Source organism: Podarcis gaigeae (assembly GCF_964106915.1).
Source record: "Podarcis gaigeae genome assembly, chromosome: 8".
Lineage (NCBI taxonomy): Eukaryota > Metazoa > Chordata > Lepidosauria > Squamata > Lacertidae > Podarcis > Podarcis gaigeae.
Window position 1 is genome coordinate 41,912,064 of NC_139684.1, and position 69,372 is coordinate 41,981,435.

General features: G+C 48.6%; 1 protein-coding gene across 1 annotated transcript; it reads left to right on the top strand.

Moving 5' to 3' along the window:
- Positions 1-2,091: 2,091 nt before the first annotated feature.
- SLC7A5 (solute carrier family 7 member 5) lies at positions 2,092-53,872 on the top strand. The gene is made up of 11 exons (XM_083754562.1): positions 2,092-3,308; positions 18,901-19,026; positions 33,727-33,832; positions 34,711-34,755; positions 37,808-37,931; positions 38,884-38,987; positions 39,622-39,718; positions 42,818-42,967; positions 43,967-44,144; positions 46,622-50,555; positions 50,919-53,872. The coding sequence occupies exons 1-10, from the start codon at positions 2,708-2,710 to the stop codon at positions 46,675-46,677; spliced, it is 1,587 nt and encodes a 528-aa protein (XP_083610688.1). The 5' UTR covers positions 2,092-2,707; the 3' UTR covers positions 46,678-50,555; positions 50,919-53,872.
- Positions 53,873-69,372: the final 15,500 nt, after the last annotated feature.

Genomic DNA, 69,372 nt, shown 5'->3' on the forward strand with positions numbered 1-69,372 from the left:
ACCTCGGGTTACATACGCTTCAGGTTACAGACTCCGCTAACCCAGAAATAGTGCTTCAGGTTAAGAACTTTGCTTCAGGATGAGAACAGAAATTGTGGCACGGCAGCAGCAGGAGGCCCCATTTGCTAAAGTGGTGCTTCAGGTTAAGAACAGTTTCAGGTTAAGTACGGACCTCCGGAACGAATTAAGTACTTAACCCAAGGTATCACTGTACTTTAAATGTGTGGTGTGGAGGTCAATATGATGATTCTTAGAGCACTGAGTCCACTAGGGGGCAGGAGCTGATAATGGAAAAGCCCCAAAATGAGTGCAATAGGATGAACTCCAGTAGCCTGGATGTTGTGTGTTAAGAACTGAAGCCCAGTCTGATTATTTTACAAAGACTGAGATGGTAACTTACCTTTGAGCCTAGATAGGGAGACTATGCAGACAACTCTGAATGTTTGTCAAAGTTGTTGTTCTTTAACATGTATAACATTGTCTGCAGTGAGCCAGGCCACCATACTGGTGATCTAAGGAGGATGACATTACTCTCTGATGAATTTTTTTAAAATTTAAAACGGGGGCGTTTGTGAGCTTTCTTCACATGATGCAAGTCGACATTTTAAATCAGGGGAAGGTAACCTTTTCCAGCATTCAGACATGGGCATCCTTCTAGGGACTGCTTGTCTATGGTGGCAGGGCCAGAGGCAGAAGCGTATGAAGCAGTGGAGGTGGAGGTATTGCGGGGATGCTCATCAAATCTGGAGATGGCACCAAACTGGGAGGGATAGCCAATGGTGCAGAAGACAGCATCGGGATTCAAGACAATCTTAATGGATTGGACCCAACTGGATCCAAACTAACAAAATGAATTTCAGTAGGGACAAATGTAAGGTTCTACACTTGGGCAGGAAGAACCAGATGCACAAATATAAGATGGGGGATACCTGGCTTGAAAAGGATCTAGGGAATCTTAATAGATCACAAGCTTAACATGGGTCAACAATGTGATGCAACAGCAAAAGAAGCTAATGCTATTCTAGGCTGCATAAACAGAAGTCTAGTGTCCCCATCAAGGGAGGTCATAGTCCCACTGTGTTGGCCAGTACTGGAGTACTGTGTCCAGTTCTGGACACCACAATTTAAGATGCATATTGATAAGTTGGAATGTGTGTAGGGGAAGGTGACCAAGATGATAAAGGGTCTGAAAACCAAGCCTTATGAGGAACGGTTGAAGGAGTTGGGCATGTTTAGCCTGGAAAAGAGAGAGAGGATATAGGATAGATATTTCCAGATATCTACAGAGCTGTCATATGGAAGATGCAGAAAACTTGTTTTCTCCTGTTCTGGAAACTAGGACCCAAACCAATGGTTTCAATTTACAAGAAATGAGATTTAGTCTGAACATGAGGAAGAACTTTCTGCCAGAAAGAACTATTTCACAGTGGAATAGACTTAAAATAGGTTTAAAACTAGAATTGGCTCTGTCCCTCATTGGCTCTGGCTCCGCCTCCCACAGGGCCTGGCTTTGCCAACTGATGGCATCTGTGCCTTCTATCCTGCCAGTCCCAATGGGCACTGGCCACTGCTGCTATTCTTCACTCACTCAGTTCTGTATAAATTTTAAAAGGTGAGGTCAGCCCTTCTCTCACAAGCAAAGATTCAAAATCCAAAGGCTGCTGAGACCTGCCCATAGATGACCTCTGAAAAAAGGAAACTGGCCAGGACTTAACTCTGCCAAAAAAGAAAAAGGTGATGGCATCGGAACCATGATGCTTTTCAAGCAGCACTGTCTCCGGGATGCTCTTTACCTTTTGGGTCAGTCAGAATGGCTTTGCACATCTACATTAGCTACACTTTTCCTGTCTGCATAGTTTCCACGGGCGGCGGGGAGTCGCATACACAACGTGTTAGCCATGTCTCCGCAAGAAACGTCTGTATGTAAGACCACGTGTCAGTAAGAAGCGGCAGCCAGCTGGGAAGCTGCTTCCTGCTGGCGCGCTGCACTGGCGCTTTCAGTTGCTTCGAGGCTTTAAGGCGCTTGGAAGCAACCTTGCAAAGGCAAGGAGAGCACCAGGCAGCGTAAACAGTCCCCGCCCAGTGCATGCGTAAAGCCACCCTTGGGACTCTAAAAGGGCAGGAGAAGGCGCTGGCTTGGCCCGTGTGGGGATCTCGCTTTCCCCGAGCGGTGCGCTCCTTTGCATCCGATCAAAGGAGCCCCGCCGCCAGCTGCCACCTCTCCTCTTCCTTCCTTGCAATGGCTCTGCGGGGCGATCCAGAACCGGCTTGAAGCGGCCGGTGCCATGATGCACCGAGTCCCTTCTTCCCGCGCGGCCCCGCGGCTGCTTCTCTGGGGCTCCTGTCAGGCGCGGCGGCGGGCGCCCTTCCTCCTCCCGGCCAAACGGGGGTGATCTCGAGTCTCCCCTCTTTCTGGCGCGGCCAGCACGTGTTGGGGAGGGGCCGGGCCGGCCTCCCATTCATTCTCCCCACCCTCCAGCAGGAGGTGCCGGCACCATAAAAAGGGCCCGCGAAGAGGGCGCCGCCGTTCAGGGTGCCAAAGGCGTCGGAGGGAGCCGGCGTGTCACGCGCCTTGCTCGTGCCGGGGCTGACAAGCAAGGGAGCAAGCGAGGAGCTTCGGGTGGCGCAAAGGGGCTCGGGGGAGCGGCCATCTCGGCTCTCCGCGGGCGGCAGTGCCCACAACAGCAGCAGCAGCAGCAGCCTCGCCATGTCCGGCGGCGTGGTGAAGAAGCGCGGCTCGGCCGCCTCGTCGGGGCCGCCGCCGGAGGAGGAGGAGAAGAAGCAGATGCTGTCCGGGGCGGCGGGCGGCGGCGGCGACGCGGGGCCGGAGGCTCACGAGAACGGCTGCGCGCCGCTGCCGTCTCCGGGCGCCGAAGGCGAGGACCCGTCTTCGCCCGGCGTGGCCCTGAAGCGCAACATCACGCTGCTGAACGGCGTGGCCATCATCGTGGGCACCATCATCGGCTCGGGCATCTTCGTGACGCCCACGGGGGTGGTGAAGGAGGCCGGCTCGCCGGGGCTGTCGCTGGTGGTGTGGGCGGCCTGCGGCGTCTTCTCCATCGTGGGCGCCCTCTGCTACGCCGAGCTGGGCACCACCATCTCCAAGTCGGGCGGCGATTACGCCTACATGCTGGAGGTCTACGGCTCGCTGCCGGCCTTCCTCAAGCTCTGGATCGAGCTGCTCATCATCCGGCCCTCCTCGCAGTACATCGTCGCCTTCGTCTTCGCCACCTACCTCCTCAAGCCCATCTTCCCCGCCTGCCCCGTCCCCATCGGCGCCGCCAAGCTCGTCGCCTGCCTCTGCGTTCGTGAGTATCCGGGCCCGGCGCGCGCCGTCTTCCGAGGCACTCTGTACGCGCTCAGGGGCACGCCGGGCGAAGTGCGGAAGGAGCCTCGCTTTCGGAAGGGGGCGGGGGCAGGGAGCTGGAGCAGGGGGCTGCGTTGAGCACGTGGCCGGTGCCATTTCTGACACCGCCCAGGTACCTAACTCGGGGGGGGAGGGGCTTCTCGGGGCGCAGTTGCTGCCGGTGCAGGGGGGTCCCTCGCGGTTGAGGAGCTGAGGAGGACTGGCCTCCTAAAACGAGGTTATTAAAAAAAAAAATGGCCTCCTGGGACTAAGGGAGACGAGTGGGTCTCTTCGGTTGGGTGCTGTGGTGGCGAAGCGAGAGAGCTGGTAAATCTTAAGGCATTCGTTTAATTTGTTAAACAGAGAACATGGTGCGAAACGCCAAAGTTTTATAAGCAAAGTGGCTTGCCCTGATGTCCTACTTGGAGTAGACCCACTGAGGTTAATGGATATGCCTAATTTTGGTTCATTAATTTAATCTGAATAGAACTTGGATAGATGCAACCCTGTATACTAAATAGCAATAATTCCTTAAACGAGACCAGTAATCGGAAGACGTCGGTAGTAATGGAGGGTGCTTGGAAATCGGGTGTGTGTGTGTGTGTGTGTGTGTGTGTGTGTGTAATCGGAAGATGTCGGTAGTAATGGAGGGTGCTTGGAAATCGTGTGTGTGTGTGTGTGTGTGTGTCGGAGCCTCAGCACATGTTGCCGCTTTCAGGTGAGGTTTGACTTGTAGAGCCGGCCCTGTGACTCAGGGAGAGCCGGAATAACAAGGGGGGGGGGCGGCGGGGGGCGGAGACTCAGTAGAATGAATTAGCCACTGTGAAAGCTGCATTTTGTGCAGTTCAGGGTTTTATGGAAAACAAGATGAAGTGGTCTGCTTTTTAGAGAGGGTATGGAGGGGCATTTTTCTTTGGGAGGAGGGGGCAGGAGATCCTGCTGTGGCCTGCCAGGTGTTGTTGGACTCCAAGTCCCATTTGCCATAGCAGCAGCCAGCATGTCCAGTGGTCAGAGATGATGGGGACTGGAATGCAGAGATAGCATGGGGGGGCACAGCAAGATCCCCACCCTCTGCTTTAGAGGACTGTTCTCAGGGAAATAATGTTTCTTTGACTCTTAGTGCCCCTCCCCTCTAGTTTCTGTCAAAAAGACTGGAAAATATACCGTACCTTTTTTTTTACCTGGCAGGTAGTGTTTCTGAAGAGCCACAATTATCAAAAGCTGGTTCCACTTACATCTTGTATGTATGTGGTCCCAGTTCCACTTGGCCCCAGAGAAGAGATCTCCTTGCCATGAAAAAAAAAAACCAATATTTTAACAATTGTGTTGTGTGTGTGTATTTCTGATCCAGAAATTTAGCTCTTATCTTATCAGTCTTCGGGTAACTTGTGTGTTTATGAAGTTTTCTGTTTACTCTTTTTGCTATTTCTCCACTTGCCCAGTATCTGGTTCTGATAAGAATCACCATGCTGAATCAGGACCAAGGGTCTGTCTAGTCCGGTGTCCTGTTATCACTGCGGCTCGTGGTGGCTAGGAGCTGCCGATACCCTTGTCCTTCATGGACAAGGTGTAGGTGCCTCCTCCACAAGCAAAGTAGGTATTGCTATTTATCTAAAGGGTCATTTAAACACTGTACATTCAAAGCACATTTTCCCTCTAGAGAATCCTGGGAGCTGTAGTAGCAGCTCTGTGAGAGACTGTGGTGTAAATGTGCTTCAGATGCATTTTGTTGCAACTGTTTTGAGTTAAAACTCTTACCTGATGTGATTTGGGGATTAGGTTAGCTGTTTTCTGAATGGATTCTTTACCTGAAGTATGAAGAATCTGTGGCCCTCCCAGTTATTAGGAGACTCCAACTCCCATCATCCCTGACTGTCTGTGTGTGGTTGGGGCTGATGGGAGTTGGTGTCCAACAATATCTAGGATCCAGGTTCCCCATGCCTAGTGTATTTCCATTTCCTAGCAAATGTGCCTTTTCCCTATTGGTGAAGAACTATTCTTAGTTCTGCTGCTGTTTTGTTAATTTATTGTTTTTAGAAGTATTGCATAATAAGCTTATTCAGCACCTAAATTTTTTAAACTGCTGGATCAGAAGCAGAGTTCATGCTTTGCATCCAAAGGGTTCAATCCCTGACACTTCCAGGGAGAGCTAATGCCAGTCAATATATATAAGGACAGTTCTGAGCTAGACGGGCCAATCGTGTGACTTGATATAAGGCCCCTTCTTATGTTGCTATGCGCATATATTAAAAGATTGTGCAGGCACACATGCCTAGCAGACATGTTACAAAAGGAAAAATTAATGGGTAAGGCAGAGGAAAGCAAGCACTGGACCAGCTGCTCCTTCACTGGGCAAGGGATGGGGCCCAATTGGTCTCCCTCTTGCCCTGATGTTCTTCCTGGGAAGCAGAAAGCGCAGCCTCCCAGTGGCTCTCTAGATTACCTGGCTGATTGCAGAGCCCAGAGTGTGCCTCACTGTGTTTACTTTTGTTTCTCCCTTTCTGCCCATGGAGGATTTTCAGTAGGATCCAAGGGATGCAGGCTGTTACTGTTTACACTCCTCCCGGCTTAACCTCGTGCATAGATAGCTCAGGGCAAATTGTGTTCTGTGCAGGAGTCAGCAGTGCTTTAACGTCTCCCCTTGCATGTACATTGCCACTCCCTCTTTAATTCCCTTGGCTCCCGCCATCTGTCATTTTGCAACCTCTCCTCCTTTCCCCAGTTCATTTGGCCTCGCATACTTCATGGCCTGTGCTGGCTGCGGAGGCTATACCTGTCACTTATTTTAATTCCAAAGCATTTATAAAATATCTAAGCACTGTACAAAGCAATAACCATATCACTGAAAAGAAAAATACTACATAGAACCAGCAAAACAGTAGTATAAAAGCATATTAAAAAGAATCAAATTAAAGCAGAGTCTAATTTTATGGACTAGAGAAAGTCTGGGCAACAAGATCTGTCTTTACAAGACGTCAACTGTCGGTTGCGGCTTCACATTCCAAAGTACAGGGGCAGCAGTGAAAAATACGACCGTTTTGGGGTCACAGCCCTGTGATATTCTGTAAGGTGTGATGTCACAAGTAGAATTTCATCAGATGACGATAGGCCCTGTATGGCACCCGCTTTGCCTTGGCTGGCGCTAAATAAGCATTAAACATTCATGGGGCTTCTAGTTTCAAATTGCACTTTCTCCATTGGGGTAGATTCTCTCTCCCCTCCTCTCACCCCAGGACACTTGGTCTGGAGCAACCAAGGGTAAGAGTGCTTTGGAATTTGAAAATTGCACAATTGGTTTCGCCAAGAGCAAACCTCCCCTTGGCTTGATGCTCATTTTGATTGTGGCCCTCTTCCCGATAGGTGGGGTAGCTTGGCCTTGCTTGGTGCAGCTCAGCCAAAATTCTTAACTATAAATATATCTTCTTACTTTTCACACCCGTAAGGCAGGGCAGATCCCACCTGCCTCATCGTACTTACCTTGCATTCCCTTCCTTGTTTACAGGAATGTTTTCAAAATAAAATGCAAGAGCATCATCAGCTTTCCATCTTTGCTTAATGATGTTGTCTACAACCCTGGAGTGTGTGTGTATGGGAGAGAGGTACATTGGAAGCTGCCTTATTCTAGTCCAAGCTATTTGTCCATCTAGCCCAATATTGATTGATCTGACAAGTAAGCTCTCCAGGGTTGTGCCTTACCTGTCACCTTATACCTGATTCATTTAATTGGAGATGCCAGGGATTGGCCCAAGGCCTTCTGCATGCACAGCAGGTGCTCTGCCATCTAGGTCTAGTCTCTGCCTTCTAGATGTTCCTGGCTCCCCTTGTCACCTTGAGGCCCAGTAGTAACTTGGGGGAGAAAAGAAAATGGTAACTTGGGGTCACTTTCACGGGGGTTCAATAGTGCGTGCAGATGAGCCTCTTCTCGGGTTGAGCACAGCTGAAAATACCTGCATTGTCTGGAAGCAGTAAACTCAGCATCAGGTTGTGCAGTATTTGGGTGCAAGGTTTTTTGTTTGACACCTGCCTGGATTATCTCACGTAGCAACAACAAATAGGTTCACAATTTAGAATCTAGTTGCTATCCTGACTTAACCTCTTCCTGGTACAGAAGCTTTTAATGCATGTCAAGTAAAAATTGTTTTCTTACTTCGCAGGGTCTGAGTTTAGGGTACTTGGAGCGAGCTGCTGCCTGGCTTCTTCTCTTCTGAAGCTTTTGGTTAAATCCTTCTATATGTTTCCTTTTGCTTTGGGAGATTACTAGATCCCTGCTAATTGGTGCCTTTTGATGTGCTCCTCCTTCCCTCCCTGTTCCCCATCCATATACATGCTTGAATTAACTGTGGAATCTCTGATGTGGCTCAGAGGGATTATTTCAACCCTACCATTACCTGTTCCTAGACTGAAAATTTGAAAGGCAGAGATCCCAGCCACACTCTCTGGCCTCCCAAGAGCTTTAGAAGGAGGGGAGGTGCTGGCCTGGAGCCAGTGCTAACACCTTGATCTGATAGTGTTACTTGGGAGGGTAACTCTCCCCCATGTAAGTGTGCTTTGGATCACCACCTTCTGTCATGATCATCCGAACAGGCAAACAATGACCTTTTCCATTGCAGGAGAAATTGCAACTGCAGCGACTGGTGTTCAGGGACTACTGACTCTGACAAGTGGCGGCCAAACACGCCCTTCTTTATTTATTTATTTATTTATTGCATTCAATCCTCATTTAATTCTCACAACAACCCTGCAAGGTAGGTTAGGCTGAGAGGCAGTGACTGGCCCTAAGACACCCAGCAAACTTCATGGCCGAGCGGGGATTTGAACCCTAGTCTCCCAGGTCCTAATACAGCTAGTAGCTATGCATAGCTTCTTTTGTCTGCCATGAGTTCTGCTCTCTCTCCATTTAAAGCCACCCACACCCGTCAGCGCTGTCCAAAGTGCAGCAAGCAATATTTGAATCCCTCTAGAAAATTACATACTTCATTTTATTTGGATGCCGCCTTTCCGCTGTTCAAAATATTCTCAAGGCAGCTTACAGCGTGGCAAAAATGCATAACCGCAACCTAACAAAAGGAGTCATAAAAGGTAAATTAAACATTTAAAATACACAACCGAACCATCTCCACATCAATCACAATATCTAAAACAACGATGTAAAAAACCAACAGCAACAACCCCCAGCCCAAGAGTCTGTTCAGCAGGCTCAGCTTTTGTAGCTGGAGTCAGTCCTGGCCCCACCCTCCCAGGCCATGTGGGAAAAGGCCTACAGGAGAGGGAGCAGGTCTTCCAGGACTCACAGCCAAGATGGTCTCTGGCCTCTTCAGCAGCCCCAGCTTTTGTAGCTGGGGTCAAGCAGATTCCCTATCTCTCGCCTGGTATTTCTAAACTCTGTTCCTGCACAGAGCTTTGTGGGAGTGATCAGCTTATGCCTCATTCCCAAGTCTGCCTCCATTGGGGGTTCTGCATGTGCTGCCTGCCATGTTGGAAGCGGGGGCCAGCCTCGCACTGGACCATGTGACATGGTGGCGGAGGCTGTCTTTTGACTTCTGCCATTTTAGCGCCAGGTACTTTGGCGGCAGGCATGGCTGAGCTTAAAGCGAAAATGGAGACGGGGTGGGGGGAGAGAGACGTAGGGGAGGAGGGGTGTCACGTGCTGTTGCCAGGCAACCCCTCGTGGTCCCACGTTGCTGCTGGATTCTAACGGGAATCAATGGGAGACAATTGTGTGGTTGCCCAGCAACTAGGCACGTGAGGTCTCCGGTTTCCCCCCTCCTCTCTTTCCAGTTCAAGGCTTACTTCACCTCCCCCCACCCCACCCCATCTGGCCACTTGGTGGCTTGGCTGAACAATTATAAAGATGGCAGACAGCTGCCTGGGTGGGAGAATTGGTTCGCCGCTGGCTACACAAGAATGAGAGTGTTTTATGTTTTTAGGGAGGCTAGCTGGTGGCTTTTACTTGGGCAGGATTGTGCCCAGGGGCTGCCAGTTGCTGACCCAGCTCTGACATGTCATCGGGAAGGAGAGGAGAATTTTGCAAAACTGGGCTTCAGAAATGTTTTGATCTGTGCTCCGGATGGTTTCGTGTGAACGCACCTTCGAAATCTGCTTCCTTGCCTACAACAAAGCCAGCTTTTTGCCCAGGGTGGGAGCAAATCTAGGGCAAAGGGTTCAAAGCGCTTGACCAAAGCAGTTTTGATCCAGAGGGTTTGGCTCACTTGAGAAATGTTTGCTCCACCTGCTTAGAATTGGCTGCTCTATAATTGCAGTATATCTTTTCCTCGCTCCAATTCGATGAGCAGACGGTGATAAACGGCAAACGCTAAAGATTGCACTGTTTATACTTTCGAAATCCAGGATGTTCTTCCAGAGCTCTCGGCGCTGCTGTTAAATACATCCGTCACAAGCCTGCTTGCCTGGACCTTCCCTTTGCAAGGAGCAAAACAGAAATGACTTCAGGGTTCTAAATCAAAGTTAAGAGGAGCTTCTTGACCCAGTGCCATAGTTAAGTCATGCAACTCGCTCCCCCGAGATGTAGCTGTGGCCACCAGCTTGGATGGCTTTAAAAAGGGTTTCTAGACCCTGGGGGGGGGGCAATGGGATTACCTGGGGGGGAGCACTAAGGCAGGGGGCACTGGAAGTGCAAATGACTATCAGACATCGAAAGCTTGTATCAGTGCCTCACGTTCATCAATTTCATTGAATTAATTAAACTAAATAGTTTTAATTGCATTTTTTGGGGGAAACCATACAATTAAATGTCTTATCATATCTGTGCAAAAGTGAGAATGGACTGAAGTAACTTGTAACTTGAACACCAGAGCACATCTGACCAAGTGGCAGTCCTGTGTAGTGGATGGAGTTTGGATTTGAGTTATTTATTTATTAAAAGTTCTTCAGTGCTCTCAAAACTGTTGAATCTGCAGGGGAGAGTTGAGTTCAAATCTCCATTCACCCATGAAGCTCTCTGGATGGCCTTGAGTATGTCTCCCTCGGCTCCTAGCCTACTTTGCAGGGTTGCTGTGAGGATAAAATGGGATACCCCTGAGCTCTTTGAAGGAAAGGCGGGATGAGACCATTTAGTTTTATTGCAAAATAACTTATGTGCTTCTGTGTTCGTTGGTTTCTTGAAAGCCCTGGGCTCCCCAATAAATGTTGTGTAAACTGAGCTCTTTCTGTTTTTCACTCCTTTCCCCCTCCCCAGCACTGCCTACCTGCTTTCAAAGTTTGTACTTGGGAGCAACTTCTCAAACAGTCCCCTTTCTTGTACTTTTTCAACCTGACTTTTTTAATGTGCTTTTCATGCCGCTCTGCAGAGGCAGGATCCAAGCTGCACCCATAATTTCCCGGTTTGCACAATTCAGGGCTTGTGTGGTGGCTCAGTGCTTGCTCCGCTACACTGAGGATCATAAATATTTGTGCGTTTCCAGGGAGCAATGATGCTGCTTTGACCATATTAGGGGCTCGGTTGACTCTGAGCATTGATCCTTTAGCTGCTTGGCCGGACTAGCCTTCCCCTGATTGAGAGCTGCCCTCCAGATCCTGAAAGGTTTTGCATCAACATAACCACCTGCAGCAGTGCCCATTTGCTACTGATGCTTGGAGATGTGAACTTTCCCACTGCAAGCCAGTAACCTCCCAGCGTCCTGGTTTTTAACTAGGTTATTTATGTGTGTTTGGTCAGGACTCCCCAAAGTGGCCTTCTAGGAAGTCTAGCCATAGTTCCAACCACCTTTTTGTCTCCCTGCCACCCTTTTGCCACAAATGGGGAGGAAGAGAGCAATATGTAAGAAGTAGATTCTTCCTACCCTTTCAAGAAATCTGGTTAAGCAGGTGAGAAAAAAGTGGTTAGAGGTTTGGGGGCCAAATGGTTCCAGTCCAAGAACAGTTTTGCTTTGAGGGCTGCCAGTTGCCGACCTTCACCCTAAGATTGCTTTTTGATGCTGTAGGTGCCTGACTCCTGTTTGTCTTGCGTTTATCTTTCTTTGTGTGATGCTGCCTTGGCCTCTTGCCTCCTCTCCTATAAGAGCTTACCTGGCCACAATCTTTTTGGCTTGTTACTATGTTACCTGAGGGACCATATCTCCCTGCATCAACCAAGCTGCAGTCATCTGGGGAACCCCTGTTGTGCCGCCCTCTGCAGCCCAGTAATGCGTGGAGTGTAGGGATGCAGGATAGACCTTTCTCATCGAGCTGCAAGTCAGACAGTCTCGCTCCATGCCCCAAGAGGGGTCTAGTTCACTGTTTCGCTGAGCGCCTCTTGGTAGCAGCACATTTTTCTTCCCGCCTGCACCTTGTGGAAATGCATAACTTCCTTTCAACTCTCCTTGCCTTTTCAACTTCAGGCGTCTGGCTCAAGGTTCTTAATCCCTTTGGCCACCAAACTTAACCAGATTTGTCTGTTGCAATTACTCCAAGCTATGAAGTGTGGTCATATCAGACCTGCCTTTGGTTTTCTGGCTTGCAGAAATTGTTCAGTACCCTCGCTCAATTACAGCTGCACTGTGTTTGCAAAAGCACCACTTGCTTTTGCTGACATCAGGCTCCCTGGCCTCTGTGGAAGGGCAAGTTCCATAACTACTGATCCTGGTAGGGGTTTTTTTTTTGTCCTTTCGGAAGTGGAGCTTCAGATCATAGGGATACAGGCTCCTCTCATTCACTGTGTGGCTGTGAGAAGATTTGCTGTTTCCAAGATCACCTGACGCTAACACTGGTGCCTGTGGGGAATGCCTTTGCTCCAGTTGTTTCCTGGGTATGTTTACAGTGTAGGAAGCATCCCTTGCTATCTATTCTAAATGACAGATAATGAATAACGCTGGGTCTGGGATGGAGAAGCCTCTTCTTTTGGCAAAGTTACCATGCATACAGTGGTACCTCAGGTTAAGTACTTAATTCGTTCCGGAGGTCCGTTCTTAACCTGAAACTGTTCTTAACCTGAAGCACCACTTTAGCTAATGGGGCCACCTACTGCCGCCACGCCGCGGGAGCCCGTTTTCTGTTCTCATCCTGAAGCAAAGTTCTTAACCTGAAGCACTATTTCTGGGTTAGCAGAGTGTGTAACCTGAAGCGTGTGTAACCTGAGGTACCACTGTATTAACAAAAGGTGAGGCTAGCAAAGTGGAATGCAGTTGTTTTTGCTTTGCAAGGCAAGCTGGCTAATGAGATTCAGGCACCTTCATTGATAGCTCAGATGGTTAGAGCATGGTGCCAATAATGCCAAGGTTGCAGGTTCAATCCCTGTATGGGACAGCTGCATATTCCTTCATTTATAAACTGGGTCACAAGGGATGAAAACAAAGTTAATATATTGAGACAGTTGTACAGTGGTACCTCTGGTTATGAACTTAATTCGTTCTGGTGGTCTGTTATTAATCTGAAACCATTCTTAACCTGAGGTACCACTTTAGCTAATGGGGCCTCCTGCTGCTGCCATGCCACTACTGCACGATTTCTGTTCTCATCCTGGGGCAATGTTCTTAACCCGAGGCACTACTTCCGGGTTAGCGAAGTCTGTAACCCGAAATGTTTGTAATATGAGGTACCACTGTACAGCAAAGCAGAGTGTGGGGTCTTGCAGCTTCTTGGAACACATTACAGTTACTATACAGTGGTACCTTGGTTTACGAACTTAATCTATTCCGGAAGTCCGTTCTGAAACCAAAGCATTCTTAAACCAAGGTGTGCTTTCTCATAGCAGCGGGCGACTCAATTTACAAATGGAACACACTCAGCATGTCCTGCTTCCAAGGCAAAGTTCACAAACCAAAACACCTACTTCTGGGTTTGCAGCATTCTTAATTCAAGTTGTTCATAAACTAAGCTGTTCTTAAACCAAGGTACCACTGTAACAGGCAGACAAATTATTAACTGGTCCACCAAGACCCTCAGCAATTTTCTGCTGGTCTTGGGGGTGGGGGAGTTGAGAAGCCTCTGACGTCGACCCTGCAAAAGTGATCAAGCCTTTTATATGAATCATTGCAACATAGGAAGATGCACCATGCAGAGTCAAGTAATTTAATCTACCTAGCTCAGGATCAGTGGCACTACCTGGAAACTGTTCTGCAGGGTCTGTGTCACTCTTGGGCCCCGTTTTGAGATGCTAGGGCTTCATCCTGGGACCTTCTGGGTACAAAGCAGATGCCTTACCACTGAGCCATGGCATACTTTTCCCCTGGAGAACTTGGGCTTTCTCATTTCCATTTTTCCATGCATATTTCCTCCGTTGACCAATTCCTGTAAGTGAGTGGGCTTCCAGAACCCACTGCCTGCAAAACCTGTTCTTGCATTTCTTGGAAAGCCAGTCAACCTGTCTTCATAAAAAACAACAACCCCAAAACAGCAGCTGCACCCACTGCACAAGTTCAGTTTCCTGTTGTCTGTTGTGGTGGATGCAAACTCTCTTAGTAGGCTACTCTTTTGCTGAGGCCGCCTGCTTTTTCGCCATTCTGCAGCATCACCTTAATTTATGGTGTACTGTCACTGCAACCGGCCTCCTTACTGGCCATTCCATTTGTTTTTGATTTTTTTTACACCTATCTAATATGTTGTATTTTCTGCTCCTTCGTTTCCTGGCTGTTGGGATTCCTCTCTGGCTTCCGTTCCTGGTTTCAGAACCCTGCATTGCGCCGCTTCTTTCATCCGGCTCTGGTACTGTTTTGGTTCCTCATTCGAGGCGCCTTGGAATGGATGTGGGTCCCTATGTGGGGGAAGCTCCTGAAAGAGGATCACCTGTAAGAAGCAGTTGTTTGACAGCTAGCAGATTTGACCAATTTCTGTTGAATCAAAGTTAAGGAAGGAGAGGCCACCAAAGGTAGATTCTTCCACTGTTCCATCTACAAACGGCCGTATTGCAGAAGACTCTGTAACCAGTAGGAAACACATATTCTATTGCTTTTTTAAAAAATCCTTTGGGAGGCAAATGGGGGGCTGCTTTGGCTTAATAACACCCCCCCCCCGTTCCTCTTTTGGTTTTAGGAAACATGTTGCTTGCATTGTTTGACCTTGCTGGGCTGGCTACCTTGCCCAACAATCGTTAAATGCTCAGTGCTGAATATGGCAAAACAATTACAGCAGTACCTCGGGTTAAGAACTTAATTCGTTCCAGAGGTCTGTTCTTAACCTGAAACTGTTCTTAACCTGAAGCACCACTTTAGCTAATGGGACCTGCTGCCGCGCCGCCGGAGCATGATTTCTGTTCTCATCCTGAAGCAAAGTTCTTAACCCGAGGTACTATTTCTGGGTTAGCAGAGTCTGTAACCTGAAGCGTATGTAACCTGAGGTACTACTGTATCACAATTTTTCCTACTAGACACATATTTAAAGCAGTTTCCCCAAACACTGCACATTTATGTATGTTATTTCCACTAATACATACATTTATATGCACACTTTACCCTAACCTGAGGTACTACTTTAGCTAATGGGGCCTCCAGCTGCTGCTGCTGCTCCGCTGGAGCACGATTTCTGTTCTCATCCTGAAGCAAAGGTACTATTTCTGGGTTAGCGGAGTCTGTAACCTGAAGCGTCTGTAACACGAGGTACCACAGTATTTATTTTTTAACGGGACGTTGCTGCAACTAAGAACTGTGTGAGCTTCTGGCTTACACAGCTTTCATGCGTGAAAGCAAGCAAGAAATGAGCGCCTTCCTTCCTCCTGGAGGGGCTGTAACAGAGGCTTGTGCAGAGTTCCTGCTTTGCAAGCACATGTGATCTTGTTTTCTTATAACACTGTGCTCTGTCCCTTGCATGTTATGTGAGGGTGGTGTGGCAGAGGAATACCTCCCTCTGCCTGAAACCTTGGGAAGCTGCTGCCAGTCAGAGTAGACAATACCAAGCTGCTTGGACCAATGTTATTTGCCTCAGTGCAAGGCAACATCATGCATTTGCGTATTTAGGGGGGAAACTCTGTTTCTGAGTGGACTTCTGACTGTAGGAAGATTTCTGTCTTGCTAATTTGAGGGAGGGAGGTGGAGTCAAGTCACTGACACATTACACACAAACACACTCCTTTCCTTTAGGCGTTTTCTGCTACTGGTTTGTTCTGTGCTGATAACACCTATTTTCACTCAGAATCCTGCCAGTGTGTTCTGATAGTGCCACTGTCTTCTCTTCTTCCCAAGCAGTCTGATGATTTTTTAAAAAACTACTTACGTGTCTTGAAAGTGGCAAATTTGTGTCCTGTGCAGGCCTAGAAAGAGAGATACACAAATAAGTTACTATGTGGAAGATAATGAGTCTCTCATCTTAAATGGCTTGTGTGTACAGTGACTTGGTCTCGCTTTATCTGTTCATGGTGGGAACTTCTAAAATTTAGGGAATGAAGGAGCTGCTTATTACCAGCAAAGTTTTGTAACTAAAACCTCCCCCGCTGCCCCAGTAAGGTTCTATAAACTTTTTAAAAGTTGCTGCGTTAGGTGACATAATGGAAGTTTGTTTTCAAAATGCACAGCATAGAGAACCGGGATTATTTATAAAATATAGTTTTATTATCTATCAAAGTGCAGAGACACTTCCTTACACAAAGAGCACCTTTTAAGGCCGCATTCCTTTGCACATTTACCTGGGGATAAGTCCAACCGAACTTTGACTTTCTGACAGAGCTGTTCGACAGTGGAACAGACTTCCACGAGAGGTAGTGGACTCTCCTCCCTTGGAGGTTTTAAAGCATCTGCCATGTATGATCTAGTTGAGATTCCTGCATTGCAGGGGTTTGATCTAGATGACCCTTGGGCACCCTACAGTTCTGTGATTCTATTAATGGCACCTTGCAAAACAAATGGAGTAGTGCAGCCATCCCAACCTGGTACCCTCCATATGTGTTGGGAACGTGCTTCCCACCAGCTCCCGCCAGCATGAGTGTATGATCCCGTGGCTGCTGGGAGTCCAATGCATCTGGAGGGCACGAGGTTGGAGAAGGCTGGAGAAACAAAGCAAAAACCTTTGGGCTGCTTGCCGCTCCCATGGGGGGGGGGAGGCTTAAGCAGCTGCTGAGGATGCCTCCCCTTGGCATCCTTCCTCTCTGCTGTTTTTACGCATGCCACAGTTAGCCAGTTAAAAGTGTGCCAAAGGGGCAAGGGTGCCAGTGGTAAAGGTGCGTTGCCAGCTTAGCCCGCCTGAGTTCAAAGTGTCGGGTGCCCTGCTGGATCTTGCAGTGCCGTCTTCAAATGTTGAGTCAGCAGATCTGGCTTCTTGCATCTGTGGTCTTGTAGGGAGTTTGAGATCAGCTCCTGCTGAACATATGTATCTGTTTACTTGTTGCTGTGTATATGAGCCTCGGAAGCTTCTGTCTGGCTGCGCTTCATTTCTATACTTAGATGTGCAGGTGTTCTGACCAGCCTGGGAGGGATGCTACGTTAAAAGTGAGAGCACATGGTTCAAATCTTTGTTTACTCGGGTGAGAGAAACATGCACTCTGCACGTGCTCCAGGGTCCTCTTGGCACTGATGCATCACTCAGTAAGTGTTTCAAAGTAACGTGTGTTGCCGTGCTTGCAGTCCTCACCAACAGCCCTGTAAAGTAGGGACAGTATTGGCATCGCCCAATTTGCAGATAGGAGCACTGAGGCTAAGCCGAGAGAGACTGACTTGCTTAAAGCACCCGTCCCCCGTTAGTTCTTGGGAAAGGTTCCAGGGCTATACCTTGGTGCGCCTTAAGCCCTGGAGGTTTTTAAATAAACAGGGCAGTATTCTGCAGGGAGGAGGTTGCGCAGATGTTGCCCAAAACTGTCAGGCAGGAGTGCCACTGGACGGGATTGCAGTGTACGTTTTAAAACCGCACTGCTCAAGCCTCAAGGGGGGATGTTCTTTCTCACACTCCTGTGCACTCGCATTCTCATAGTGTGCAAACATTTTAATAAAAGTGTGATGCAAAGATAGCCAGCGTCCTCTAGACAAGGCAGTGACTGACTCTCTGCAAGGGGATGCTGGGTGCCCCCACCCTGCCGAAGGAGGCAACAGCAGCTTTGCAGGCAAATACAATATGGGGGTGGAGAGGGGATTATGCAAAGGAGCTTCCGGCTTCTCGGGTTGCTGCCTCTTCCTTGCTGCAGGGCCAATCAGTGGCGCTGGAGGTGGCACCTACTGAAATGGGCGAAGGAGCTGTTAGGTGTGAATGATGCAACTGTCCTCCTCTCTTGCTTGTCCTAGCTTTGAATCATCTGCAAGGAAGTTGAATCATTCATTCATTCACTAGGGGAAAAAATACAACTAGGACTTCCTGGATAGCAAGCATTTTGAGTGTGGCTCGAGTTTCCCCTACTCACCATGTGTTACTGCATCAAAAAGATGCTGTTTTCCTCCTGACCTTACTTGACGGGAAAACTCCCCAGCTAGGAAGGAGGTAGCATCCTCCCCTGTGTTTCAGAATCTGCAGCTGTGAGCTTTGAGTGATACTGTTGTTTCTGCCTTAGGATGTGAACATCTGCTTGTGGGGAAGTGTTAGGTTTTTTTGTACCCGGAACTGTCCTAGGCACTGCTGCTCATAGACCATCCACGTGGCCCTGTCTTTGCAGAGAGTGTTTTCAAGTCTGCATTAGAGGCCAGGGTGCGATAGGAGGGAGACGGGGGGGGGGGGGAGAGATGGGCCAGGGAAGAGCTGGGTGGCAGCAGAGAGATGCAGGTATAGTTTCGAGAAAAGTCCTCAATCTTCTTTTTCACGTTTATATGCTGCAGGATGAGCCCTGAAGGGGCCCCAAAGTGGCTCTCAGTTGCCTTGTGTGTCGTTGTTGTTTTTAAAACAGTTACCAGCTTAACTTCAGTGCAAAACAATGAAACCAAAAATAAGGTGGGGAGAGTGCTCTGATCCTGCTTGTGGGCGTCTTGGAGGCACCTGGTGAGAACAGGATGCTGGACTAGATGGGATGCTGATCTAGCAGCCAGGCTCTTCTTGCATCCTCAGTCAGAATATTCTGAAACTGAACCAGTGCAATGTCTGCTGCTTCCCTAGAGTCTTCCTCCAGAGCTCCCCAGCTAGAGAAGAGGCTGAGCTCTTTAGGCTTTCCCTTTGAGAGGGAAAAAGAGCAAACCTTCAGGTGGAAAAGCTCACCCTCTCTCACCAGGCTGCACTCTAGAGGAATGTAGAATTGGAAGGAGTGTGCCTGTGTGTTTGTGTGCGGGTGCCGGTGGCATGGATGCATTTATAGTGGAGACAGTTTCAGAGGAAGCAGTCTGCCAAGTGGAGTCCTAGCAACCACAAGCTTCCAAAAAGTTTGGCCGCAGAAGTTCATCCGTGCATTGGCCAGAGTAGTGCAGGTCTCATTTATTTTGTGTGTGTGTGTGTGTTTTCCCCTTGGTGTGGGCAAGGGGATATTCATTGGCCTGGATCCATTTGCACAGATCCTATACTGTGCTTTGCAGGTGCAACTCCAGCAGATGATGGGGGTGGGTGGAGTTGTGCTGAATGTGGCATTCCTTAAAGGGCCAAACTCTGCAAGGAAACAACTGTGCCTTGCCCTCAATCTTTAGTGTGGTGTATTTCTTTTCCTGTTTGTAAAAAATAAAGGAGGGTGGCTTGCAAAGCTCCTACTCCAACAGTGAACTAACCCACCTTGATCTGTTCCATTCCAGTGCTGCTCACAGCCGTCAACTGCTACAGTGTGAAGGCCGCCACCCGCGTCCAAGATGGCTTTGCGGCTGCCAAGCTCTTGGCTCTCGCCTTGATCATCATCCTGGGCTTCGTTCAGCTGGGAAAAAGTGAGTGTGTATGTGTGCTTTGCTTCTTCAAAAAACAGGATGGAAGTGGAGGAGAAGGTGGTACATGGGAAGGGGTGGCAGGTGGTTAGGGAGGACTTACCCCAAATTCTGGCTCTAGCAGCAGAGGCAGGACAGCTTTAAATACTGTACCTGATTTCTCTGTCTGCAGCTCCAAAAGCTCCAGGAACGGAAGGCAGATTTAGGGGAGTGCAGCCACTTTAGTTTCACTTGGCATGGAGCAACTATGGTGTAGAATGGAAGAGAAGAGGTGGGGGCACCAGATTTTGGCGTCACGTATGGCACTGCTGAAATTTGGGACCCCAGGGCTGCCACTGCAGGCAGCCCCCCTGTTTCTTCTATTTAGGACTAGACTTGATCGCTCTCATTATGGTCCAGGGAAAACAAAACTGCTTTTTCTCAAATGCAAAAGTAGGAGAAACGTTCCAGAAAATGCCTTGTAAGGGCGCATCTTTCACTTGGGCAATGTGGTAGTTCTGAGATCTGACCAGATGCTCAGCTTTCAGAAAGACGAAATTCAGCAGCTACAGCTATTCCTAGCCTTCATCGATATGAAATACTAGTGAAAGCTTCATTTGCACAGAGGTGTCCATGGCACATTTGGTCTCTCAGTTTCTCATTATTCTAATCTTAAAATTCAGTTCCCTGTATTGTCACCTTCATTTGCGGATTTCATCCCACCCCCACCCCCCCGCCCCCGGTTAAACCACTCAGGAAAGTTAACATTTTTAGTGCGAATTTCTCTGAATAGAAACAATTTTTGTATACAGTTTTGACTACTATACAGACTTTGGAAGCAATTTCCTCTAACGTCAGGCATTCTTGTCTGTTACACTCACAAAGTGCATGCATTTTTACTCATATTTCCCTACGGCACACACATTTTTGTACACATTTTATGGTTGCCAGACTGCACTGCAAAAAAATTCAGAGTACAAATGTCGAAGTGTGGTGCGTTCTGGTTTGTGTATTGGTTCAAGGTGTGTAAATTAGGACATTAAAATGCAAACGGCATCAAATGTCTCCTGCATCCCTAACAATGAGCAACCCTTGACAGCCTTTATCTTCCTTCCTCCCGCATTTGCTGTGCACTCTGCCCCACATCAGCCGTTTATGAAACGAGAGTTGCTTGGGAAGTGCCAAGTTTTCCCCTTGACCCTGGCTGACCTTCCCTGGCTCACATCTTGTCCTCTTGACTGCATGTACCCTCTGCCCTTCCTGCCTGTATCACTGTTGTTTTTAGCATGGCAGGACATGGTGGGCACCTGAGCCAACCCCTCATTCAACAGGGGTCCAGGCAGGCTGGTCACATGGCTTGTGGCAGCCTGTTTCTGCTTTCGCTGCTTGTCTAGGAGAGGAGATCAAATGCCAGGATGGTGTTTCCCTTCTGTGTGTTTTCACCAGCCAGCGGGGCTTGCTTGGTGCAAAATAGCACACACATGCACACCCCTTCCACTCCCACTTGCTGGATATTTGACTCCCAGAAGAGAGATGCAGGCAGACGAATGACGTCTGTGAGCTGTCAGTACAGGGTAGTCTTCATAAGGAAACTGCGCCCCCTCCTGTCCTTTTGGGGAAATCTAGAAAGCAAGCAGGGGGCTGTTGCCTCCACCCCCATCCAAAGAGAGACATATAGAGGATCGATTGCCACAGGATGCTAGAAGTCAGGAAATAGGTGCTTGTAATTTTAACCACACTTGCTTTGCATGCACATGTTCGGTGCTGGTGTCTGTCTTCAGGTAGGGCTGGGAAATTCCTCCTGCCCAAATCCTGGAAAGCTCCTGTCAATCAATGTAGAGTTTATGCTGGGCTAGCTGAACTGGTGGTCTGACTCAATATAAGGCAGCTTTATGTGTTGGTAACATAGGAGTAATGTAGGTTTCCAGGAATTCAGGCATACAGTTTGTGCCTGGGGTTATCTCAAGGGCTTGCCTTCTTCTGTACAAACCCAGCAGCTTGTCAGTAGCCATCAGCAGAGGCCTTGCTTCACATCTTGCCACCTTTCGGCTTTTCCCTACCAACGCCTAGATGAGTCCCGGGCCCTTGTATGACCTCCGTGGTGCATGTGTTTATGTTTCCTGTCAAAAACGAACATTGGAAGAGCCCTGCTGGATCAGTTGAGAGGCCCATGCAGTCCAGCATCCTGATCTCACAGTGACCAACCAGATTACCCATGGGGAATCCACTAGTGGGACCCAGAGTGCAGCTTAAGATTGCCAGTAACTAGTGTTCAGAGGCTCTCTTTCTCTGACAGCGGAGGTGGGGCAGCAGCCATCAGGGTTAGCGGATAGCCTCACCTCCCATGAATTTGTCTTCTTAAAGCCACCCAAGTTGGTAGCCATTGCTACATCTTGTGGGAGCAAATGTCGTAGGTGATCTATGTCTGAAGAAGTCCTGAATTTTGTGTCTCCTGGATCTTCCTGCTTCCGGCTTAATTGGATGACACACTCTCTCTCTCTCTCTCTCTCTGTCTGTCTGTCTGTCTGTCTGTCTGTCTGTCTCTCCCATCCTCAGTAGGCATTGGTAGCCATAACCATGACTGCTCTGTTTTTATTTTGTTAAGGACTGGAAGGTCTAAATGGATTTTTGTTTTAGTTACAGCCCTGGTCTTCAAGTGTTATGCGGTGTGTGTGTGTTTACAGATGGAGATTTGTTTGCTGCTCTCTCTGTCTTGCACACTCTTGTTTATTTTTGTGTGTGCTTAACTTCACAACCTGCTTTCAAGCATCTTGCAGCTTACAAGCGGTCTAGAAATGCAAACAAATAAATGGAGCTTAATGAAACAGTTCTGTGCAATGAAGTTACAATGGGATTAAAAAAAGAGCCTGTCTCTTAAGTTGAAAGATTTTGTTCCTTGCTTTCTTAACATCTCAGCATTTTAAAAGAAGAAAGCTAACTTTGTTAATTGTGTTTGTTTCCTTCTAAATGGCAGAGCCTCGTGACACAAACTCTCGAAATGTCTTGCCAACCCGGACCTGGTTGGTGTCAGCACAGATCTCTCTGCTCAGCATTTTTCAGTATTTTTTGATAAACGGATAAGAAGCGGATGGGAACTTTTGAGGGAGGAATTCCTCCTTCTGTAAAACAAAACAGGAGGTTGTTTGGGGAGGGGAGGGAGCCCCTCTATTCTGGAGCAATATAAGGGACACTTGTTTAACAACAAAGGATTCAGAAGGAATTCTCCACTTCTCTTTGCCCTCTTCGGAACTTGCAAGATATTATTTTTCCTTTCCCTCTTCTCCTGTTACTGCCTCCCCCTATAATTGCCTTGTGACCTTTGGGCAGTTTTTCAGCGGTGATACTTGCAAAACACACTTCTTTCTTCTTCCCACCCCTTCCATATTGCGTAGGGTGCTTTGCTCAACTTATTTCCTCCTTTAAGGTGGGCTGTCGTTAATGGCCATGGAATGCCGGCATCACCTTTTGGGCTCTATGCTAATAATAGCCTTCCTTTAATATCTCCAGAGATTCCTTTCTCACTCACAGGAATCTGCCTCAAAGGTCTTCTTTGCATCTCAGGTCCTGGTTGTGCAAGCAAGAAATCTGCAGACTCACAGCTGTAAACTGACTGTAGATTTTGAAATAGTTGACATTTGTGTTTCTATCACACTCCCCCTCCCTCATTACCTGTGTGCATCAATAAGAACTAGGGAGTTGGTTCCTTTTTCCTAACAAGATCAACACCCCGAGGCACTCAGCTTCTGGAATCTGCACATGATGACAGGTTCTGTGTTCTTGTGCTCTGCCGTCACAGAACTCTCGCTTTGTGCACAGGATGCAACCCAAAAAAGGTACCCTGCAATACTGTGCATAGATAATGATGGGGAAACTGTGTTGTCTGGTTAAGAGCCATTTGGTCTGGTTCTTGGGTTTACAATCTCACCCCTTAATGTGCTGCACTTCACAGTTCCCAGAAGTGATTCACAGTTTGGATTTTTTTGTTTTTAATGGGCATTTAATGCATTTTATATCAAAAACTTTTGTTGAGGTGGTTCACAGGTCTTATATGCACAAAATAGCCATTAAAACAACCTTGAAACCATCAAATACAATAATATAACATCAAAGCGGAGCTATACATTAATAACCAAGTAGCAAGAACAGAAAAACCAAGTATGCAGGCAGATCCTAATCCGACTTTTGCCAGCCTTCTTCCCTCCAGATGTTTGTCCTGCCCCAGCCCAGCTTTCTCAGCCACCACATCAAACCCCCAAAATGAGATTCTTCCTCACCTCATGGCTTTTCTCTCACTGTGCCTCAACAGAAGCCCTATATCAGGGCACTCCCATCTTCTCTGGATCTGCATTGCACCATTTTTCCTGCTTGCAAAACGGCCTTTGCCAACCCTGGTGCTCTCCAAATGCTTTGGAGTACAATTCCCATCAGCCCCAACCAGAAGAGCTACATGATCCTGGGCTACAACTTCCATCCTCCCTTCTGCATGCTGATGGGAGCTGGAGTCCAAAAACAATGGGAGGGCTGCAGGTTCCCTAGCCCCGACCCCAGTAAATGGAATAGTTTTGATCCGCTGACAAAATGATGCTGAAGTCAGCACTTAGCTCTGTGGGGAGCATTCCATAGCAGGACTCTTTTCTCTGGTCACCACTTACGAAGGGAGGGGTACCCAAAGGCCTTGTGCTGTTCTAGATAATTGGGCTGGGGGGCTGGGAACAATAACCTATTCCCACCTGCCTTTGAGAACAGAGATCTTTCCAGTAAAATGTGCACCTTTTGTGTTTTCAGTGGCCCAGTGAGTAACCGCTAAAGGAAGCATTAGCATCAAAATATGTAATGGCAAAGATGCATAAAAACCCACCTCTTCTTCTACTAAGTTGGCTTGGGCAGGGATGGTCTGGCCACAGCAATTCATGCACTGGTAACTTCAATGTGCTATATGCAGGGCTAACCTTGGGCCTGATCCAGAGGTTCCAGCTGGTGGGAAATGCTTTGGCAAGACAGTTGATGGGAATGCACTGTTGTCAGCACATAACTCTGGTGCTCAAAAGCTTGCACTGGCTGCCTGCATGCTGCTGGGCCAGCTTCATTGTTCTTGCATTCAGCTACAGGCCCCTTAACAGCTTGAGTCCAGGATGTTTCAAGGGCAGCCCAAGCCCTTACATCCCTGCGTGATTGTTGAGGTCTGTTAGTGGTCCTCCGTGGCTCAGACGTACGGCTCATATCCACCAGAAGCTGTGTGCTCAGTATCATGGGCCTGATTTTGTGGATCTCTCTTCCAGTTGAGTTCAGACAGGACAGCTCCCTGTTGAACTGAACTGAAAGCACTGGCATTTTAACTGATGTTACAGTTTCAATGAATTTTTATCTTTTCTATATTGTATTTTTTGTGTACTGCTTAGAGACAACTGTAGGTATTTAAATTATTTAAATAAAAAAAAATTAAGTTCTGGCTGCTTTTGCATGTCTTTGAACTTAATTATTTTTTCAGGTCAGCCGTCAGGCCCAGCTTTGCAGTAAAGCCATTTTTCTCCCGTCTTCTGGGGCTCTTCTCCTGAGCTTCTGCTGAACAGATGCAGGGGCATTTAAGGACGCTGCAGGGCGCTTAGCTTTGGTCGCTCTTCATGGGAAGCTTAGGTGTGTGACTTTGGCTGAATGTCTTATTTTTTAAAAGGGTGTTTTACACATCTGTCACACAGATGGGGAAGTTGCAGCCTTCCACATGTCGCCCTCCCAACTCCCTTCACCCTTGATCACTGGCTGGAGGTGCTGTGAGTTGGGAGCCCCCGGTAACAATTTCATTACATGCCCTTGTTTTTTAAAGTTTGATTTTATCAGTATTTTGGATAGCTGTGTTACACTATTTTATGCTGACCTCTTTGATAGTTTTATTTTCAAGCCCAGATAAACACTTTTGTAATTGTTATATGGTTCAGACATCTTAGCATGATCTCAGCATTGCTTTTTTTGAAAGGGGTACCTAAATAATGAAAAGTTGAAAGTAAACGAGGAGAAAAACAACACATTTCATTAGGTGTGATTACATACTTAATTACTTTACTCCATCTGTTAGAAATTATATTAGTATAATCAAATACAAAAGACACACACAGGAAATCAGTAAAGAGAGGTGGAGAGATAAAAGCCGATGATAATAACTACAATTTGAGGATTTAAGTGGTTTATAAATTTTGGGGAGCGGGAAATTGGACTAGGAATAAAATGTGCCCTTTACACTCCATAAGAAGGATCTCTTGCAGTGTTGCAAGGGATTCTGAGGCAGATCATATATATAATTTCTAGCTGAAGCTTGTGCAGTTGGGCCGCTTTTGACCGTCTAAGGAACCTCATTACCTTGTTCACTCTTGTGAGAGAAATATTTACCTCCAGAAGAAAGAGCGCTTTGTCTAATTCGTTTGGCTGGTGATGCTTCTCCCAGGGGAGGCTGGCGTCTTTATTGTACTCAGATTCCCTTTATGGGTGGACAGCGCCCCTTCCCCACCTTTTCCAGCGAGGCTTATCCGACTAATTCCTTGGCTTGGCACCAACGCTGGGAAATTGGGGATTGTCTCGGATTTTCTTATTAGAACCAGACCTGAAAGAGATGAGAACAGCCTTCTTTTCTCCTCCTGGATGGATGGCACTTGAGCACAGGCACCAGAGTGCAGAACATCTACACCTGTCACTTTTCCTAAATTGTGTACCTCCATTTATGACAGTACATGATGCTGCAGCAAAACACATGGCAAGGGCAAACTAGAAAGCACTGGAGCCCTACTTCTGGGTCTTTCCCAAGGAAAAGCAGTGGTGATCTTCAAAAGCAGAAATTTCAGGAATGACATGGGGCTTGTAGACTGGGTTGCCAGAAGAATTGAAGCCTTTGAGCCTGTTGCGCATCCATATTTTGCCCTGTGATCTTATTAGTATTATCAGGTGACCAGTCAGGAACCTTACAGTCCACTTCTGTGTGTTCCATGGCAAGTGGACTTGTAGTCAGTGCTGTTTAAATCCATCACCAGATGCAAGCTGCACTGGGTTCTGTTCCACTTGGGATATCCTAGTTAATTAAAGTTCTAGCACAAGTCTTTGGGGAGGAGCCTGGAACTTAGGAAGCTGCCATATACAAAGTCAGTCCATTGGTCCATCTAGACCAGCATTGTGTACAATGACAGGCAGCAGCTCCCCAGATTTCGGACAGGGAACAATCACAGTCTTATCTGGAGATGCCGAGGATTAAACCTGGGAGGGTAGATTCTCTAGCACTGAGCTGCAGCCCTTCCCATAGAATGGAGGGACTTCTTTTCATCCCTCCGTATTGTGAGGAGTGTCCCATTTGTTCCTTCTCTGCTTCCAGTTTCTGATCCAGAAGAGGTCCTTTCCTCTTATTCCATGACTGCTAATCAAACTCGGGAGGCTTTGGGGAGGAACTTCCATTGAAAGCTTTTTGGAAGCTCAAGCTGACTTCTTTAGGTGATGCTAAAATCCCAGATTCAGCTTGTGTTGAAAAGCCCCAGAGCAAAAGGCAAAGTGGAGTTGGCAATGCCCAAACCCTAAATCACTCCTGATTTGCAAAGTTGAGCTGGCAACATGTTGCGTCGCGCTCTCTGCCGTGCCCGCCTGGCTTCAGGCACCGTGGGCACCCGCCTTTGCCAGCTGGGCACGCCTGGCCCCGCAGGGCCCTCTTTCACCTTGGATAGGATGCTTGAAACCTGTGATTAAAAAGTAGGCAGGCCATATGACACATGCACACTTACCTGTGCAGTTATGCTCCTGACCCTACAGTGCAAGGCTTGGTTAAGTTTCCCTGTTAAGCTTCTCTGGCAGTGTTGAGGGCTGTGTAGGCATCTTGTGGCCTTAGACCAGGGGTGAGGAACTGGGGGCCAAATGCAGTCCCTCCTGGCCTCTTTGCTTAACCCTTGGGGCACCCACCAGGACACCTTCTCCTCTAGCACTTTTGCCTTGCTGCCATGTAAAGTCTTTTGCAGTGAAAACACACCTGTCTTAATGGAAGCACAAAGCCAGACTTGAAACTTTGGCATTTCTTCCGGAAGCTCAGTATGGCAGCTGAAATTATATTTGGGAGAGAATTAAGCAGAGTTGGCATCACATCACATCTAGCATGATTTCCTTTTCTACATAAATGTGCACATACTTGTCCCCCCCCCCCTTTCAAACTGGCACTGCCCTGTGCTGGATTACTCAGTAGGCAGACTAGGAATATCCTTAAGGCACCAGTAAAGCAGGAGCACAAAACAAAAATGAGAATTTTTGTTGGAAACAATTGGACATTTCAAAAAAACAACATTGAGGTAGTTATCATGGGAAAAATAATAACATGGTTAGACTTTCTTACTTCTTCTTCTTCTTCTTCTTATTTATTATTATTATTATACCAGGATCACAGGGCAGTTTACAGTTTTAAAACACAAAAATACATAACACAACAACAATCAAAACAATATCCCCCTCCCCTGTTTAAAAGGTAGTTGATTGTTTAACAGCCAAAGTCCTGAGTGAAGAGGAATGTTTTCACTTGGCACCTAAAGATATGTAATGAAGGCACCAGGTGAGCCTCCTCAGGGAGAACATTCCACAAAGGGGGGGGGCCACCACAGAAAAGGCCCATTCTTGTGTTGCCATCCTCTGAATCTCTCTTTTTATTATTTATCCCCACCTAAACCAAGGGGGGCGTCCTACAAGCATAGACTGAAATAATGTGAGGAAATCAGATCCGGCCATGAATTGCACAGGACATATATGCATGTAAACATTTTGGCATGCATGTAAGTTTTGTGCCATTTCAGAAATAACACTTTGCGGTTCAGTATTGTTTTGATTTTAACTGTCTATGTGGCGGCAGCATAATCTTCTCAGTGCTTAGGACCTCTAAAGGTCTTAATCCCTCCCTGGCGCTGCCCCTCTCCATGTCTGCAGCAAAGTTGCTATTCTCTGCGCTCTTGAGTTGCTCCATCTCTCGTGGCCTCTTGCTGAAACCAAGAACAGCCAGCAAGCTTTCCTTGGGCAAATCTGTACCGCAGATGAAGGTGTTTTGTTCCTGGCTGTGTTGTGAGCCAAGCAAAGACACTTAATTAGCTTGTGTTCTGTTGGCCTGGAAGCCCAGTTGGCCGGCTTCTTACTTCTTCATCCTTTTGTGGCCTCTGATCCAAATCTTCTGAGCGGCTCAAAAGCCAGAGGAAATAGGCTTAGGGAGAAGCAAGTCAGACTACTGCAGGGCGTTCTGTCTTGAGAGCCAGGAAGAGGACGTGCCATGAGAAAGGCTGCAGCGTTTGGGACTTTTGGTTTAGAGAAAAAGGCAAGAAAGAAGTAATACGATGGACGTTTATAAAATGATGCATGGCATGGAGAAAGTGGGCGGAGAACAGATTTTTCTCCCTCCCTCATAATACTAGAACTCGTGGATATGAATGTTGGAAGATTCAGGACAGATAGAAGAAAGTATTTCTTCATGCAGTCATAGTGAAACTATGGAACTTGCTGCTACAGAAGACAGTGATGGACAACTTTAAAGAGGACAACTTCATGGAGGAGCTATCAATGGCAACTACCCTGATGGCTATGCTCTGCCTCCAGAGGTAGAAGCAGTAATGCTTCTGAAGACCAGTTGCTGGAAAACACAACTGGGGAGAGTGCTGTTGTGAGTTTCCTGCAGGCATCTGGTTGGCCACTGTGAGAACAGGGTGCTGGCTACACGGGCCATTGGCCTGATCCAGCAGGCTCTTCTTATTTTCCCAGGAGTTGCTTTCCACAGCATTGTCTATTGGCCTCAGCCAGCATGGCCAGGCTCCCATCAGCCCCTGCATTACACAGCCATGCCGGCTGGGGCACATTGTGAAGTTGGCATCCCCAGAAACTGGAGGGCAGCAGACGGGCAAAGGCTGTTGAGTTTTGCAAGCAGGCAGAATGATGCAATGGGGTCTGCTCGAGATGGGAATGCCCTGATTGGGGCCTCTTGTTGGGGCAAAAGCTATCAGATGAGGAAGAATCTTGCTTTGGGGGTTTGATGTGGTGGCGGCTAATGAGGTTGGGCTGAGGCAGGATGAGCCCCACCTTGTTTGTGAGAAGCCTTCCAGACAAAGTGAGGAGCAGGATGGTACAGGATGCCTGGCGTTCGTTCCCAGGCGCTGGCCTTGTGCGAACACCAGGGGCTCTTCAACTTGAGTTAATAATGTGCTTTTAGCCCAGCAGGGGAGGAGGAAATCTGGCAGCCAAGGCCCCATTTGTGTGTGTGCTCGTCTCAGTACATTTTAATAATAGCACTTCATGAGTGTTTGCTAACAAACTTTGCACTCCTAAACTGCAGCGGAGAAGAATTAAGTCTTCCTTTTGTAACAAGGAGAGAGAAGGAAAGTTCATTTTTGTTTTGCCCTGAATTCACATTAGCGGTTTGGGCACTCTTGGATTGGGGTCCTGAATCTCCCCCTACTTTTTTAGGGCAAAGTAGATGTTGGGTACCCTCTTTGAAGCTCTGCAGCTCATAGCACATGCTTCACACTCAGACGGTCTTGGAATTCCAGCCCCCAGTCAGGATCTCAAAATCTGGGGAGCCGCTACCACTCCATGCAGAGCAGGGGCTGGGCAGAAAGTAGAGCTCAGTCTATCGGTAGACTTGAACTAGATGTGACTAAGAGTTTTTGACCAGTGCTAGAAACTCAGATATATAAGCTAGATGCCAAATGGCTCCTTAAACCAAAGTTACAGTACCAAAACGGAATGTCTAGTTGCCATTTGGGGGCAAGACATCTTAAAGTCTTATTTTTTAAATGATGGACTGACTGGGACATCTGGCTACTTCAGCTGACAACCTAGGTTAAGAGCTTTGAGAACTTAAAGAATAAAAGTCATTTGATCCTGGGACAGTCCACACATATCTTGGCCTATTCCAACCTCTCTTTCTTGATGGTGACTGCTCCTGCTCAGGCTGCACAGAAAAAGCATTTTGGTTCCGGAAATTCATTCTGATTGTGCAGATAAAATATAACCAGTGGAATTCTACAAGATGTGGTGGTATTAGTGTGTGAAAACAGTCCAGATCCAATGATCCCAGGCATGCACCTCCAGATGGTGGAAATGTCAGGCACCATCCTGGTACCCAGGCATCTTCACTTGGTCACAAGTAGTTGATCCCTTGCTTTTGACTCCTTGTTTAACAAGAGCGGCAACCAAAGGATGCTTTTCATCCAAAGTGGGCTGCTGAAATTAAAACAAGGAGTGGGCTCTGGGACTGTGAGCTCATTTCAGTTCTCCAACTGGACATTTCATGTCGCAAGAGGAAGGGGTGTAGCTCAGTGACAGAACATGCAGAAGATCCCGGGTTCACTCACGGGCAGGATCAGGACTGTCCAATGTCAGAAACTTTGGAGAAGCCACTGCCAGTCAGTGTAGACAACACTAAGTTCTAAAGTTGGGGTAGCTTTGGGCATTTTGTCTACATATATAATTAACATTCTGCCAGGACCCAAGACCAGCACCCCTGGGACTCTTGGCTCCATCTCAAACCCACTTAGTGTTGGGAGATCAGAAGACTTACGGTGCCTTCGGACCATTGTGGGGGCCTTTGAGGTATTGCCTTCATTGCCTTTTATCTTGTCAATTATATCAACTGTTCCTTTCCCCATTTTAGGCCTACCTATACTCATCTTAAATAATTGCAGTTAATAGCCCCTTTATGCCAGCTATCCAGCCCTGTTAGGACTATGCATCCATGGCATGAAAATTAGGCATTCCAGGCATGAAACAACTCAAATTTTCTTTCTTTCTCCCCTCTTCCTCCCACAAAAGAGCCCTTGGGTGGTAATTAAAAAGGACAGGCCACCATTTCCAGCAGTTCTGCCCTCTTAAGAACTGCGGACGGAAGGCTGTTGTTGGAGCTCGTTAATTTTAATTTGGTTAATTTTAGAGCCGAGTGTGGTTGGAGAGGCATCTGAGCTTGGCGCCGTGGTGGGGGAACCTTGGCTTGTCCCAGCAGCTGTTGCTGTGTTGCGAGGGCATTTATGGTTAACCGGTTGAATTAAGAAGAGGGGGCTGGAGGGTGTGCTGGGGAAGAAGGGAAGACTAGCAAGGATGCCTGTAAATGGAGAAGGCCATTTTGAACTGCAGCAGGTTCTTAGGAGGGGGTGGCACCAACCTGGTGGCATCATATTCTATAGCAATGTAAGCACCACCTGTCTCTTGCCATCCTCCTCCAGTGATTTAATAGTTTGCTTGCAGTTAGAAGACCTGTGTCGTGCCCATGGGCCAAAACAGCTACATAGCTTATAACCTTGAGAGCATCAGGTTGATCTTCAGGTTGAACCTAGCCCTACTACTTGGGGAAATTGGAAGCTGTTCCTGGGATCTTTTCAGGACAGATAAAGAAAGTACTTCTGCACACAGCACGTAGACAACCTGTGTAACTCACTGCCACAAGAGGCAGTGCTGGGCACCAACTAGGATGGCTTTAAAAGAACATCAGACCTATTCGTGGAGGAGAGGACTATTGGTGACTACTTGCAAGAGGGGAGAGAGCTCTTGTGCTTGAATCCTGCTTGCTGGTTCCCCACATGGTTGGCCATTGTGAGAGCAGGATGCAGCCTAGATGGGCCATTGCCCTGGTCCAGCAGGCTCTTCGCTTCTTATGTGCAAAATTCATCAAGCCGTATCCAGACTAAATGTAACAGGATTGAACTCACGGTGCTTGGTTGAGTCATTGGTGGCATGTCTTTCCCCCGCACCTGTGAGTCATGATGCCACGTGGGGGTGAGCAAGCCTGAGAACCCTGCAGTTAGCGGTGCTGGTGGTGGAAAGCCTCCAGAGGGCAGGATCCCAGAGATCTCCCTCAACAAAGCCTTCTTTGGAAACGCACTTGCCTTGCCCGTCCGTTGGGCTCTCTCCTCCTCTCCTCTGCTGCCTTGTTCTAGCTAGTGATGCTGGCAGCAGGCCGCCCAACAAGTAAAAAGCCTAGTGAACTGTTCTGTGTAGTTCATGGAAGAAAGCTGCTTTTGTTGCAAATTTGTCTTCCCCTCCTTTCCCCCTCACCTCATTGTGAGTCGCTGGAATGTGGAGTTTGAGAAAGGGTGAAGAGTTAAACCCCAAATGCAGCCGCAGCGCCCATGTGACTGGGCTCTCTGGGCTCTTAGCGCCCTAAGACAAATCACATGTGAGGCAGCAGGGAGGTCAGGTGGCCAACAGTGACCTTCCCAGATCCCTTTTCTACCCCTCCAGGCGCACCTGGGGGCTCCGTCTTCAGAAGGGAGCCAGGAAACGGGAACTCCTATGTTCTCAGCCTCCCTGTTCTGGAGGAGCCCGGGTTTGGCCTCCAGATCAAAAGGCATGAAACGAAACGTCCACCGAGACGTCTTCAGAACTAAAATAAACGCAGCAAACGTGCTGGAAGTGTCTTCAACAATTGAAGACCACCCCTCCCCTCCTCTCCCCTTATATATATTTTTTCCTGGGCTGTTTCCATTCAAGAACGGATGAATAACAGGAACTCCAAATATTTGGACCCTTCCCACAGTTGACAGGGACGTGAGCATTTGAGGGTTTTCTTGGGCGCCTCGGGAACTGGAGGAATCCTTTATGTCCTCACCAAGGTGTGTGTGTGTGTGTGTGTGTGTGTGTGTGTGTGTGTGTGTGACTGCAGCACTTTGGTTGAAACTTTGTGCTCCTCTTGCCTTGAAAATCCTTGTGGGGCTGGCCTCTGGGGCTGAACTGTAGGCTCTGTCACTCTGCCAGAAGCCGTCTTTGCAATTGCTTCCTCGGAGCTTAAGATGAGAAATGACAGAGTTGCCGCTTGGCTAAGATTGTAGCAGGCATTCTGGGTGGCATGGGATACTTGGGCGCTTGGGTTCAGTTGCTCGGGGCGCCTTGCGGACATGATCCAGTTTGCATGCTGAAGGCCTCAGGTTCCCTTTCCGGCAAATCCCAGCATTGAAGGGCAGAGCTCAGGGGCAGAGCATCTGCTTTGCATGCAGAATGTCCTTGGTTCAGTCATAGGCATCTCCAGGTAAGACTGGGAATGTTGCCAGTCTGAAAACACCAGAGAGCTGCTGCCAGTCAGTGTGGGCAGTACTGTGCTGGATGAACCGGTGGCCTAACTCTGTTCCTTTCTGTATTGGGGAGAGAATTGTTTCCTTGGTATGGAACATAAAGAGGAAACGGAAGGGCTGCTTTAGGTCAAAACCGGCTGGCTAGCTAATCTCTTGTTGTTTGGACCCCCTTCTTCCTTGGATGTGGACCAGGGCTGGGGAATCATTTTTCAGCCTGAGAGCCACATTCCCTTCTTTGGCCACCTTCTGAGGGCCACGTGCCGGTGGTGGGCAGGGCCAGAGATAAAGTGGGTGGGGCAACAATGGTGAACTTCACCTTTCTACAGTAGGCTGGTTTCCACATACAAGCATCCCCTCTGTCCAGCCAAGCAAAAGCACTAAGGCAACAGTCAAGCAGAAGATCCTTGGTTCAGTCCCTGGTATCTGCAGGTAAGCCTAGGATAAACTCCTACCTGAATCCTTTGCCTGCAGCCAGTGTAGAGATAAAACTGAGCTAGGTGATTCTGTATAAGGCCCTTTCCTTTTTTCTATTGCGTCCAGCATAAAGCTGCTCACCCATTCAGAAGAAATGTATTCTTACAGCTTCAGCCATAAAAAGGGCTCACTGAAATGGAGACACTGTATTTGAACACCTTGTGGTTTTTTTTCCCCCCTCCCCCTGCATTTTTACCCTGTGAAGATGGTCCTGGAATCCTGAGCCCTGACCACTCCTTTGATGGCACGAAATTGGAGGTTGGGAACATCGTCCTGGCCTTGTATAGCGGTCTCTTCGCATATGGAGGCTGGTGAGTTCTGTGTTCAAGCATCCTAGGCGCACATCCGCACTTGACATTTAAAGCACTCTTATACCACTTTAACAGCAACAGCTTCCCCCCCCAAAGGATCCTGGGAAGTGTAGTTTGCTATGGGTGCTGAGAGTTGCTAGGAGACCCCATTCCCCTTGCAGAGCTATGATTCCCAGAATTCCCTGGGAACACAGACTTACTGAAAAGGCCCTGCCTTCCATTGCTCTCAGTATCCCTTCTGCAGGGGTTGGCACTCAGACCAGGGCCTCCCATCCACATTTTAATGAATGGGGAGGTGTGTGGATTTTTGGCACACGCATGGCAGGCTTGCCTGACATGATAAGTCACAGGTAATGGGTTACTGTGGACAGCTCCCTCATAACTCCTCTTCTAGCAGGAGCAGCAGATCACAATCCATGGCTCAGCCCCTCATTTGAAGAGGGGACTGCAGTTTTGCTCCAAACAAATCACAATCAGAAGACTATGTTCTGTGCTCAGTTCCTCAGTTGTGGTTTGAATAGAGAGTAATGCTCCAGGATTGCTAATTCAGGTGCCACTGTTATGTCCATGGTTTGTTCCTGTCAGGAGAGGAGCCATCTGCATTCGTGATAAAACAATTACCTGTGGCTTCCTGTGCCACGCAAGTGAGACCAGCGTGTGTGAGAGAGAAATCTTTCCTAACCTGCAACCTTTACACCTCTTATCAACCTAGACTTACTCTCCCACTGAAGTCAATCAACATGGCTAACTTGGGCTTATTAATTTCAGTGGGTCTACTCCAATTTGATTGAGTTGGATGCAACCCTATAATCAAGGGCAGAATGCCTCTTCTCCCACTCAGCAAGCTGAATTACTTTTAAAATCTTTGTCCTTTGCAGGAATTACTTGAATTTTGTCACGGAAGAGATGATCAACCCTTACAGGTAAGAGGTTTCTTTTCATAGAGTCATAGAATTGTAGAGTTGGAAGGGACTGTGGGGGTCACCTACTCCAACCCCCTCCAATGCGGGACTCTTCTGGCCCAACGTGGGGCTCGAACCCCACGACCCTAAGATGAAGAGTCTCATGCGCTAGCAACTGAGCTATTAGTTCTGTTCTGTTTCTTTTGCTCTTCTTTTGCCTCTGGGCAACTCATTGATGAAGGAAGGAGCTGAGCATTCGCCTCTCATCCTTGTTCACCGAAAGTCCCCTAACTCGCCTGCCACAAACTGCCCCACCAGGTGCCTTGCACACAGAACAACAAAATGGCTGCTGGGAGGGGGCGTTGGTATCGGGTTCAATATGGTGTTTGTGGGTGGTTGTTGCAGCACAGCTTCCTTGCACTTTTGTGCACTGCGTTGGCCCGTGAAACAGCCTCCCTGGTGATCAGATATTGCTGTACAGATACTTGCCACCACTCAACGCTTTTACTGCCATCAGTTGGTTGGATTGCCTCTTGGTTTTCTAGGAAATAGGCTTCCAACAGCTGAATGGCAGGTTGAAAACTCAACAGGTAAAGCTTCCTCCAGCACTGTCTCTAGGCAAAGCTCCTCCTGTCAACAGATTCATATATTATTAAAAAATATTTATGTACTCTTGTTCATAAAAAACAACACCAGAGCGGTTTACAGCAATTGTACAAATAAACCCGTACTTGCTATGGCTGTCCTAAGCCTTGGACACCCGGTGCTGGGTGTGTGTTTGTGTGCCTTTTACACAAATCCCCAAGTTCCAAGAAAAAGTGCAGCACAAAACAATTAAAACTTAATTCCTTAATTGGAAAGCCCATTAAAATACAATTTAAACCTGGAAATGGTTTTTTAGTGTCCTCACCTAGCTCTCATAGATCAATATTTATTGATCTCTGTTCTCCAGATGCCCATCCTTATAAAGCCAAAGCAGCCACACAAGCAATAGGAAGATCAGGCAGCTTGGGAGGGAGACCCCAAATTTTGCAGACATTCAAAATAACTTAAAGCTAAGGGCGGATTTGTAGCAGGCCCTGGTTTCAGAATCCTAAAATAAGGCTTCATCTGCTGCAGGAGCTGTGATTGACTTAGAGATTTTCAGCGTTTCTCCAGAACTTGTTTTTTGCATAATAAGAGTCACCAACTTTCTTTTCGGGCAGTGCTCCTGTGCCTCTTGACAGCTTTGTGGCATGCAGAGAAGCCTGGCTGGCAAAACTCTTCTGGGGTCGGAGATGAATTTTGCTTCTCAGTCATGTAGCTGTTGAAGAGCACTGTCGCTTAGCAATTTCGTTATGGACTCCCTTTTCCCCACAAGTCATTACGTACCATGTTATATACCATGGGAGGAGTGGCCCTGTTTCACCAGACACCAAATATGGAAGCCTTAAAAATTGGGCAGTTCAGGGAGAATTCAGATAGCAGGCTTCGTGTTTATTGTTTCAACCAGAAATCTGGTGGTGTGTTAAGAAAAGCTTTGCTGAACCTGGCTAAGCATCCTGTTGCCTGCAGCATTGAACCTGGTGCCCCAATAGGAAGCCCACAAGCAGGACCTGAGTGCAAGAGCAGCATCTCTCCCCACTCACACACCCCAGTATTCATAGGCATGCAGCCTCCAGCAGTGAGGAACAGCATTGCCATCCTGACTAGAAGCCACCAAGAGCCTTGTCTTCCACAAAATCTTCTAATTCACATGTGCAAAGCAGGATTTTGCAGCAAAGTGTGTTGGAATCGGATATGCCTGTTCTGATTCACGCACAGCCCTAAGAAGGCAGAAACCGCCTGCAGCGGGTGAGGTGGGGTCTGTGTTATTGTTCTTTCCTGGAGGCTGAGCCCCCTCTCCCAACTCCCCGCAATGCTTGGCAAAACTACAAAGGTTCGTACAGACTCAGTTCATCTGACCTGGATGCTTTATAACTTCTAAAGTATGTTTGTTGTGGCTGCAATTAGATTGTCAAACACAGCATGTCCACTGGCCTCTCCTGGCTTTCTGGTCTGCTTGTTGGTTACATGTAGCATCGAGGAGGTCTTCATTTTTTAAAACTTTCTTGGTTCTTTTAATGATTGGACTAAGGCAGGTAGGGCAGCTCAGCCTAACCCAGCCTGGTGCTTTCCAGATGTTTTGGACTACAACTCCCATCAGCTCTAGCCAGTGCAGCTGTGTGATGTCAGGGCTGACTGGGGCCAATGAGAGCTGAGGTCCAAAATATCTGGAGGCCACCAGATCTTGGGGAATAGGCTGGTCTATCTCCTTTGATTTGTTTGCCTTATTTCCTCCCTTGCCTGCTATAGCCCAGCCTGGCTATGCACTTGGAGTTTAAAAAGTGTTTTCTACCCAAACTAGGACATGTTCCTGATCCACAGCCAGCTGGCTTTGTGGGGTTTAATTCCACAATATGGCACGGAGGCAACTGTGAATCTCTGCCCCAGTCAGCCTACCAACTAAGCCAGCAAGAAGGATGTGTGGACTGTTTGCCTCAAGGCAGCATATGGCCTGACTTGCAGGCTCTTCCAAAGTAGCTGCCATTTTGCGAGGAGCAACATAGGAAGCAATGGAATATTTTGAACTGGGCAGTTACTCTGGTGTGGCTGGGGGTGGGAGAGCAAGTGGGCTTCCCTCAGGCATCTGATTCACCGCTGTGGGAAACAGGATGTGGAGCTAGATTGGCCTTTGGTTTGATCCAGCCGGGCTCTCCTAAGGGTCTTAAGATAAGCAGGAGGCTGTTTTCAATAGAAAATAGCTTTTTGTAGTGAGCTGCTCTGATCCCGGGGGAGAGGGGAGGAGATGGATTTTCTGCTGTCTTGCGTATGGCCTCTTAATCCTAAACGTGGTGGGGCTCTGCTGCTATATTCAGTTTTTCCCCTCCGTTGTAACTTGGTGATCCAACGTGTGTGCATGACTAAAAAATAATGTCCCTTCCGCTAATGCTGCAGTTGTGATGTGCATCATTGGTGCCCTGGGCCATCCCCCAGAGGTGATCTTAGAACCGCTTGCAAAACACTCTAACCCTCTCCCAACGTTTCCCCTCAGAAACCTGCCTCTGGCCATCATCATCTCCCTGCCCATCGTCACCTTGGTTTACGTCTTGACCAACCTGGCTTACTTCACAACGCTGTCTGTGGATCAGATGTTGGCATCGGAAGCCGTTGCTGTGGTAAAATATGGAGTGACTCACCTGGAAATGGCTGCTCTTTTAGCTAGCTCGCTTCTCTGGCTTTTTGACATTTCCCTGTGTGCAATCTGGACCTGGCCGCCTCATGCTATCTTGGAGTTCCATCTTTGCCATTCAGCCAACGCTGATCTTTCCCCGCTTCCACCCCCTCTGCGTTGGAGGATGCCATCGTGGCTCACATGACGATGAGCAGGGATAAGTGGAACGGTAGCCGAGGATATGCATCTGTCTGAGAAACCACCACCACTGGCTATAAGAGCAAATCAGAGCCTGTGTGGTCTCGTGATTAGTTTCCAAAGTGACACCTCACAGGGGGAAGTGCTGTGTCAGTATTGACGTGAAATGTCCTCTCCTTTCCTCCCCCCTTTTTCTTTTGAGGCCAGCTGTTGTTTTGTCGCTTGTAATTTTAAACACTTAGAGCATGCAGCTGCTACTGATTTATGCAGCCAGCGTGATGGTACCCTGGCTAGAGGGTTGGGGAGACCTTGGGTCAAATGGGAGCTGGCCCATAAAGCCCCTGTAGGGGAAGCCTCTGTCTCTCAGCCTTGCCGATCTCACAGGCTGGTTGTTGATGCTAAAACGGAAGGCAGTGTGGAAGAATCACACCTGTTCTCCTGAGTCCCCTAGAAGGAAGGGGAAGGGGGGAAATGTGACAGGTAACTTGCTCCTTGTTCTTAACGATTGCCAGCGCAATGAGCCTGCGAGAGAGATCAATTCTCAGTTGGCAGGAAGAGGAGAACCAACCCCTCTGTGTGCCTCACTGGGCTGAGGGTCTCCTGGGTTCAAGTCGGTCTGTGAATCACATGATCTTGCAAATCCAGTTTAGCCCACCTGGGCACTGTCACCTTCCCACTTCTTCACATGCTCATCTGTTGGCATCTCCTGGGCAAACCTCTGACACTCCTCTTCTTTCCTCCTTCTTGTTTGCTCATAGGATTTTGGGAACTATCACCTGGGCGTCATGGCTTGGATCATCCCCGTCTTTGTTGGCCTGTCGTGCTTTGGCTCAGTCAATGGGTCGCTCTTTACTTCATCTAGGTACGTGTCTTGCTCTTCTGGTGGAGTGGGAGAATCTCCTGTGGTGGCTGGAGGGTGGAAATGGGAGCTTGGGACCGAATGAAAAGCAGGCAATCCCATTAATACTTCTCCAGGATCTTTCAGGAGAACAACTTGCCTCATGTTTTCCATTTTTTTGCTGTGGAATACCTTCCACACTTCTTCTCTATTTATTGGTTGTGCCTTGTATCAGGACAGACTTGTGCACCTAGTGTCCAGCACTGCGATCTCTGGATGGCAGTGGCCTCCTGGGGTCTCAGGCAGATCAGGGTCTTTCCCCATCACCTCATTTGTAGCTGGAGATGCCGGGGATTGAACTGGGAGCCTTCTGCATGCCAGGGAATTGTTGTGCCCCTGACCTACATCCCCTCAATCCCATTGGAGAATATATCAGAGTGGCCCTTCCCTTTCACACTCTGCAGCGGACAGAGGCATGGAGGATTAGCTTCCTCCTTGTCTGAATGAAACTGGTGCAACTCCAGACAGAATCCTCTGAGGCACAGTAATTTGGCTCCCCAAACCTCACCAAGGAGCTCCTTCTAGCTGCACGGCCCTCTTAAAGTAATTTCAGGCAGTGTGATTGAACCGCAGTGTTGTTCTTTCCTCTCTCTCTTAGGCTGTTCTTCGTTGGTGCTCGTGAGGGACACCTGCCTTCTGTTCTGTCTATGATCCATCCCAGGCTCCTCACGCCGGTGCCTTCACTCGTCTTCACAGTAAGGAGGCCCACAGGGAAACCTCGATCCTTTCCATTTGAGAGGCAGTATAGGCAGTGATGACCCCAAACCTAGATGGCTTTACAAGACGATTACACAAATTCAGAGAGGAGAGGGATATCAATGGCTACATCTTACTTTCTTAAGTGGATTTTTTAGTTTAAAAAAAAGATAGTTCTGTTGGCACAACCATTACAACAAAATGGCCGGTGGTGTCAGGAGGTGGGGGGAGAGGATGCAGGTCCACCTTCAACAGTTCTGCTCATTCAAGTTTCAGTTTGGAGGGGGCGTGTATTATAATCAAAATATCTTCTACATTCATTAGGCAGAGAGTTAGCTGTCGGCTTTCCTTGCAGCTTGGTAAGCATCCAATTTCTGTTCCCAATGATACATCGCTATGTTTGGCGAGTGAGCTCTTCTGTCTGCTGCTGGATTGTTGTGATGGTGTTTACTCTTCCAGTGATGTAAAATGATAGGTTTGGCAACCTGCGGGCCGTGACTTACAAACCAGTTCCGCTGCCCTTGGAATAGAGTTCTCTAAACAGCAGCAATGCTGTTTTGTCAGTGGATTTTCAATCTGTTCTCAGGACCAGGTTTATACAGGCAGTGACCTCCGTCCAGAATTGAGAAGCAACCGTGTCATTCGGAGATGGTTTAGGAAGAGTTAGTTTTGCTTTTGAATTGGTGTGCCTTTCGTTTGCAGTGCCCAAGCAGCAGCACCTGTTGAACATATCCAGCTAGCCAAGGCTGCCTCTATCCTTGCTTGCTTCCAGCCCACCTTCTCATTTGGCTTATTACAGCTGCATCGCTTGAGTCCCTCAAAGCAGGGGAAGATCTGCCCTGATCTAAAGCTGTGGCACTTTATACCACCTTTGGGCTAGTAGTCTATTGTCCTGCTTGCCCCATCTGGGGCTGGGGGCAGGACACTGTGAAGCTGGAGAAAAGTTCATCCAAAACAATCAGGAGGGTTAGAGCAGCTTCCCCAAAATGTTTGGGGCTTGTTCACTCCTGCAGGAATTTTGATATGACTTTTAAAAGTGGATTGAGCAAATTCATGGGCAGTGGCTATCTGTCATTATGGCTAAATATGCTGCTTCTTTAGGAACATAGGAAGCTTCCTTATACCAACTCAGATTTGGTCCATCTTGCTCTGTTTGGTGGTGGTGGTTGTTGTTATTATTGTTATTATTACTGCTGCTACTGTTATTTAAATATGTATACCACTCTATACCTGCAGATCTCAATGGTTGACAGCATAAAATCACAATATAAAAACACAAAATATGTAATAAAAACAAAAACAAGAGCAACCCAACCATCCCTTCCCTCCCCAACACATTCTAAAAGGGCATCTGATATCAGTGTCTCTCCAGGATTTCAGGCAGGAGTCTCCCCAACCCTACCTGAAGATTGAACCCGGAACCCTCTGGTTGCAAGACAGATGCTCTGGCCCCACACTGCTTCTTTAGCTGGAGGTTTTGTCACAGAATACCAGCTGCTGGGGAGCAGTAGCAGCAGCAGCAGACGTTTGTCAGAGAGGGGTGGCTTTGTCCCCCACTTGCCAGCTTCCACATAGAGAAGCCGGGTGCTAAGATAGATGAGCCTTTGGTCAGATGGAGCAGGGCTGCTCTTGCATTCTTGTTTCCTCATGGACTGTTCTTTATAGATTTGGGGGACACAGCAGTGGAAGAGGCAGTGTTGGAGCCAGGGGAGGCAACATGGACAGCTGCATCACTCTCTTTGAGAGAGAGAGAGAGAGAGAGAGAGAGAGAGAGAGAGAGAGAGAAAGAAAGCAGAAGAGAGGTCCCAGCTTTGGCGGGGGGGGGGGGCACTCTGCAGCATTCCTGGCTGCCTCTTGCTGCTCGAAGAACTCCCTGCGGCACAGGCTGAGAGTGTGCCAGGATCCTCATGCCAGAGCCTGTGGTGACAAGGACAGCAAAGCTGTTCTCACCCAGCTTAAGCCAGCTGCTTCTCTTGAGAACAGCAGTGCATTGTCATCAACACCAGTGGATTTGGCCTGGCAGTGGGGAGCATGGTGTGGACAGCAGTCACGGACACTGGATTGGATCACCCTGCTGAAATGCACTCAGTTTTGACTAGGGGTGTGTGTGCGTCTACATAGAATTCACTTTCGCCTGACAATGCAGAAGGCTGCAGCAATTTTCAGAGAGGATGTATGTGGGATTAAGCCATGGATAGGAAACATCTGTAGCTCTGCAGGTGTCACTGGGCTCATACCCTCCAACATTTCTCTGATGAAAATAGAGGCGTCCCAAATAATACCACCCCTAATAATACCCCACCCATCTGACTGGGTTGCCTCAACCACTCTGGGCAGCTTCCAACACATATAAAAACATAATAAAACATTAAACATTAAAAAACCCTTCCCAATACAGGGCTGCCTTCAGATGGGGGTCAAATAACTCTATACCCTCCAACATTTCTCTGATGAAAATCGGAACATCCTAAGGAAAAGCAGGACATTCTGGGATCAAATCAGAAGCTGGGACGGCTTTTGTAAATCCGGGACTGTCCCTGGGAAATAGGGACACTTGGAGGGTCTGTGAACTCCAAGCCCCATCCACCCTAGCAGCCAGTATGCCTCATGGTTGCAGAGGGGTGTGTGTGTGTGATGGACTTACCATCTAGCAACATCTGGAGGGGTACCAACTCGCCACTACTGTGTTGAGCAAATCTTTTGCTTGAGAGATCAGAGTGCGGACCCCTGGCTGAGGTTTGGTAAGTTGTTCCAGAGAGCAGCTTCCATTTAATGGAGAACTGAGGGGTGTCGTAGGTTTTTTTTTTTAAGTTTTTGGGGAAACTGAGAAGGACTAGGCACCTTGCTTGTTTGAATTTCCTGCTTCTGTCTCCTGGTTCTATGCCTACCTCCACTGCACTCAAGTGCAAGAGCCACGTTTGTTTTCTAGTGGCTGCCATTCAAATGGCAAAATCGCCTGCGCTACCACGTCCTCCATTAATTCTCATTTTTGCAAGGGAGGGCAGGCATTAAAAGGCAATGATTGTCATTTGGGTCACTCCTGAATTTTATCAATCTGTTTCCTCTCCACTCCCCACTCCCCCCTTCCAAATCTGCAGTGCATCATGACTTTGCTCTATGCCTTCTCCAACGACATATTCTCGGTCATCAACTTCTTCAGCTTCTTCAACTGGCTCTGCGTGGCCCTGGCTATCATCGGCATGTTGTGGTTGAGATACAAGAAGCCAGAGCTGGAGAGGCCTATAAGGGTGAGAAGGGGATGTGGTGGCGGCAGCAGAAGAGTGGGAGTTATCATGGGGGATAAGGCTGTCAATGGCTGCCAGCCACGATGGCCATGCTCTGCCTCCACGGTCAGAGGCAGGTGCTGGGAATCGCAGCTGGGCAGACTTCTGATGTTGTGCTCAGGTCCCGCATCTGGTTGGCCGCTGTGAGAACAGGATGCTGGACTAGACGGGTCATTGGCTTGATCCAGCAGGGCTCTTTTTGTGGGCTCTGTTTATTGATTTACTATAATTTCATCCTGCTTTTCAGTCAGTTATTGTTTCCTAAACTGACTCATATCAATTAAAAAGTGAGAAGCTTCACCCTCAGATTTACAGACTAAAAAAGGAACTCGAGGCAAGTGGGAGAGGAGGGAAAAGGCATAGCTGGGCCATTACTTCAAGGCCAGAACCAAGTAGTGAACTGCAAGAGGGCTTTTACATTCAGCTGAGGACAGGCTGGTCTTCTCTTGCTTGTGTTTCTGCTTCAAAGGTCCCTGCAGATTTACCCCAATCTTTTGGGAGGCATTTAAGCACATGCCAGAAATTTTATGTTTACACTGTTAAAGTGGGAAGAAGCTCTCTTGTCACGCTAGCGTATAATAAATTAGCTTTATTTTTTAAATGGAGTTATTGGGGGTTGTAAAATGTGGGGGGAAGTGTGGGAGCCAGTGTGGTGTGGTAGTTAGAGTGTTTGATTTGGGAGACCACGGTTCGGATCCTCAACTGCCCATGAAGCTCACTGGATTGGACTTGGGCCAGTCACTGCCTCTCAGCCTGCCAACCTCACAGGGTTGTTGGGGGCGGGGGAGAGAACTACATGTCCCACCTTGATCTCCAAGTGGTCTAGAAAGGTTTTTAATTGAATTAAACAAAACTGAAGCAGTGAGTGGTTAATCCAGACCAATGGGGTTTCTTTCTATACTCAAATTGTCTGATTTTGCTGCTCTTTTGTGTCCCATCCCCCCGGCCCTTTCCCATGTACAGGTGAACCTCCTTTTGCCCATCTTCTTCATCCTGGCCTGCATATTCCTGATTGTCGTCTCTTTCTGGATGACCCCAAAGGAGTGTGGCATTGGCTTTGCCATCATTCTCAGCGGGGTCCCCGTTTACTACTTTGGGGTCTGGTGGAAAAACAAACCAAAGTGGCTTCTCCAGCTCATATGTGAGTCCCTTTTCTGGCTTGCAGGGTGATGGTGGCATTGTGCGGGTTAGGAATGGGTGCGAGAACAGTAATCCGTACTCTTGATCGCAGCATAATGGTATTAAATTGATTTGTGTAGGGGTTTTTTTAATCCCCTTTCGATAAATTGTTAAAAGTATGGGAGGAAAAATATATTATCTTTTGACACACTTGTGTGGGATAAATAACAAAAGAATCAGCTGGATGCCTGGTTTCAAAGGGTGGGACTAAACTCACTCTCCAGCAGGCGAGAGTCACTAGTAGCAGAGTTTGAACTCACAAAGTCAAACAGCAATAGGAATGTAAACCATTAAACTTTTTGCATGTCCTGTTCAGTCAGCTTGCAAAGTGCTCCCCTCTTTCTATTCCTCTTGCAATGAACAAACAACACACTGTTAAGTAAGTTTAAAATGCTTTACTTACAAAATGTTCCAAAGGTTAAATTCATGCATTTATCCAAGCAGCACCAAGAAGAACACAGGCATGCTACCCCCAGGCACACTTTTTTCCTGCCTGACTGAGAAAGACCAGTCAGGTTTTGTGGGGGCAGCTGGAATTCTAGGTTCTAGGAACTAGTATTTCTGCTAGATTGCCTCTTTGCATCTTCCAACCCTAACCCTCCACACACATTCAACCCCACCCCAGTCTTTGTAACCAGGAAGCCTGAACTCTGTAGGTAGGTTGCCTTATGCCAGCTGAGCAAATTCCCTTATGCTTACACATTTCCAGAGTCTGTGCTTGCTTGGTGGTGCCACGGGTGTGCAGAATACTCTCCAACCACATCCTTTGCCTGCCAGATATCCCCAGTTCAGTCCCTGGTCTCTCCAGGTTGAGCAGGGAAAACCTCTTCTGAGTGAAATCCCAGAGAGCCCGGTATTGAGCTGGGTGGACCAATGGTCTGCCTTGACAGAGGGCAGCCTCCTCTGTTCCTATAAGCAGAAAAGCCTAATATCTGGTTTATTTCACACAACTAAAATGCAACTTTAATCAGCTCCCAGTCACAGTTCTCTTAGCTCTCTCTTCTCCGACTCCCCTGTTGGCCTGTCTCTCTCCTTGTTAACTTTCCCGTCAGGCTAAGACCTTCCTATTCAGACGGGCCTTTGAAAACTAGGTGGAAATGATTTTGACCACTGGGCTGCTCTCAGGGCAATCAATATTTTCATGCTGGTTCTAAATGTGCTTTGTTGTGTTTTAGCTATTGCTTTTAACTAGTTTATCTTCACTATTTTGCATTTTATGAAGTTGTTTTAAAAATGCTGCAAGCCATCTTGAATTCCAAGTTGAGAGAAAGGTGGGATATAAAAATATATTAAACAACAACAACAACAACAACAACAACTTGAGGACAGCCAGCTTGTATATGTCCACTCCACAGAGCAAGTGTTGGGGGCCATTTGGTCTCCTGGCCTGCTCTGCTTCTTTTTCAGCCCCAGAAACAAAGTTCTGTTTGAACAGCTGAATCATGAGAAGTCTCACTGGATGGTGTCCATGTAACTAAACACCACCATCTGTCTCTCCGGGGGCTCGAGACGACAACAACAAACAGGCTGACCTAGAAATGCAGACTAGCAGAAGCGCCAAGGGTTTAATGCTGCACTTTCGGGTGGAGAACGCAAGAGCTTTTCAGTGGTTCCTCTCTCGGATTCTCTCTCCCTTTACACACAAACACACACTTTCTTCCTCTTCCAAGTATCCGTCGCTGCTCTTAGAGAAGCCAATTTTTAAAGCTGTTGGGTGACAAATCAGCATATTAATTGGGTCCTGCACTGCAGGCCTTCCTTCCTTCCAGAGAATAGCAGGGTGGCCAGGGAGGGGGGAGGCATATGGAATATTCCAGGGTGGATAGAAGGAATATCTTGCAAGTGTCTTAATACAAAGCTAATGCTCTTACTGCCTTGCGTTGTTTATCACCCTCCCGCCCAAGAAAATCTCCTTGTAGCCAGAAAGTGCTGGTGCAAGCCAAGTGTCCAGCCCTTTTGCTGGAAGCAGGCAGAAGTTGAATGGGGAACATTTTGAGAGAGGCTTGTGCAGCTATGTTTCTCTTTTGTCCCTCTGGATGAACAGGTGCTACAGGTTTTCTGGGGGGAAAATACTTCCAAGCCCTGTTCGACAGAGGCAAAAGCGGTGTGAGCATACTCACCACTCACCATGATCTAATGCTCAAACCACCTTTAATGATGATGTTGCTGGTTACTTTATCTTGTCCAAGGCAACCCAAAGCCACTTACAACCAAGCAAACCTATTGTGGTTTTGTCTGCACACCGACACCTAGACTATGCATCAGGCAGGGTGCACATTTGAGAGAGCCACACACACCTGCTGATTCTAAGCAGAACAATGATTTGTTAGAGTGTCCTTAAAACTCCCTTAAGTGTTTACGGTTTCCAAGCATTTCACAATGCAGCTTGGTCATTTTTGTTTTTTGTCCATCCCCACCCCCAACCCTACCTCAAAACAGATTCCACGACAGTCCTGTGCCAGAAGCTGATGGAGGTTGTCCCACAGGAATCTTAAAACTAGAGGAAAGGCATTCGGTCCAAATCAACGCACAATATTATTTTGAAAACCACGAGTACGTCGGACTCTTAGTTCAACAAGAAAGCAAACCTCGAAGCCAGGGGCCTGACAGTGACAAGTCCCTAGACCCCTGCTGCCTGCATGGCCCTCCCCTCCCCTCCTCCCTCCCTCCCTCCCTCCCTCCCCTTTCCCCCAAGCCAGGCAGCTGACCAGAGGCAGGAGGCAAAGAGTCCCAGGTGCAAATTCAATCCAGGAAGCGAAGCTTCTGCTGGGAACCTCAAGAGGCCTCAGTAGACCCACCAACAGGGAAGCCAACAGGATGGCAATGTTTACATGTGCAGCTGTGGGCTGGACTCGTCGGTCTGTCCTTTGCTTGGTCCTCTCTTTCATTAGTGGCCTAAGTTTCTCCACCCTGAGTTCCTTTGCAGAAGGAAAACGAGAGTTGCCAAGAATCACCAGCAGGCCCACAACTGCCCCTCCACATGTCCAGAAAGGACAAAGAATCCAACGCAACTGATTCTCTTGCCGGAGGAGGGTTTTCCTGGGGCGCAAAAAATGTCTGTGCCCCTCCCACCCCCAGCTTTACACTCCCTAAAACAGATGGACACGCACACAGGCAAAAACAAGGAAAACTGTGACGCTGAAATTGTGGACTTGCACAGATATCAACTTAACTCCACTCGCAAAAAGACTTGGCTGCCCCAACATGGACTTCTTCTTTTTTTTAATTATTATTGTTGTTAATTATTTTTTTTAGGGATCTGCTTTTTATTTTTCTCCCCTTTTTCCCTTTTAAGATTCCCATGTAGTTCCGCTTTGTATTTGACTTGCAATAAACATTTTGTATATGGTCACCCTTGCGACATTCCTTCCGGGCGGCTCTTAAGTTCACACCTCTTGGGCACCCAAGCTAAAATCTCCCTCCGGGGCCTCTGAATCCATGATGATGTGGCACAGCAATCTCTGTGGCCAGAATTGAAACGCTGCCAGCTTTGGTGGCTACAGGAGAAATCCAGCCTGCTCTCCATGATCGGCCTTCACCCGGTATCTTCTGCAGGATCGATCGGCGACTTCTGGCTGCACAGACGGTTATGCCAAACCCTGCCACTTTCTTTTTCTGCACAGAGTGTCATAGGCTCCACTGACATCCATTTGCTCTTGGGGCTGGTAGGGGGAAGGGGTGGGAATGACAGTTCCATGTGATGCCGAACCTGGAAGACTTGGAACAAAAGTTTGCAAACAGCAGAAGCTCTGGGTGGGCAGCGGCGGCCTGTAGCAGTTTTGTGTGCCTGGCTCTAGTTCAGCCTGTGTGGAGGCTTTGTAACTGGCCAAGCTTGGAGTGTCTACTGCCATCTCATCCCCTGCCCCCCTGGCAGTGGTCTTATGACTTCATGTCTTAGGGGATCAAGCAAGCAAGGGGGACCTGTTGTATACATTTCAATGTTAATGTTTTGCTTCCGTTGTTCTGGCAAGTCCTCTTATTTTTCTTTAAAGGTTTTCTCCTCTCTCCCTGTGCTAATTGTTGGGAATTAAACTTGACCCCTGGAAGTCCCGCCTTCCAGCCCCACAGAATTTCCAGCATCCGTCAACACAGGAAGTAGTTCAGTCACACTAGGGCAGTGTTATGGTCCAGCTGAGAGGCCCGTTTTTGAGGCATAGGAGGAGTGTAGCAAATGTTTTACAACAGGGGTAGCTGCCTTCCAGCTTTGGTTAGACTCCAGCTCTTATCAGCCCCAGGCAGCAAAGCCAATGGAGAGAGATGTTGAGTCCAGCATCATTCAGAAGGCAGCACACTGGCAACCCTAAAGAAGTTGTGGTGTTTGAGGGTTGGGGTTGTCCTTTTCAAAAGGCCATTTAACTGCACGGCTACTGAGTGGGGTGCGCTGTAGGTCTTCCACCTCAGGCATGGCAATTGTGTTTTTTGTCGGGCTGCCTGTATCTGAGCTGGCCTCAACCATTTCAAGCCAGTGTTGTGCCTTTCACACTCCAAAACGAACCCTGAGAAATTCATTGTTTGGAGGGGTTACCAGGAATGCTTTGCCAGCAACCGTAGCCCAGTCCTGTGCCCTCCAGGTGTTGTTGGACCGCAACTCCTGTTGGCAAAGTTTTCTTTCACGAAATTACAGTTTCCTGCATTGATTCATTTGATTAAGAGTCGTGAATGTTAACACCAATTGAAGCAGATATTATCCCTCCCCTCCCCATGCTTTCATAGTGCAAACAGACTTAAGGAGAGCCTAGCTGCTGGATCAGGCCAAAGGGGGCCCACGCAGTCAAGCATCCTGTTCTCACTGTGGTCAACCAGATGCCCCAATGGGAAGCCTGCAAGTGGGACCTGGGTGCAACAGCACTGCTGCTCTCGCCCCTCTTGCGATTCCCAGCAACTGGTATTCAGAGGCATATACTGCCTCCAACAGTGGAGGGGGAACATAGCCGCTGCCTCTTCTTACAGTGGCCAACCAGATGCCCACATGGGGAGCCCACAAGCACGGCATGAGCACAATTGTCCTCCTGCTCATGATCCCAGCAGTTTGTGCTATCCAAGAGGCATACCCACCTATAATGCCAGCAGGGGAGCTGTGCAAATGTTTTGCTGAGAATCTGTATTTTCTTAGCTAAACCAGCAGGCAAGGGTTGGGGGGGGGGGCAACAATCAAGTCCTTCCATGGGAAGCCAAAAGGAAGAATGTGTTACTTCTCTTGGATGAGACTTGCTTTATGGTTTTGGCCCACCATAAAGAGGAATAAAATGCCTGCCTTTTTATAGTGGCATTTACAATGTCCAAGACACAATGTACCAGTATCAGTGCTGCTAAAGCTGCAGGTTTTGCTGTTGGTTACCCACTTTGTGCAAGGGGACCTTTTAGAGGAGGACCAAGCATTTAGCGTAATTAATGATATGCATGTAATTCTCTAGCCGTCAGTTAACTGTTTTTAATAACGATGTCATCCTAATCCTGGAGAACATGAGTTGGGGGACCCTGTTTTTGCATCGCAGAAATCTCCCCTCCCCCCAGGTGTCACCTAATTAAAATACGTATTAATTGGTTGATCAAATTAGTTTGAAGCAATTACGTTTGCATATGATCAACTTATTGTTTTGAAGATGCGGGAGGCTTGTGGCCCTTCAGAAGTCAGGCTTCCAACTCCCGCTAGCAAGGCCCAGGGGTTCAGGAGTGATGGGAGTCCTAGTCCAGCAATGCTGGGAGGGCCGCAAGTTAGCCTCTTCTGTTTTAAGTGGTACATGTATACGTCAAAACAGGCACCATCTTTGTGGAAGAGTGAAGGGAGCATAGATGCTGCCTCTTGTGGGGCCACATTCACACCATATGTTTAAAATACCATGATACCGCTTTAAGCAGCTGTGGCTTCTGCCAAAGAATTCTGGGAGCTGCAGTTTGTTGTGGGTGCTGAGAGTTGTTAAGAGACCCCTCTCCCAGAGCTGTGTAAAGAGGGGTCGAGTATTTATCCACTCTGAGAATCAGTGGCAAGCCTACACTTTGGGGGCCCTGAAGTTTGACCTGTTATGGGGGGGCCCCTTTGCAACCAGCAATAAAGTCTGGGTAGCCCCTGCTCTCGTCTTCAATAGAGTTATTCCATGACAGATCACCACACCGTTTCAACATCTGTGCTCCTGACTCTTAAACTTTGGGATTCTTAAAATATATACAACAAAAAAAAATAATCAGTTTGAGTTGTTTGACTCTGAAGCAACATGGATCAAAGTTGCTTCTGGGGCCCCTCCATGAGGAGGGGCCATGAAGCTTAAACTTTATTTGTTTCATAGTAGATCCCCCCTGGGTGGAATTGTAGCCCTGTGAAGGCAATCATGGTCTCCTAACAACTCTCAAACCTTTAACAAACAAGCTTAAAAAGGTAAAGGGACCCCTGACCGTTAGGTCCAGTCATGACCGACTCTGGGATTGTGGCGCTCATCTCGCTTTATTGGCCGAGGGAGCCGGCATTCAGCTTCCGGGTCATGTGGCCAGCATGACTAAGCCGCTTCTGGCAAACCAGAGCAGCACACGGAAACGCCGTTTACCTTCCCGCCAGAGCGGTACCTATTTATCTACTTGCACTCTGATGTGCTTTCAAACAACTAGGTTGGCAGGAGCAGGGACCGAGGAATGGGAGCTCACCCCGTCGTGGGGATTCGAACCGCCGACCTTTTGATCGGCAAGTCCTAGGCTCTGTGGTTTAACCCACAGCGCCACCCATGTCCCCAACAAACAAGCTTAGAGCTCCCATAATTCTTTGGGATCAGCTACCTCTTGTGGCCCAAAGTAGAGGTGACCAAGATGTTTGTATTGTCAGAAATGTTAGGCATATTTGTGTCTTTATCTTTTTTGAGAGTTGGGTTCCGTGGGAAAAGCGCCTAACGAACCCCATTTCTTAGCAGTTAAGAACACCACACCCTGTCAACACAAAAGTTGGCCTTAACTTCCCTGTTGTTCTCCTTTCAGACATGTATCAGAATAATGCAGTTGCTGTTTGTTGTTAACATGTATGTGTTGTTGAAATGTGGCAACTGTTCTTTCCAAATAGGCAAAGTAGTTTTGTAAAAGCAGAACAGGCAGACAATTGAGGGTTGACTTTGTCGTCTGTTGTGGTGCCAAGAATGGCAGGCAAATAACTGGAGGGCTCAGAATATTACCAAGGGATACATTTCTAAGTCTTCATGACTACTTTGAATGGTTTTTAGAGCTCTACGAGTGGCTGTGTACCAAACACGTCGTCTGTCTTCAGAGCTTTGTGCTGCAAACTGCTTGCATCCCCCCGCCCCCAAAATACGAACTTCAAGGAAGTAAGTTGACACTGAAGTTACTTTTTATGAATAGGGCAAGTCATGTATTGTACAAGATATGAAGGGCCCTGTGGATGATCACCCTTTTCGGAGAACAGGTCACCTTTTTACAGTGTTTATTGTGACCTGTGGCATGTTTATCGTAAGTATATATTGGATGAACGCTGCTAACTACTGGGGCAAGAGCCTAATACAAGCACCTTGTTGAAAAGTTGGTTTTGAGAGCATGATGTAGTGTAAAACCAAGAATGCGGGGAGCCAGATCTGAGGTTGTTAAGTTGCAGGCAGACTAGCATGCTTTTGTGGTTTTCTTACTTCTCCTCATGCTTCCCTAGAAATTTAGATTTGAGAAAATGTGCTAGTTTTAGTCCAGTTCAGTTTTTGCATCTGCCTTTCTCAAACATGCAAGTAGAATCCAAAATATTCCAATTCCTGTTGTTGGCAGCTAAAATCTTTCTTAAGTATTTTCTTGAAAGAAGATAAGAGATGCCCAATTTGTATTTGTATATATTTTAAAAAGAAGGTAACAGATCAAGACTTGCCCTAGCAGTAATTAAATGCCACTGGGATACCATTTCTCTTTTAAGTTTGACTGAACCCCTCTCCCCCTTTTTTATTGCAGAATACGACAATAATTCCAATGACGCTCATAATGTGCTTTATTTTATTTTGCAAACCACTACAGCTGTTTCTGGACTTGTAATGAAATGTTTTGTTGTTTGTTAACTTTGTTTCTTTAATTATTATTCCTAACGAAAGGTCTTGGGTAAGAGGCTCCCTTTTCTTTCCACACGAGGCATCAAACACATGGCTAACAAACTGTGGAGCCATCCTAATTGTGCAATGTCGCTTTGGGTCCTTAAGTTTTATTAAAAGAATGTACCCAAACACTTTCCTCAAAAAAGCTGAGCTGAAGTTGATGACTAAAGCCACTGGTTGCTTTTAATGATGTTCTTGTGGGTTTTTTGTTTTTGTTTTCATCAAGTAATGCTACCTAAGGCCACCATACATTTAAAGCCCAGCGATATCACAAGCCAGTCATGGCTTCCCCCAAAGAGCTCTCTCTTTCATGCCTCCTGTGTTAATTATGCTGTAATCTTCTTAAGTTTTAAGGACTTCTAAAGGGGTACAAACATATGAATGATTAAAGCTAGGTGACTTTAATCTATATCCATTTATTCCCAATGTGGGTGAAATCCACTTTGGTGCTGCTCGTCTAAAATAGGCTGCCCCCGAATGGTGTAGGTTGAGAGTTGCTTCTGGTTTCAAAAAACAGGAAGACTCCCACTAAAATCACTTGCCAGCAGAATATTAATACATCAGGCTTGTGGGAACGCTTGGTGCATAACTAACTGAGTTGTGCTCCACAAAATGACTCTTATTACATGTCGGTTTCACCTTATATAGAAGTTTGCAGACATGCTGGGTCTTGAAATTGGCATGGCCCCTGACAAATAAAAGCATTATGCGAAGAGGCTGCTGAATGGCTCTTCATGCTGGCTTAGCCTTATTGGAGTCCATATGGCTGCTAGGGCCCAGCTTCTCTGGGACTGAACCAGAGCATGACGGCTGCCCTGTTCTGGGAAGCGAGGGTGCACCACGCATGTAGTTTGGAACCCCTGTAAGTGCAGATAGAACATTTCTGTCTTGAGCATGAAGCCCCTGTGCGCATGGCGTTTCATAATTGTGTCCCACTCCAAAGAGTCTTCATCTTATATTAGCTTTCCCCGGAGTAGGAGAGCAAGCCCTTCCTCCTCTGTCCTGCAGTTCTGCATGGAAGGAGCACTAGTTTCTCTGCCCCTGCCCCTTCTAATTAATCCTCAACATGGGGAAGTCCAATCCATTGCAAGGAACTTGCACAGAGGGTCTCTCAGCCAAGGGGGTTATCTTTATGCCCCCCCCCCGAGTATATAATATTGACTCCCTTACAAATCTCCTCCCCTTTCTTTTAACATAGTTATTTTTTTAAAAGTAGGAAAAATGTAAACCTAACTTTAAAAGTTTTTTTTCGTTATTCTTGAAGAAAAGTATTTTTTACTAATTTAATGATTATGCTAGATTTTAAATGGCTTAAATAATAAACATCTTAAGTGTCTCAATTCAAAAAGTGCCGTTTTTATTATGACGTTTGCATTTGTCGGTATAGCTTTGTTCCAATATTTGTGTTGTTTGTTCTCCCTTCTTCTTTTATTATCAGTTCTGTAGTAAACTCGATCAATTCCACCTTGTAAAAAAATGTGTAATCTCTTGGTTGAGTGTGTTTCCCCCCCCCCACCCCTTTTGGGTCTCTTTTTGCTGTTCATAATTAACAATTTCTGTTACCTTTTGAATGTGTTTGATTTTTAAATTGAACGAAGTGCTCTGAATTATAACACTGCTGTTGCTGGTCTTTTGTCTTGGAGCCTCTTTATTTTATATTTTTAAATCCCGATATCTTCACAAAGCAAGTATTGCATTTCTGATTAAGTTTATTATTTGTATTTATATTCCATGTGACTTTTCCACCAGGGCGGTGGGGAATCAAGCTGACTAGGATAACTACTGATAAAGCAAAGATCATGGAAGGTTTCTCTTCCCTCCACCCATCCCAGAACCTTCCTTGCAAAGTGACTGGCTGCTGCTTTCCTCTCAGTGCTACTGGGTGGTAGCAGCTGGGTCATAAGGGCTGATGGAAAGGACCTTTTTGCATGCACATCCTCCATCTCTACATATACAAAGCTACTGTGACCCTCTTTCAAAAGGTTACAACTCTTGCCTTTGGGGACTGCTGATTTGGCTTCCAAACAAGGACATTAAGGTAACTGCAAATCAAAATACTGGATCCTATTACCACAGGCACTTCATACTACAATGGTACCTCAGGTTACATACACGTCAAGGTACATACGCTTCAGGTTACAGACTCCGCTAACCCAGAAATAGTGCTTCAGGTTAAGAACTTTGCTTCAGGATGAGAACAGAAATCGTGCTCTGGCGGCGCGGCAGCAGCAGCAGGAGGCCCCATTAGCTAAAGTGGTGCTTCAGGTTAAGAACAGTTTCAGGTTAAGTACGGACCTCCGGAATGAATTAAGTACTTAACCCGAGGTACCACTGTAAAAAGCAAAAATAGGTATGTCCCTAAAAATATGACTGATGTTTAAAAACGTGCACCACAGGGACACTTGTCAGAGGCAAGATTGTCCATGCAGCGTGCAAAAGTTTCCTTGGTTCAGCATCTCCAGGCTAAGGATCTTGCTTGAAACACTGGAGTGCCATCTCCTCCTCATCCCAATTTTTCAGTATAAAATGTGAAAAAATACAATAAAAATAAAATCTTTGATTTGTCAATAAAGAGTAGAGACAAGAGTGAAAGTAAAGATGATGCTGAGCTGCAGGGTCCAAGGGTCTGAACTTTTGTGTAAGGCCGCTCCCTATGTTCCTATTTAAATCAGCCCTCCGGAACCATGAGGACTGGAATCTTGCATTTATTTTTACGGGGAGCAGCAGCCAGTGGAGGCAATGCTGAACTTGATGGGCCAAGGGCATGATGGCATAAGGCAGCCTCTCACGTGCCACGTGGAGAGGCAAACCCAGCAGCGTTCCTGTGTAATCTGAAAGGGCTCCAGACTCTGGAGGCTGCTTCAAAACCATGTTGATTGAAAGAAGGAAAAAGATTGTGCCCGAGACTTCTTTTTCATCATGTGAAACCGGCATGGGAAGGAGCGTTTTCTTCCTAGGGTGGGTGGGGCCTCTCCCTGAATCTAAAGAAAAAATTGTGTGTGAGTTTGCTGAGCTGGTAGAATTTGTAGCACGGGTTGTGAGGAAAACGTGTCCTTTCCCATTAGAGTGTGAAGATTTCACTTCGGTGTCACTGTGCCCTTTCTCAAGATTGCAGTGTGTTCCTGGCCAAATACTGGGCATTCCGGTTTTAAACAAGTGGGGAGAAGTGGGTGCGAGAACAGACGACTCCTCAAACACTGAAGGCTTTCATAATAACAAGAGAAGTGAGCCAGAGCGAACCATTTGTTCTTTTGCAGGTCAGTGCCACTTAGTTTTTCCTCTGTAATGGTCTCCTTTAATTGCAATTACAAACAGACCTTGACAGCCCCAGCTACTTTCTGTTTGTTTAAGCCAGAATAGTAGTTCTCTCATCAAACCATGAATTATTTTTTTGTTGGCGAGTGGCCAGGCAGTTTCAGGTGAACATGGTTTCTGACACATTTCAAAACTGAAATTAATTCTGCCTTGTGCTTACTTGGCAATTTGCAAAATCCTGGATTTGCTCCTTAATCACTGTTCTGAGACTCCACCTGCCAGTGACAAATCGGGTTCTTGTTCAGATCAGCACACCTTTCTGGCTCCTCGCTGCAAAAGTGAGCAAGCGACTGATTGCATAAGGAAGAAGCAGCAGAGATGCACACCACCTCTTTGAGTGATTTGGCTCTCAGGCCTACACGTGGCAGGAACTGGGCCATGCTTAAAGCTTCTCAAAAGGATTCTGTGCTTGTATCAGAACAGAAAGGCTATGCCCTTCTTTTGCACCACTGCCTTGTAGGATAGACAGGCTGTGTCTTAACTATCCAGTAATTACTGTCGCCAACAGCCCTCTTGACAAACCATCCAGACGGGAGGGAATTCGGGGGCACTGAAAAAAAAACGACATCAAGAACTTGAGACAGCAAATCCTGAGCTTCTCAGCCAGATCCTTCTCAGTTTAGTCAGAAATGAGTGCCATTTTCTTAAGGGCTCTTTCACACTTTTGTGTGTATGTGTGTAAATCCTAAAATGATGCTTTGGCTCTAAAATAATTTGTTTTAGTGAGGGAAATGCTTTCAGGCAAAATATTTTTGAATGGAAGCAGCTATTATTACTCATAATAGGGTATATTTGGCCGAACCTTTCTGACATGTCTTAGCAAAGCTGTTAAGAGAGTTGTGCCTGTACACTTCCAAATAGCTTAATTATATGTTAAATCTAATAGCACCTTGCCCACAGTCTTCTTTTACAAGAAACAGGTCCATGGGCATCAGACACGTGGCACGTGCTGCCAAGGGAAGATGCAGAAGGCTTTCAGTGGGGTGGAGGCCTCGCTGTTTGGGGATGTGAGGAGTGATGAAGAGGAACACAGATTGGCCTGTAGCGTTGCTGGCTTGAAACTGCTGACTGCCAGTATAAAAGATGCCAGCTGACCGATGGCCCTGCAGCTCCTGCAGTACAGGCCCAGTCCTACCATTAGGCAGAATGGAGCAGCCAGCACTGGCAGTTGATTTTGCATGGTTTACTGTTGTTATTTCTGTTAGGATTACTTGTAGCTGGTAGTCATGTCAGCTCTGCTTTCCTAGACAGATAGATCTGCAAAGGCTCAGATAATGCCAGGCAACACCTCTCCTAAGAACATAATGACAGCCTGCTGGATCGGACCAAAGAGGACCCATCGGGTCCAGCACTCTGTTCTCACAGTGGCCAAGATGCTTATGAGAAGTCCTTAAGCAGCATCCAAGCACTAATTTTTTTCCATGCCATGCATATGTTGCAAACTTTGATCCTGTCGCCTCTGACTCCCTTTTTTCTAAGCAAAAATGTCCCAAACATTGCAACCTTTCTTCATAGGCGACTCACCATCTCCAGTTCTACAATATCCTTTTTGAGTTGAGGCGACCAGAACCGTATGCAGCGTTCCAAATGTGGTTGCACCATAGATTTGCATGATGGCATTCTATGATATTGGAAGTCATGTTTTCAGTTCCTTTCCTATCAGTCCCTAGTATGGCTTTTTCACAGCTGCCACACACACTGGGCCAATGGCTTTCTTCAGCTATCAACTAGGACCCCAAGGTCTCGTTCCATCAGTTCAAACCCCAGGAGCATATATGTGAAATCATGAGGCGGGGGTTGCCCCAACATGCATCACTTTGCACTTGCAGCAGAGGAATGGGAAAGTGGCTGTGTGGAGATGGAAGGAGAAAGGAGGGGAAGGGGGCTAATGCAATCACGCTGCCAGGAGAGAAGGAAGCATGAATGGACACAGGTTTGAACAGGTGCTCTTTGTTTCTCTGCCATCCCAGCCCACGCTTTGCTTACCAAAACAATCAACTCTGCCCTTTGTTTCAAGCCCCAGGTGCTGGCAAATGGATGAGACGGAGCGATGTTTGGGTGGCTGGCTGTGGGAAGGGAGTGGTGCCCACTTAGCGGCTGCATACGTGACCCAGTTTGCCTATTACTGAAATGCCTGCAGGGAGGGGAGGACAAGGCGAGGTAGCGTGGAAAGCGGAAGTAAAGTATTTCCAAAGAAACTGCCAAAAAAGGAGATGTGCTGTGCTTGGAATGCCTGGACCTGCCGCACACTTTAAAAGAGGCTGAATGCCAATTTCCCCTCCCAGCTGGGTGAAGCTGAGGGTCTGCCTTGTCTTCAGTCACCTTTCTCGTAACAACTCCTGTGGGGTCAGCGCAGCTACTTTTAAAAAATGTTTCTCTTAGTGGTTTCTCCCAAGTGGTCATTGCACCTGCATATATCGTGATCTGAGGAGCAACTTGAAGGAGTGATTTCACAAGTTACAGATAGGTAGCCGTGTTGGTCTGCCATAGTCAAAACAAAAAAAATTCCTTCCAGTAGCACCTTAAAGACCAACTAAGTTAGTTCTTGGTATGAGCTTTCGTGTGCATGCACACTTCTTCAGATACACTTCAGATACACAAAAGCAGTGTATCTGAAGAAGTGTGCACGCACATGAAAGCTCATACCAAGAACTAACTTAGTTGGTCTTTAAGGTGCTACTGGAAGGAATTTTTTTTGTTTTGATTTCACAAGGTGCAGCTTGGGGGCAGTGGGGCTCTGGCCTATGGTGTCCCTTGGCATTCAGTCTTCTCCCCCATGCTATTTAATGCAAAACCACTGGGGAGGTCATTCTGCATTTTGGGATTCAAACTCACCAATGCCCTGATGACACCACTTTCAAAGTTAGATAGGATTTCTTGTTTATGGCCTATAGAGTACCTGGGTTATAAGATGTTATAAAATGTAGGCGCACAGGAACCATGCATAAAAACTATTCAGTGATGTGTTCTGTCTTTCTGAAGGTTAAATGCCATTAAGGTATGAGACATAATTAAATCAAAATATACATGCTGGGTCTCTGATTCTTCTATTACCTCTGAACATGAGTGCTCCTGCTCCTGTTTTAATTTTGAATTTTCAATTGTCATAACCTGCCCTAGGACCTGATGGTAAGGTAATAAATTTTATTATAATAGTCCAGACAGCCACGACCCCTTCCAGGAAGCTATGAGCTGAGAGTTGCTTGAACAGGCAAGTTCCCACTCCTTGTCCTTTTTTTCTTTTCATTGGAGGCTGTGTGCATGTTCCTGTTCACTCTGTGTCCAATGTGCTCCAAATGCTGTTTGCGAAGCAGTGCGTACACTACATTGACCACCATCCATGGACTTGGCCACACTTGTTTGTCCTGTGCCTGGAAAGCATGACTCCGAGAGGTTTTCCCCTTGCCCCACTTTATTCCAAGGGAAAACCTGCTCTTTAGTGATACATTTGGAAATTAGGTGAAACCAGAATTGCCTTTTACTCCGATTGAGTGCTAAAGAGCGGTTTTCCCTGGTGGAAAGCAGCGAGATAAGAGGAAGTGTGGACAAGCTATCCTGTTGTTTCTTCTGAATTACTGCACTCTGATGTGTTCCCCCCTAAACCAGTTTCAATCTGAACTGAGCTGTGTTTTAAGCTAGCAACATCTGCACAGCCAGATGCTTGTCATTCTATGGCTCCTGGTGGCAACCGAGCACACTTGCGCTTTTCTGGAGGTCCCATGATGGCGACACGGCAGGACTCGGCTCAGAAGTCTCAGTAGAATGAGCAGGGTTTGCTGATCATGTTTTCAGGTAACACACAGAACCATCTAAAAAAGCAAGCACACACCCACCCATTTAAGTACAGAGCTTAAAACTACTAAGTGCAGCCAAGGGTAAGAGTCGACTCCTTTGGGTTTTTTTCATTTAAATGTTTTGTGCTTTTGCATACCTCAGAGTTCACCTGAGCACATTGGTAACTCTCAGTTGTTTCACATCAGTTTCATTTGGGCTCCAGTCTTCTTGTCCCGCAACCATCTGACTTTGGTATTAGCGGGAATAATGTGGGTGATGGCTGTTAGGCAGGTAGCCTTGGGGCCCACCTTAGAAAGCCTTTCAGACCCCAAATGACTCTTTGATTCTGTGTCCCTTTGCATGCCCAGTTCAAACTCTGTTTACTCACCTGGATCTCCCCACGTAAAGATGATTGTCTGAGTTTAGAGATAAGATTACATTTTATTTTTCAAAACCCAGCAACCTGTTGTTGGACAAGGGCTCAGGCAAGCTTTGAGGTTACCACTGTTTGTCGCCCAGGTCCTGGGAGCGTGTTTCGCTTGGCCTGCTTGCATATTGTGCTCCCTGCAGATCAGTTAATTGCATCCGCTGTCATCACAAACGGCCCCTTTCTCTGGGAGCCAAGGAAAACACAAATGTTGGAGATAAAAGGGACTGTGTGCATGTTATCAAAACCCCATCCATCAAAAAAGTGCATCTAGATAACAAGGCAAAGCAGAACTAGGATCTTGGGGCATTTCCTCCTCCTCCTCAATTAGCCTTGGTTGTTTATCCTGCATTTCCTACCCCCTGCAGCTGTTATATTGAACAGGCATCACAAATATTTAGGGAGTCTTTATTTTCCTGAGTCTTGTGACTCCAGATGTTTCTGTAACCCCCCTGGAGATGCCGTCCTGTCTGCTTCCTCCTGCTTCCCAAAGCCACGTCTCCCTTCTGCATGCACAGTATTCTTGTTCCCAGGAAAATGCCCTTTTAGCTGCCTAGGCTGGGGCGAGGGTGCATTCAGTCCATCCTCTTTGCAGCTCTATGTTTTAAAAAATAATTTATTATTTAAGTGAATTAGGGGGGGTCAGTCTGGATGACACCCTGGGTCCCTTCAGATTTTTATGATCCTGATTCTGTGGGGCTAGAATGCATCAGAGAGAGCCTGGTCAGACCAGTCCTTTTGTCAAGGCAGTGGCTTCAGCTGCACAGTTAAGTGCTCATCAGCGTCTCAAAGGATGAGCTAAGCCAGAGGTTTTCAACCTTTTTTGAGTCCACAGTTCCCTTAACCAACTGCATTCTTTCTGTGGCACCCCTGTGGGGCTCAGGAGCCCGTTTTAGCACCCCTTGCCTGCAGAGCTGGCAGTCCCTCACCCTTTTTTGAACACCCTCCCTTGTGGAGTGTTCCCTCAGCCTCCTCCCCTCTCCCCTCTCATTGGGAGTCCTCTGGGCAGCTACAGCTGCCACCCCTGGTCTCTGAACTGCCCCCCCAGAGAGGTGTCTCCCAGAGACAGCATTTACCTGTGGAATTTATCGCCAGGGCTCCTGCTATAGACAGCTGTGCAAGCCTTTGGGAGGCAGAGATGCGAGAGGGCACCAGAGGAGGGAGGGAGGGAAAGAGGGACAGAGGCCAGTGCTGTCCCTGACCATCATTCAAGGCATCCCACTGTGCTACAGCACAATAGTTGAAAACCACTGAGCTAAGCAATGGTGCTCTCCAGGAAGAGGGGTAGACATTTTCCCCACTCCCCTCGCCTGACTGGAGGCTGCATGATCCCATGTGGAAGAATAATAGCCATAGTTGTGGTGTGTGCGGACACAGAGACATATACCTTGCTCTGTGCTGATCTTTGGGGCTCCTCTGCAAACCTAAAGGGGAAACCAGATCTATGGGGGTGCTAGTGCTATGAACCCCATCCATACTGTGCTCAGGTTGTATATATATTTGTAAGTAAAACAATATAGCCTAAGGACACCACAGTCTCCGCTGACCTTCATTCCAAGGAAACCAAATCCTGGTACACAGGGGGACCCCTACAGTATTTCACAGCTTGGAGATTGGGATGCATGCCACTGCTAACAGCAGCTTCAAGAAGGCAGGCTGCGGGATGCAAGTGTGTGTCTCTGACATCGCATGGACTTTGGCCTTTTGACTGTGATCTTACAGGCATGGACCTAGCATACTATACTGTATTATATTAGGTACTTTTTATATAAAAACGTAAGTATAGAAGAAGAGCCTGGGCTGTTGGATCAAGCCATGACACACCTGGACCAGTGTATTGTTCTCACAGCAGCCAGCCAAAAGCCTTTAGGAAGAGATGGCGATGGTTTGCTCTAGCTTACAGGTAGTCTTGCAGGTTATGGGTTGTATAGGATGCCTTTTCCCCTTTGAGTTTTTCTAAATGAATACCCCCAGTCTCCCCAAGCCAGAAGGAAATTCATCCCCAGCTAGCATACCCAGAACTCCACACCTTCTGCAATTCCCACAGCAGATGCAGAGAATTGTAGGGTATGAACACGAGGAATCCCCTCTCCCCATTTATCTCCCCATTTATTCCCCCTCTCCTTTAGTGAGATGTGCCTCAGTTTTATGACACCACCCGTGCCATAGATATTCATGTTTGAGTGAGGGGTGGGGGAGAGGGAAGTGGGGGGCTGGCAGATTTTTTAGTGGCTGGAGGGAAATTCATCACACAGGTTCAAAAAATTCTTTGCTTTCCAGAATAAGGAACTTGGTGCTAGTCTTACAACTTCAGCTGAATCGCAAAAGATGCATTTGAGCCAGTGTGTGATAACTAAAGCACAGCCAGGAATTTCAGCAAGCTAACTCCTACTTGCAGAGAATGGATGGTGTTTATTATTTGTTATGTACTGAATTGAATAGGATCCAAACTGCAGCAGTCTGATTGGTCTTAGAACAATGCAGCAGTATGATTGGTTGGCAGGAACCACCCAATCATGCTCCAGATAGAAGTGAATCCACAACCTGATTGGCTTACAGTAGAATTCCAGAATTAGCCAATCATGTGCAGCCCATTGTGTAAATAATGTATATAAAGCAGATACTTTGAGGGGACTCTCATTCATTCCTCCTCACCACTATGAGCTGAATAAAGAGCATGAAATCACTTTGCGACTCTGAGTATATTTCACTGGCGACGAGGATGGGATCCCGCTGAGCTGACTACCACACACAGCACCGCAGCACCGCCACCTGCTGCACCGCTGCTTCGCACCGTGTATCCAGGCTTCAGCTCCGGGACACAAGGAACTCAGAATGGCAACCGACAGCAGGTTCTCCCCGTTCAACCCAGCATCTGGAGACTGGGAAGCGTACGCCTCCCGTTTCACCTTCCTCCTAGAAGCCAAAGGGATCACCGATGAAGAAGACGCCAAGAAGAGGGCAATATTCTTCAGCGTCTGCGGAGAGGAGATGTTTGAAATCGCCCGGGCTCTCCTTGCACCTGAAGACGTCGCTACTGTTCCATACAAAACAATAATAATGGAACAGCTGAAGGGGCACTTTTTGCCACAGCCCTCAGTGGTGGCTCGTCGAAATGCCTTCTACGCAAAGCGGCAAGCCCCTGGAGAAACCATAACTGGGTTTGTGACCTCTCTCCGCCAAGCTGCCCGGTTCTGCAACTTCTCAGAGCTGGAGAACATGCTTCGTGACCGCCTCGTCGGTGGCCTGAAGGATGAGAAGCTGCAACGACGCCTCTACACTAAGAAGAACCTAACGTTCCAGGTCGCTCTGGAGGAGGCGCTGGCAAGGGAAGCTGCTGAGAGGTCGACGCAAGAGGCACGGCCGAGCCAGCTGTCCCAACCGAGGGTCCACCACGAAGACCTCACCGACGACTCAGTGTGATGGCCTGGGATTCCGATTCAGAGGACGAACCAGAGGAATCCCAGCCTGCACAGGAGTCCCCGCCTCCAGGGCCGGCTGAACTGGGGCAAGGCCTAGATGCTGAAGAGCCTGCACCTGTGGCAGAGCACCAGGAGCTGGCCCCAGGTGAAACCCTTCTGGCCCCAGAGGGGCTTGAGGACTCAGTGGCTACAGGTGAGCCTCCTCCAGGGCCCAGTAACCCTTCGGCCTCTCCTGATCTGCAGAGGCTTAGGGCAGAGAGGCGAAGGGAACTGGTTGCTCCTAGGAGGAGTGCTCACCTTAAGGTCAGAGGAGGCGGGGCTCCTGGGGGCCGGGACCGCCCCTGGCCTTAGAAGAGGATAAAAGCCCAGTCAGCCCAGTCCCAGGTTGCGGGAGCAACGTCGTTGTTGGCTTCGGACCTTCCTGTGTTCCTGATCCCTGCTCGGCCTCCTGTTCCTGACCATCCGGTGCTCCTGTTCCCTGCTCGGCCTCCTGTTCCTGACCATCCGGTGCTCCTGTTCCCTGCTCGGCCTCCTGTTCCAGCGTTCCTGTTCCCCGCCCGGCTCTCCGCCTCGGACCTCGCCCCTCTTCGTGTGGACTCTGCTTACGCCCACGGTACTTTACCCCCGGGTCCAGCACAGTTTGCTCCCGCCACAACCGCACTCCCCCTTCGTTGGGGTGCGTTCGGGAAGAGCCAGAGGCCATGGCTGACCAGGCGGCTGCGCTGGTGGCTTTGGCCCAGGAGAACCAGGCCTTGACTCACACCGTGCAGCAGCTCAGCGACGCGGTTATGGCGCTTCAGCAGCGCTTGGAAGCCCTACCGGCTCCTGGGGCCGACGCCCCGGCTCCTGGCAAGTACCCAGTGGCTTTGCCTGAGAAATTTGATGGGGCCCCGGCCAGCTTTCCCATGTTCCTTGCCCAGGCCAAGCTGTATATTCAGGGGCGAGCCCGGAACTTCCCTGACGACCGCACCAAGGTGCACTTTTTGATTAGTTTGTTAAAGGACCAGGCGGCCAAGTGGGCGTTGCCGCTACTCAGGCAAGACTCCCCCTTGCTGGCAGACTATACGGGGTTTTGCAATCTTTTGGAGGCCGCGTTCGGCAACCCCCAGAAAGGGAGTCAAGCCAACCGGGCGATTCGGCGGTTGAAACAGGGCAAGTCCACGGTGGCCGCATATACCACGGAGTTTCGGCTGTTGGCACAGGACTTGACCTGGAATGACCCGGCTACTGCGCCCAAAGACGCCGTTTTCCTGGGACAAGGAGGCAGAGGAGGCGTTTCAGGGGTTGAAGGCCTGCTTCCAGAGGGCGCCAATCTTACAACATCCTGACCCCTCTCGACCCTTTGTGGTGGAGACCGACGCCTCCAGTACGGCTCTCGGTGCCGTCTTGTCTCAACAGAGTGGACCTGAAGCGCCCCTCTTACCCTGTGCCTTCTATTCTCGCCAGCTCCTACCAGCGGAGCGTAACTATACTGTGTGGGAGCGGGAACTACTGGCCATCAAGGTGGCCTTTGAGGTCTGGCGCCACCATCTTGAGGGGGCACGACATCCGGTGGAGGTGAGAACCGACCACCGGAACCTGGAGTACCTCCAGACCACCCGCAAGCTGAACCAAAGACAGATCCGGTGGGCGTTGTTCTTTTCCCGGTTCCAGTTCCGGATCCGCTACATCCCTAGCTCTCAGAACCAGAAGGCGGATGCCCTGTCCCGGAAACCTGAAGACAACACAGACACGGTACAGCAAGCAGAACCCACCACGATCCTACCTCCAGCTGCATTCCTGGCCACCCAGGAGGCGGAGCCACTGCAGGCTCGGGTGCGGGAACAGCAGCGGGTCGACGCTTGGGCCCAGGAACGACTCCGGGAGCTGGCTGAAGGGTCCAGCCCACAGTATCCGGGGCTGGTCCTGCATCAGGGCCTTCTGCTGCACCACGGTCGTCTGTACATCCCGCCAGGGCCACTGCGGCTGGAGGTTCTCCGGATGGCCCATGATGCCCCAGCAGCGGGGCACTTTGGACGGTATCGGACCACCCATCTGGTAAGTCGCGAGTTTTGGTGGCCCCGCCTGAAGGCTGACGTGGCCCGCTATGTTGCTGGTTGTGATGTCTGCCGGCGTGCCAAGGGCCCTACCGGGCGACCCCCCGGCCTACTTCAGCCATTGCCAGTTCCACCACGCCCTTGGCACACGGTTTCGTTGGACTTTGTAGTGGACTTACCCCCGTCTCGTGGCTGCACCTGCCTTCTAGTTTTCTCCGACCATTTCACCAAGATGGTGTACTGCGCCCCCTGCCCATCTGTACCCACAGCCAAGGAAACCGCTCAGCTGTACCTTCAGCATGTTTTCCACCTGCATGGCCTACCTGAGCGCGTGGTGTCCGACCGGGGCGTTCAGTTCACATCCCGGTTCTGGCGAGCATTACACCAGACCCTCGGGACAGAGGTCTGCCTCTCGTCAGCCTACCACCCACAGACCGATGGCCAGACGGAACGGGCGAACGCGGTGCTGGAGCAGTACCTCCGGTGTTACTGCAGCTACCAGCAGGATGACTGGGTCGACCACCTGGCATTGGCGGAGTTCGCCTACAACAACGCGGTGAATGCGTCCACCCAGCAGACCCCGTTCCAGGCCAGTTACGGTTATCATCCACGGCTGTTTCCAGAGGTGCTGCCGGCATCCACGGTCCCGGCGGCGACGGAGTGGCTTCAAGAGCTCCAGTCCCATCAACAGCTTTTGGTGGAGCAACTGCACCAGGCCAAGGAAGCATACAAAGCCCAGGCCGACCGCCACCGCCAGGTGGGGCCGGAACTTCGCGTCGGTGACCTGGTTTGGCTCTCCACTCGCCACCTCCACCCCTCTCGACCTCCGCGGAAGTTGGACGCCCGCTTCACCGGCCCGTTTCCTATCGTGGACCAAGTCTCTCCTGTGGCGTTCCGTCTCCGGTTGCCCGCAACCCTGAAGGTTCACCCGGTCTTCCACAGGTCCCTTCTGAGTCCGGTGGCCCCACCCAACGAGTTCCACCCGAACCGTCCCCGACCGCAGCCAGTGTTGGTTCAGGGAGAGCCTGAGTACGAGGTGGAACGCATCCTGGACTCCCGTTACCGCAGGGGAAAGCTGCAGTATCTCATTGACTGGAAGGGGTACGGACCGGAGGACCACTCCTGGGAACCAGCGGCCAACGTCCACGCACCTGCCTGCCTCCGAGAGTTCCATGCAACGTACCCCGGCAAGCCGGGTCCGGACCCTCGGTTGAGGGGGGGGCCTGGGAGGGGGATGGTGTGATGGCCTGGGATTCCGATTCAGAGGACGAACCAGAGGAATCCCAGCCTGCACAGGAGTCCCCGCCTCCAGGGCCGGCTGAACTGGGGCAAGGCCTAGATGCTGAAGAGCCTGCACCTGTGGCAGAGCACCAAGAGCTGGCCCCAGGTGAAACCCTTCTGGCCCCAGAGGGGCTTGAGGACTCAGTGGCTACAGGTGAGCCTCCTCCAGGGCCCAGTAACCCTTCGGCCTCTCCTGATCTGCAGAGGCTTAGGGCAGAGAGGCGAAGGGAACTGGTTGCTCCCAGGAGGAGTGCTCGCCTTAAGGTCAGAGGAGGCGGGGCTCCTGGGGGCCGGGACCGCCCCTGGCCTTAGAAGAGGATAAAAGCCCAGTCAGCCCGGTCCCAGGTTGCGGGAGCAACGTCGTTGTTGGCTTCGGACCTTCCTGTGTTCCTGATCCCTGCTCGGCCTCCTGTTCCTGACCATCCGGTGCTCCTGTTCCCTGCTCGGCCTCCTGTTCCAGCGTTCCTGTTCCCCGCCCGGCTCTCCGCCTCGGACCTCGCCCCTCTGCTTACGCCCACGGTACCTTACCCCCGGGTCCAGCACACTCAGGATCCGACAGGGAGGAGGTGCACCGAGTACAGCAGTGCACTCAAGCAGCCCACATACCACAGCTGCCTCGACGAGAAGGAGGGAACTGCGCAAGCTGTGGAGAAAGTCACGAGAGGAGGACCTGCCGTTTCCGCAACGCAGAGTGCAGGCAGTGCAGAAAATTGGGACACATCGCCCGGGTGTGTCGGGCTTGGCCCACCCGACGCCAGGCATCAGATGACCAATCCAAGAGCCCCAGGTCCCGGGGCCCAACGCACCAAGGCAACTCGACGGAGCTCACAGACTTCCAGGTATACCAGTTGCCCCACCCCAACATAGAGAAAATTTATGTAGAGGTACAGATAGAGGGGGCCCCATGCCGCATGGAGCTTGACACGGGTTCAACTCTATCCATAATCTCGGCAAGGACCTTAAGGAAACTGTGTCCTACTGGGGGTCCCAAACTCAGGCCAGCCCCATTCACCCTCCAGGACTTCCAGAAACGTAAGGTCCCCACAACGGGGGTGGGGACCTTCAGGGTGCAATACCGAGGGCGGACGCGGCAACTGGACTTGCTTGTGGTCAAGGGCCCCTACATTAGCTTACTGGGATTGGCATGGTTTGGACCACTGGGGCTAGCCATCACTGGGGTGAACCACATGAGCTTACAAGTAGACGTGGACGCCATATGCAAGGAATTTCCGGGGGTTTTCGATGGGAAATTGGGACAGTATATGGCCCCCCCCATTGCTCTACAGCTTGACCCCGCAGTACGACCGGTCAGGCTCAAGGCCCACCGGGTCCTGTTCGCCCTGAAACCCCGTATAGATGAGGAATTGGACTGACTCGTGGAGCAAGGAGTGCTGGAGCCGGTGCCTAATGCCCCCTGGGAAACCCCAATCGTCACACCCGTCAAGCCTAATGGTTCGGTCCGCATCTGCGCAGACTACAAATGTACCATAAACAAGGCCCTCACGGCCCATGCATACCCAGTGCCAGTGGTCAGCCAGGTCCTTGCCACCCTGGCTGGGTCGAAAATTTTTGGCAAGCTGGACTTGGCCCAAGCATATCAACAGCTGCCAGTAGATGAGGCTACAGCAGAGGCACAGACAATTGTGACGCACAGAGGAGCGCTCAGGGTAAAGCAGCTGCAATTCGGTGTCAGCGTGGCACCAGGCATATTCCAGAATCTAATGGACTCTCTCCTTAAAGGGATTCCTGGTGTCACCCCCTTCTTCGATTATGTGTTGATTGCCGGGCCCACACCAGAGGAGTTTGAGGACCGCCTCCGCACCGTTCTGCACCGTTTACAGACAGCGGGTCTCAAGGTGAAGCGGGAAAAATGTCTACTAGGAGTGCCTCAGGTGGACTTTCTGGGATTTATGGTGGACGCAGAAGGGGTCCACCCGATTGGGGACAAGGTATGGGCCATTTGTGATGCCTCAGCGCCCAAGAACAAGACTGAACTTCAGGCCTTCTTGGGACTATTGAACTTTTACCATTCCTTCCTTCCCCACAAGGCGGCAGTAGCGGAGCCCCTACACAGACTCCTGGACAAGCGGGCCCCTTGGGTGTGGGGCCAATGCCAGGAGGCCGCATTCCAGGCAGTCAAGGACTTGCTTGTCTCAAACTCGGTCTTGGCACACTTCGATGAGAGGCTGCCGGTGGTGCTAGCATGCGACGTCTCACCCTATGGCATTGGCGCTGTCCTGGGACACCAACTCCCAGATGGAAGAGTACCGGTGGCATACTTTTCCCAGACACTCAACGAAACCGAGCGGAACTACTCGCAAATCGACAAGGAGGGTCTGGCAATCGTGAAGGGAGTAAAAAAATTCCATGATTTCTTGTACGGGCGGCCCTTCACTGACCACAAGCTGTTGCTTGGCTTGTTTGCCCCCGAAAAGCAGACCCCCCAAGTGCTGTCTCCTCGCGTCCTCAGGTGGTCAATTTTCCTTGCCAGCTACCAGTATGCACTGGTTCACCGCCCTGGGAAGGCGATGGCCCATGCGGACGCCCTCAGCAGGCTACCACTACCGGAAACAGGCCCCGACCCAGCACCTGCACAAGAGGTTATGAGCCTGGAGCTGCTTCCCGACTGCCCCATTCAGGCACAAGAAGTTGCACACCATTCCAAGAAAGATAGGGTCATCTCCCGGGTCCTGGACTGGGTGTGGAGGGGATGGCCTAGCAGCAGCCCCGGGCCAGAATTCGCCGGCTACACAACCCGCAAACATGAACTGTCAGCCCACAAGGGGTGCCTGTTATGGGGAAGCAGGGTCGTTGTTCCCCAGCCCCTCCGCAAAAGGGTCCTCACAGCCCTACACAAGACACACCCAGGGGTAGT

Excerpts from the sequence above, each read along its gene's own strand:
- SLC7A5 (XM_083754562.1), top strand. The coding sequence starts at position 2,708 with ATGTCCGGCGGCGTGGTGAAGAAGCGCGGCTCGGCCGCCTCGTCGGGG. Across the intron at positions 19,027-33,726 it reads CTTCGTTCAGCTGGGAAAAA|ATGGTCCTGGAATCCTGAGC; the intron begins GTGAGTGTGTAT and ends TACCCTGTGAAG. Across the intron at positions 34,756-37,807 it reads GAGATGATCAACCCTTACAG|AAACCTGCCTCTGGCCATCA; the intron begins GTAAGAGGTTTC and ends GTTTCCCCTCAG.